The sequence below is a fragment of the Jatropha curcas genome, chromosome 2 (genome assembly GCF_041381405.1).
Source record: "Jatropha curcas cultivar XTBG-Jc1 chromosome 2, XTBG_Jcur_1.0, whole genome shotgun sequence".
NCBI lineage: Eukaryota > Viridiplantae > Streptophyta > Magnoliopsida > Malpighiales > Euphorbiaceae > Jatropha > Jatropha curcas.
Window position 1 is genome coordinate 15,720,483 of NC_143152.1, and position 72,089 is coordinate 15,792,571.

The window sequence follows — 72,089 nt, forward strand, 5'->3', positions numbered from 1 at the left end:
CTGGATCCGCGTCACCCTCACACAGATAATGAGTTTTGGTACCTTTGGTGTCTTACCACCCTTTATCATCTTCCTGTAGAAATTCCACTTCTCCAAACTCTTTGGTTTCTACACAAAGAAGAAAACCATCATCATCCTGCCTGGTAATTCTTCCAACTGTTTGAAAACATTGCTTCATGGCAATACAAACTCAGAGCTTGGATTCACCAAAATAATCTGTTCACTCACCCTGATTTCAATAAAGCTAAAAACTACATGGCCATCCTGTTCTTAAGACGACAATATGATTCCTCAGGAACCATTGTTACCACTGTGACCCACTGGAAAAATCTCCCTTGTCGTTTTGAAGAATCCTCTTTAACCATTCAACATGCACTGTTAGTCCATGGAAATTCAATTAATAATTCCACAGACATGACCACACCCATGGTTAGCATGCACAGACTTGACACAGATCCAAGAAAAATATTTTCCTATGCAGACTTGACACCTGGACCCTCTGCTGACCCTGGACCACCTGGCCCACTTGGCTCAGAGTTTCAAGATTCTCAATTCTCAACAGATTGAAGCACTCCTTCCAAGACGATCCACACGAATTCAACAGATGCACTCTCAACGCCCTCCTCCTGAACTTGATGATGTTCCTGAATATGATCCTGAAGACGATCATAACACGTGGATTGCTGGTAATACCAAACGACCACGCTGGACCTATGATCACATTCCTTCTGGTGGCTCAGATGAAGACTATTCCGAACATGAACCCATCAACAAAAGTCCCTGGGTCTAAAAGTGGATGGTGATGCATCCCATCCTTGTCCCCTTTCCCTTTTGTACTAATGGTAATGTCTTTTGTTGAAATAATGTGTGTGTCACTTTCGTGGGCCCCTCCCACATTATTATGTCTAGGATAAGATTCCTTTGCATTATTATGTTGAAAGATAAGATTGCCACGTGGCTTGTCACGATTGGCTCTCGAGATTACTTAAGATAAGGTTAGATAAGGATGCCACATGGGATCTTCTCATTGGCTCTTTAGATTACGTAGGATAAGGCTCTTTGCCTATAAATATGTAAGCTCTCTTCCTTGTAAGGCATTAGAAAACTTTCATAAATAAAAACTAGTGTGCTTTCTCTCTATGGCTTTCTAAATCTCCTCTCTTCTCCTTTCTGAAAATAGTTACTATGCTAAGTAGTTTTCTCCATTAATGCAAAGATCCTAAGTTCCGATCTGTACCCCCTGTTTGCTATTCTGGTTCAGTGTTCTAAAGACCTTAAAAGGCTTATTGAAGCTGTGGAAGGCGTGTTGTGGCTATTCGGATGCGAACTATTGAACGGAATACCATGCTGGGTGGACAGCTCTCGGCTACCTGGACATAGAAACAAACATAGAAGGCAAACTGTCAAGGTTAGTGTTAGTTTCAGCAAATAAAACCTCTTTGTACCTTAGAAGCACACTTAATGTCCCTAGCTCTTGCATAAAAGGTTTGTTTCTTTTTTTCCTCTCTTTGTTTTTCACTCACAATTGGGCCATTGATTTGTTTTGTTATTTTTGTGGCCTCTTTTCCCTCAGTCTTACTATCTTCTCTCTTTTGTTCTCTTGAAATCTCACTCTCTTTTTTTCTCAAGGCCGAAACCTCTCTCTCTCTCTCAAGTATCTTTCTTTGATCTTCATAAACTTCTTGAGGTGATAATGGTACAAGAACCACCTTTTTCCCCTTATGAATCAAAGAGTATCGATTATGGAATCCATCATGAAGTGCTCTTCTATCATATTGCCATGGTCTTCCCAACAATAAATGGCCAGCTTGCATAGGTACTATATCACATAAAATTTCATCTTCATACCTTCCAATAGAAAATGGCACAGGTACTTGTCGAGTCACTTTCACCTCTCCACAATCATTCAACCATTGCAACTTATAAGGCTTAGGATGCTTGAGACAAGTTAAGTTCAGTTTGTTTACCATGTTTACACTAGCAACATTAGTTCAACTACCCCCATCAATATAATAAGAGTACACACTTTTCCACTAATCAAACATCTAGTGTGAAATATGTTCTCACGTTGCTCAAGGCTTTCCTCTTTGACATGCATATTCAAAGCACGCCTAGCAACCAAAGCTTCTCCATGTTATTAATTAAATTAGGCATATCATCATAATCACTACATTCACATTCAGAACTAACATTCCCATCATCTTTAGCAATCATAACCCTTTTATTAGGACATTGAGATGCATAATGCCCTTTCCCCAAACATTTAAAACATTTAATTTCTCTAGAAGGGGTTGTAGAGTTAGAAGTACCTTTGTTGCTTTTGATTGGAGTTTGGACAGCCTCTTTACCTTTTGAAGTGGAATCTGCCCTTTGGGAATTAGATTGAAATCCACAACCACAGTGCTCTGATACTAGATAATACGACCCTAGCTAATTAACAAGTACTCTTGCAAATCAACAAGGAAATCTAGCAGAAAGCATGCAATCATAGAAGTACCGGTCAATCCCTTTAACCCCCAAGTACTCTTGAAGAGAGAAAAACAAGAAATTTAGAACAAGAATCAGAAACTTACCTTCAAGTACTCTTGAAAACAACTCTGAAATTCTTGGCGCAATTAATCTTGTAGAACTCACAAGCTTACTAAGGAAAATATGGTTCTATTCATGCAAAGATGAAGAACACGGTCTGCTCTTGAAGAACAAAGAAACAAACGTTTGTTTTTGATTAATTTGATATTGGCTGTCGTGCAGCTCTTACAACACAATATAAATAACCTAAGGTAACCCTAATTTAGCTATTAACTTAAGTTAGCCCAGGCCTAAACCTAATGTTGCCCAAATGGGCTTAATTAAATACAAGTCCAAGCTAACTAATCAAAACAAGCCTGACTGAAACATAAACTAATCTAGGGCTAGCCCAACTCTGGAAAATAAGCCCAACCAGCCTTACACTACTTAATTAAGTCCACTAAAAGAATTTAAACAAAAACAGGACAAATGGGCCACAGGCCCTACACAACCCATACTTAAGCTCATAATAAAATAACATCCTCATAAATTTGCCTAAGTATAGAATCATGTAAACTTCATCAACAGGCAGCCTCTTTGGATGCCTCAAGCACCATAAAAAGCCTTGGTGCTTCTTCAAGTTCAATCTCACATCTTGCATAATTATGATCTTGAAGCTCCAATGCAATTTGTTCTTGAGCAAATGCATTCAAGGCTGCTCGTAGCTTGGTTGCACGAGCTCTTGTGATTGGCCTGTTAGGTAGAGCTAGGGGATCCTTCATCTTGCTCCCTCGATCCGTATCATTCCCTCCCTCCTCAAAAAGATTTGTCCTCAAATTTGAATCATAATCAAATGGAGAAAGGTCAGAAACATTAAAGGTAGCAGACATGTCATACTCACCTGGTAGATGAATCTTGTAGGCGTTGTCATTGATCCTCTCCAACACTTGAAAAGGCCCATCACCTCGGGCAGCAAGCTTTCCCTTCCTTTGGTTTGGGAATCTTTCCTTCCTCATGTGCACCCAAACCCAATCTCCAGGTTTGAAAGACCACACACCTCCTTCCCTTATTGGCACGGTCAGCATAGCTTTTGTTCTTCATGTCTATATGAGCCCTGGCTTTAGCATGTATCTCCCTGACCAATTCAGCCTTCTTTTCACCATCCAAGTTAGCAATTTCACTCAAAGGCAAAGGAGATAAATCAAGTATACTCAAAGGATTAAAACCATACACTAGCTCAAATGGACTATAACCACTAGAAGAATGTATAGACCTATTATAAGCAAATTCAATGAAAGGCAAACAATCCTCCCAGGTTTTTAGATTCTTACCAACCACCGCTCTAAGCTAAGTACCTAGAGTTCTGTTGATTACCTCAGTCTGGCCATCTGTCTGGGGATGACAAGTAGTAGAGTATAGTAACTTCGTACCAAGCTTACCCCATAAAACACGCCAAAAATGAGAAAGGAATTTGGCATCACGATCCGAGACTATGGTGCGCGGCACCCCATGTAATCTCACAACCTCCCTGAAGAACAACTCAGCAACATGGACAGCATCATCACTCTTATGGCATGCAATGAAATGTGCCATCTTACTAAACCTGTCCACAACAACAAAAATACTATCCCTACCACGCTTTGTTCTGGGCAATCCAAGCACAAAATCCATAGAAACATCAGTCCAAGGCAAAGTAGGTACAGGTAAAGGCATATAAAGGCCATGAGGCATAGATTTAGACTTAGCTTGCTTACATGCTATGCACACACCACACAGTTTCTCTACATCTCTACGCATATGTGGCCAAAAGAAATGTTCAGCAAGTATATCATATGTCTTAAGAACCCCAAAATGGCCCATAAGTCCCCCACAATGTGACTCTAACACAAGCAATTCACGCATAGAACATTTGGGTATACAAAGTTTATTTTCCTTAAATAAAAATCCCTCATGCCTAAAGAACTTGTTAAAGGCCCCATGTTCACATGCACTCCAAATAAGACCAAAGTCATCATCATCAACATACAAGGATTTTATATGCTCAAATCCTAACAACTTAGCATTAAGAGTAGTAATTAAAGCATACCTCCTAGAAAGTGCATCAGCCACAATATTTTCTTTCCCTTGCTTGTATTTAATCACAAAAGGAAACTGTTCAATGAATTCAACCCACTTACCATGTCTCTTGTTCAACTTACCTTGTCCCTTGAGGTGCTTTAAAGACTCATGGTCAGTGTGTATGACAAATTCTTTGGGTAGAAGGTAATGTTGCCATACCTCCAATGCTCTCACTAGGGCATATAGCTCCTTGTCATAGGTTGAATAGTTGAGTTGCGCTCCATTGAGTTTCTCACTGAAATAAGCAATAGGCTTTCTCTCCTGCATCAGGACTGCACCAATGCCTACACCAGAAGCGTCACACTCAATCTCAAATGTTTTATCAAAGTCAGGTAAAACTATAATAGGAGCAAAACAAAGAATAGATTTCAAAGTATCAAACACCCTTTGTTGTGCTTCCCCCCATTTGAACCCAACTTCCTTCTTTACCACCTCTGTGAGTGGGGCTGCTATAGTAGAGAAGTCCTTTACAAACCTCCGATAGAAGCTTGCCAAGCCATGGAAACTCCTCACCTCAGATATAGATTTAGGAATCGGCCATTCCCGAATTGCTTGAACCTTCTCCTCATCAACTTCAATCCCCTGTGCACTCACAACAAAACTAAGAAAGAAAAGCCTATCTATGCAAAAAGTGCATTTCTGTAGCTTAGCATATAACTTTTCAGCTCTCAAAGTTATCAATACTAACCTAACATGCTCAATATGGTCATCAATAGATTGGCTATAAATCAGTATATCATCAAAATAAACCACAACAAATTTGCCTAGAAAAGCACGTAAGACATGGTTCATTAATCTCATGAAAGTACTAGGTGCATTAGTTAGACCAAATGGCATAACCATCCACTCATATAAACCATATTTAGTCTTAAAGGCAATTTTCCATTCATCACCTAACTTCATTCTAATTTGATGATATCCACTCATTAAGTCAATTTTAGAAAAGTACTTACTACCATGCAGTTCGTCTAGCATATCATCTAGCCTAGGAATTGGATGGCGATACTTAACTGTGATTTTATTGACAGCTCGGCAGTCAACACACATCCTCCAAGAACCGTCCTTCTTAGGCACAAGTAATACAGGAACTGCATGGGCTCATACTCTCGCTCACAAATCCCTTAGACAACAGGTCATCAACTTGGCACCGCAACTCCTTAGTCTCCATATTTTTGCTCCTATAAGCTGGCCTATTAGGAATTGTAGCTTCAGGCACAAAGTCAATCTGATGTTCAATGCCTCGAAGAGGTGGCAGTCCGCTAGGCATTTCATCAGGAAATACATCAGAAAACTCCTGCAACAAAGAAACAAAACTAGAAGGCAAAGAAGAAGTGTCAATGTTAGTCAAATTAAGCAAAGTTTCCTTAAACCGAATCATTAAGATTGGTCTACCCTCACTAACACTACTGCGGATCTCTCTTTCTCTTACATACATGTTTTGTTTCTTTCTTCCCTCTATTGTTGTTTCACTCACCAATGGGCCATTCAATTGTTTCTTTTCACTCTTGGCCTCTTTTCCCTTTTTTCTTTATCTTTATTTTCTCCCTCCCCCTGAATACAATCCTGCCCCTCACTTTCTAATATCCTCTTTTGGTCCAGATAGACCTCTGGTGGTGTCAAAGGAGCTAGAACCACATGTTTACCCAAATAGGTAAGGGAGAACCGGTTGGTGTACCCATCATGCTGGACTCGCCTGTTGAATTGCCATGGGCGGCCTAGAAGAATATGCCCAGCTAGCATAGGTACTACATCACAAGTGACCTCATCCTTGTACCATCCAATGGAGAATGGCTCCTTCACCTGCTTATTTACTCTCACAGAACCCATATCATTTAGCCATTGAAGCTTATATGGCCATGGGTGCTATACACATGTAAAACCCAATTTCTGCACCATGCTCAAACTAGCTACATTAGTGTAACTTCCACTATCAATAATCAAAAGGCATACCTTGTCAAGTACCAAGCATCTTTGTTCTAAGCTCTCCTCTTGAACTTGCATGTTGAGAACTCGCCTGGTAACTAGTAACTGTCCCATCTCAGGTTGTAAAACTTCTTCATCAACCTCATCATCATCATTGCAGTCTTCAAGTGGCGGCATTGGGTTTTCTTCACTGTCGAGTAGTTGATTCGTGGGCCAGTCCAGACTCCACTAGTAAAGCATACTAATGATTCCTTTTGATCTAGGCGCTGTTTTAGGATTCCTCCGTATCCAATGTTGGATGCGTCAGTTTCCACTATCTTAAAAGCATCTGGATGTGGTATGGCCAGACAAGGAATTGTTTTTACTTTTGACTTTATTTTCTTTACAGCTATGGTATGCTTTTCTGTCTAGACAGGTGGCGTTTTCTTTAGCCTTTCAAATAATGGCTTTGCATCTTGAGCCAATAAAGGATAAAAATCACTGACATAATTGAGGCTCCCTAAAAATCGCTGTAGTTGAGTCTTGTCTTTAATTTCATCAGGAAATTTATCTGCAAACTCAATAGCACGATTAATAGGAATAATAGTCTGGTTTGAAATATTATGTCCTAAAAAACGAATAGCAGTTTGAAAAAGTTTTATCTTTTTGGCAGAAACGACCAAGCCATTCTGTTGCGCTATATTGATGAAAATATTTAAGTGTTTAAAATGTTTTTCTATATTTTCTGAAAAAATTAATACGTCATCAATATAGACTATCGAAAAGGTCGTATATGGAGTGAAGATATCATTCATTATCTTCTGAAATTCAGAGGGAGCATTCTTGAGACCGAATAAAATTACATTCCATTCATACTGTCCAAATGGAACGGTAAATGCTGTTTTATATCGATCTTGCTCTGCAATTTGAATTTGCCAATAGCCTGATTTCATATCAAATTTTGAAAAGATTTGAGCATTATAAAGGCGATTCAGCAAATCCCTTTTATTGGGGAGCGGATAGCGAATCCAACGCAAAGCCTTATTGATATGGATCAACCATCACTCAACCATGGAGCTCAAGGGAGCAAGGAGAATAAGATAGGAGATCCATTAGTGTTTCCTAGTGGGCCAATTACAAGAAGTCAAGCAAAGAGATATGGGGCAGCCATATCCTTATATGTTCAAGCCCAAATTACACAAGAGCTTCATGATGTGGCATTTAACAAGTGTTATGTGGAACTTGAAGGCAAACCTAAGCTTCTTACAATGTTGGAGACATGTGCTGTTGGTGTAGCACACTCTAGCCATGCTAATATGTAAGGGATGTGGGCTTGGACGTGTTCTTATTTCTTGTTGCTTGTTTTGGTCTAATTACTATGTAAGGGATATGGGCTTATAGTGTTTGTTTTAAGTTGTTTTGGGCTAATTTTATATGCATGCAATCTGCCCAATATTAAGTTGTCTATTTTGGGTTGGAAATGATTCTATTTTGTGTGTAATAGTTAGGCCCATGTGTTTTGGCCTTAGGGCAGCCTAGTTAGATACTCTTCTTTAAATTTAGGGTTGTTTGAGGCATATAAATAGCCTCCTTAAGATGTAAAACGAGATTTTGGCATAATTTGAATCAAAGACAGATTGTTCATGCTCTTGCATGTTCTTCTTGATTAGAGAGATTGTGAGAATTTGCTATCCTCTAATTGCATCAAGAATTAAGGTAAACTTATCAACTCGTTGTGGCGTTTATCTTGTTCTTTGCTCGATTATTGATGTTACCGTTTCCTTATAAACGTGGGGTGCCATAGAGCGTTTTAATCTCGATTATTGGTGTTTCCGTTTCCTTATAAACGTGGGGTGCCATAGAGGTAAACTTATATCCCATTCCTTTGATTCCCGATCCCGGTTCCTTATCATTTGGTATCAGAGCCAAATCAAAGTTTTGGGGTAAGTTCTGTTATCTTAGTTTAGGAATTTGAGTTTTCTATTTGCTGGATTTCCTTTGATGTTATCTTAATACTTGCTTTCATTCTAGATCTGGATTTTTCTCTTTAGATCTTCTTGGATCTGGACTTTTTCTTTTAGATGTTCTTGGATCTGAGTTTTCTCTTTGGATCTTCTTGTTGTTTGTTTGTTTATTAAAAAAAAAAAACAAAAAACAAAAAAAAATCAATTGATTACGTTATTAAGAATTTATAAGTTATTAAATACCAAATCTAGAGATTTGTTTGTCTTCTTGAATCTTGTTGATAAAAAAAAAAAAAAAAAACTGAGAGGTAAGTCAAATCTTGTTAAAGTCATTACCTACCTATGTTGAATTGGGAGACACAAAAGTCATTGCTGGATATTCTAAATATAAAACCATTACCTACCTAAATTGAATTGGGAGACACAAAATTCATTATTGGTTACCTACCTAAGTTGAATTGGGAGACACAAAAGTCATTGTTGGACAACCTAAATATTAAGTCATTACCTACCTAAATTGAAATTGGGAGACACAAACCATCCACTTATACCTTGTTAAGGCCTTACCCTACCTAAATTGGGTCACATTTGTGGGTTAAGTGAGGATACAAGCCAAGCACGTCTGCTACAGTAACTTGCTACAGGAACTCAGAAGCAAACTTGCTACAGTACCTTTAAAAAAAAAAAAATTTTTTTGGGTTTTCTTTGTTTGCTTGCTTTGATTGGGTAGAATTAATTAGGTCCATATTTGGTTTGCTTTGTAGTAAACTAAATTCATACACTATATCCCTAAATTGTCTTTTAAATTCTAGTTTCTATTTCTTGTTTGTGTGCTATCTTTGCTTCATTTATATTGTTAGGGTGTATTTGCTTGTTCCAACACTCTAATTAATAATCAAGTAGTACATTGTTTTGTTCTTGTGCTACCATTCATTTTGTTTGAGTTTTCTTTCTAGAATTGTGCTTACGTTTCTTTTGTTAAGGTTTATTTTCCTTGTGTTCTAAACGTGCTTTGAGATTGATTGGTTGGCCTAAAATTCTGAAGTACAATTGGAGGATTTGCAAGGAGTGATTGAGGAGTGTAAACACGTGAGGGAGTGCTTTATCACTAACTCAAATCTTTTTCGTGTTTTCTATTCTTGAATACTAACCATGAGTTCAGGCACATCTGGAGATGGTAACGGAGATGGAAATCCAATTAGAGATCCTCAACTAAAGTTGTTCATGGAATCTATCCAAGGACAATTTAGAACCTTCAACAATCTCTTTCAAGACATGAGGGAAGAATTGCAAGAGATGAAGGCTTCACAAAGCTCTAATGCCACTAGAGCCCGTCCCCAAGTTAGAATTCAAACCCATGATAATGAGGAAACTGAAGATACTAATCCTAATAAAATTGATGGAGACTTGGGAGCAATCAAAATGAGGATCCCAGAATTCAATGGCAACAACAATGCTAAAGAATACCTTGAATGGGAGAGAAAGGTAGAACAAATCTTTGAATGCCATAATTATTCCCAGGAGAAGAAATCCCATCTTGCAGCTGTGGAGTTCAAAGGATATGCTATGTTTTGGTGGGAACAATTGCTACTAAAAAGAAGAAGTAGGGGGATGCGACCGGTACCACCATGGGAGATCATGAAGGAATTAATGCACCAAAAGTTTGTCCCTGCTCATTACTTTAGGGATTTACACAACAAACTAGCAAGAATGGTGCAAGGAGGGAGGAGCGTGGAAGAGTACTATAAGGAGATGGAGATTTGCATGGCAAGAGCCAAGATTGAGGAAGATGTCCAAATTACCATGTCACGATTCCTTGGAGGTCTAAATAGCGATATTGCTGATGCTTTGGAGATGTATCGCTATGATACACTAGAAGAGATGGTAGATATGGCCATGAAGCTAGAAAGGCAGAAAAAGGGAAAGTCTACCAACAAATATTCCAACAATACTTTGGGAACCAAATGGTCCAAAGGAGGAGAGAAGAGAGATTTCAAAGGTCCTAGTTTCCAAAGAACGGAATCAGTTTCGAAAGGTAAAGAGGTTGCCCAAACTACATTCAAAGGAAACAAAGGTACTTCTAACTCTATAAACCCTGCTAGAGAAATTAAATGCTTTAAGTGTTTAGGAAAAGGGCATATTGCATCTCAATGTCCTAATAAAAGGGTTATGATTGTTAGGGAAGATGGAAATGTTAGTTCTGAATCTGAATGTAGTGATTGTGATGATATGCCTCATTTGCATGATGTTGATAATGATAATTCAGATGAGGATGAGCATAACTTGTTGTTTGCTGAACGTGGAGAATCTCTGGTTGTTAGGCAAGTTTTGAATATGCATGTTAAGGAGGAGAGCCTTGAACAACGTGAGAACATATTTCACACTAGATGCTTGATACATGGAAAAGTGTGCTTGCTTATTATTGATGGGGGTAGTTGCACTAATGTTGCTAGTGTGAGTATGGTGAATAAGTTGAATTTGGCATGTCTTAAACATCCTAAACCTCATAGATTACAATGGTTGAATGATGGTGGAGAGGTGAAGGTGACACGCCAGGTGCTTGTGCCATTCTCCATTGGATGGTACAAAGATGAGATTTTGTGTGATGTAGTACCAATGCAGGCAGGCCATCTATTGTTGGTGATACGAATCCACTACCACCAACCACCTATGGAGCTCAAGGGAACAAGGACCACAACAATTGCAATCCATTAGCACTTCCTAATGGACCAATTACAAGGAGTCGTGCAAAGAAGTATGGAGCAACCATGTCCTTACACATTCAAGAACAAGTTACAAAAGAGCTCCATGACCTTGCTTTCAACAAGTGCTATGAAGAACTTGAAGGAACACCTAAATTTCTCACATTAATAGAAGCACATGTTGAATGGGAACATGAATTGGTTAGCACGCCCGTGCTAGATGGCACACCCCAGGCCGTGCCCTCGTCTGACTTGCTGAGGAAAACAACTACCTTGAAGCACACCCCGTGCCAAATAGCACACCCAGGCCGTGCTTCCCTCTGACTCTGAAGCACCCCCGTGCCAAATAGCACACCCGGGCCGTGCTTCCCTCTGACTCTCACGAGGGAACTCCTACATTGAAGCACGCCCGTGCCAAATAGCACACCCAGGCCGTGCTTGTCCCTGCCTATCATTAAGTTATGATAAGGAACCGGGATCGGGAATCAAAGGAATGAGATGTAAGTTCGCCTCTATGGCACCCCACGTTTATAATGAAACGGAAACACCAATAATCGAGATTAAAATGCTCTATGGCACCCCACGTTTATAATGAAACGGTAACACCAATAATCGAGCAAAGAACAAGATAAACGCCACAAATGAATTGATAAGTTTACCTTAATTCTTGATGCAATTAGAGGATAGCAAATTCTCACAATCACTCTAATTAAGAAGAACATGCAAGAGCATGAGCAATTCTGCCTTTGATTCAAATTATGCCAAAAATCCCGTTTTACATCTTAAGGAGGCTATTTATATGCCTTAAACAAACATAACCCTAAAGAAGAGCATCTAACTAGGCTGCCCTAGGGCCAAAACACATGGGCTTAACTCTAAAACACAAAATAAAGTCATTTCCAGCCCAAAACAAACAACTTAATATTGGGCAGATTGCATGCATCATAAAACCAACCCAAAACAACTTAAATAAACACTGTGAGCCCATATTACATATTAATTAGACCAAAACATGCAACAAGGGATAAGGACACGTCCAAGCCCACATCCCTTACATATTAGCATGTCTAGGGTGTGCTACACCAACAGCACATGTCTCCAACATTGTAAGAAGCCTAGGTGTGCCTTCAAGTTCCACACAACACTTGTTAAATGCCACATCATGAAGTTCTTGTGTAATTTGGGCTTGAACATATAAGGATATGGCTGCCCCATATCTCTTTGCTTGACTTCTTGTAATTGGCCCACTAGGAAACACTAATGGATCTCCCATGTTGTTCTCCTTGCTCCCTTGAGCTCCATGGTTGAGTGATGGTTGATCCATATCAAGTTAGTTAGCTTATTTTGAGTTTTTGCTTTGCTAATGGGTTGGGCCTCCAATATTTCGGCCACCCTTGAATAATTAGCCTTATTTTGATTAGATTTAGTCAATCTTTAGTGGATTTGGATTAGATCTCCAAATCCTTAAGTTGTTATGATTTTGTTAGTCAACTCCTTAGTTGGTTTAGATTTGCTAATCCTACTCCTTAGCTAACTCTAAATCCTCTAAGGATCTGGACCTCTTATATTAGTATAAATAGCTTGTTATTTTGTAATTATTCAATGAATTAAAGACTACTTCTTCATGCTTAGGCGTGTTCATGTTTTTAGAGAGTGTGAGATTGCATTCTTCTAATTGCATCAAGAATCAAGGTAAACTTATCAATTCTTTGTGGCGTTTATCTTATTCTTTTTCTCTATTATTGGTGTTCTTGCTTCTTTAAGCTTTGGGTGCCATAGAGAGGGGTTTAGTTTGATCTTGGATCTCTTCCAAAACTTGTCATTGAGTTCATGAAATTTATTTTCATTGGGTTCCGCGTCAGTTTGGTATCAGAGCCAAAGATTAAGGTAAATTCTTATTTATCTTAGCTCTAGGATCTGTGTTTATTTGTTTTCTTATTCTTATTGCTCTTGTGTTTGTTTTCTTCTTCATCTTGTTTCTTTGTGTGATTGTTTTCTTTTGTTTAGTTTCAATTCGTTTTTGCTTCAATTAAATTTAGTAATTTCGTGCTTGTTTCAATTCTGGAAGTTTAGATCTTAGATCTTATTGACTAAAAAGAAAAAAAAAAAGTATAGAAAGAAAATTTCGTCCACCATTAAAATTGCTTGTGTGGATCTTGATTTGTTCCTGAATCCAAGGGATTTGATCCTAATTCAAAGGGATTTTACCTTATTTTGTGGGATTTTGCCATATTTTGTGGGATTATTCCTAATCCTTAGGAGATTTGACCATATTTAGTGGGATTGTTCCTAATCCTAAAGGGATTTGACCATATTTTATGGGATTTAGTTATCCACTATAATCTTGTGATAAAATCCAATCTTAACTACTTGTGGATAAGATAACAAAAATTAGTTGACCATATCTTTTGAGATTGAGCAAATCTACTACAATCCTTGTCAAATCTAAGAATCCTACTTAAATTGGGTTGCAATAAAAGGGACACAAGGCAGCACGCCCGTGCTACACCTCTAGCACACCCGTGCTAGATCTTGCCTACTAGTTGTTGGACTAGGCCTAATTACACACGCCCGTGCTCCATCTAGCACGCCCGTGCTCTGTTCTGACCCTATCTTAAAACATTATTTTCTTTTGTTTTTCTTTGATTACTTGCTTTGTTTTGGGTAGAATTAATTAGGCCCATATTTGGTTTGCTTTGTAGTAAGCTAAATTCATACATTATATCCTAATATTGTCTTTAGTTTCTTTGTTTTTGTGTGAGCTTTCTGTTGCTTCTATTACATTATTAGGGTGTGTTTGCTTGTTCACTACACTCTAATTGATCATTAAAGTAGTGCATTGTTTATGTTCTTGTGCTACTGTCCATATCGTTTTGAGTCTTCATTCTAGAATTTGTGCTTGCTTTTCATTGTTAAGTTTTATTCCTTGATTCTAAACGTGATCTTTGAGTTGGTTGGTTGAATTAAGATTCTGAAGTTCAATTGGAAGAATTGCAAGGAGTGATTCAAGAGTGTAAACACGTGAGGGAGTGATTTATCAATAACCCAAATCTTTTGTGTTTTCTTTGAATACTAACCATGAGTACAGGCAAATCTGGAGATGGTAATGATGGTGACGCGGAACCCAATGAAAATAAATTTCATGAACTCAATGACAAGTTTTGGAATAGATCAAAGATCTAGAATAAATTCCCCTCTATGGCACCCAAAGCTTAAAGAAGCAAGAACACCAATAATAGAGTAAAAGAATAAGATAAACGCCACAAAGAATTGATAAGTTTACCTTGATTCTTGATGCAATTAGAAGAATGCAATCTCACACTCTCTAAAAACATGAACACGCCTAAGCATGAAGAAATAGTCTTTAATTCATTAATTGTTGATTCTTGAAAATTACAAAATAACAAGCTATTTATACTAATCTAAGAGGTCCAGATCCTTAGAGGATTTAGAGTTAGCTAAGGAGTAGGATTTAGCAAATCTAAACCAACTAAGGAGTTGACTAACAAAATCATAACAACTTAAGGATTTGGATATCTATTCCAAATCTACTAAAGATTGACTAAATCTAAACAAAATAAGGCTAATTAATCAAGGGTGGCCGAAATATTGGAGGCCCAACCCATTAACAAAGCAAAAAAAACACAAAATAAGCTAACTAGCTTCCTTCGCGAGCGCGAGCTTCACATACGCGAGCGCGACGACACCTCGCGAGCGCGATCCTACCGTGCGCGAGCGCGAGAAGCGCAAAGGAGAGGCAGAGAGTTAGGCAGCGCAAGTCGCGAGCGCGAGAAGCGCAAAGGAGAGGCAGAGAGTTAGGCAGCGCAAGTCGCGAGCGCGATTCCAACATGCGCGAGCGCGAGCGACACTTCGCGAGCGCGAACCTTCACTGCGCGAGCGCGAGAAGCGCAAAGGAGAGGCAGTGAGTTAGGCAGCGCAAATCGCGAGCGCGATTCCAACATGCGCTAGCGCGAGCGACACTCGCGAGCGCGAACCTTCACTGCGCGAGCGCGAGAAGCGCAAAGGAGCTCTTGCTATCCAAACATGGTTCCCACTCAACTTGTGCTTCTATTAATGTGAGAAACTTAGGTGTTCCTTCAAGTTCTTCATAGCACTTGTTGAAAGCAAGGTCATGGAGCTCTTGTGTGATTTGTTCTTGAATATATAAGGACATGGTTGCTCCATACTTCTTTGCACGGCTCCTTGTAATTGGTCCATTAGGAAGTGCTAATGGATTGCCATTGTTGTGGTCCTTGTTTCCTTGAGCTCCATAGGTGGTTGGTGGTAGTGGATCCGTATCATCCCCCCCTTCTTTAAAAAGATTTGTCCTCAAATCTGCATCCATGTCAAAGGGAGACAAATCACTAATATTAAAAGTTGCAGAAACATTATACTCACCTGGTAAGTCTATTTTGTAGGCATTGTCATTGATGCGTTCTAAGACTTGGAATGGCCCATCTCCACGTGCATCTAGCTTATTCTTCCTTTGGTTGGGAAATCTTTCCTTGCGAAAGTGTACCCAAACCCAATCACCTGGCATAAGTACTAACTTCTTCCTGCCCTTGTTGGCTTGATTAGCATATTGCTTGTTCCTCTTTTCTATGTTGGCTCTAGCCTTCTCTTGTAAAGACTTCACCAATTCTGCCTTTTTCTCACCATCTAGATTAGAAAGTTCATTCAAAGGTAAAGGAACAAGATCTAATACAGTTAGTGGATTAAAGCCATAAACAAGTTCAAATGGGCTAAAACCTGGGGTAGAATGTATGCTACGATTATATGCAAACTCAATGAATGGCAAACAATCTTCCCAAGTTTTCAAGTTCTTACCCACAATAGCACGAAGCAATGTTCCTAAAGTTCTATTCACAACTTCAGTTTGTCCATCTGTTTGTGGATGACAAGTTGTAGAATAAAGTAATTTAGTTCCAAGTTTACCCCACAAAACCCTCCAAAAGTGTGAAAGAAACTTTGCATTCCTATCAGAAACTATTGTTCTTGGTACCCCATGCAATCTTACCACTTCTTTAAAGAATAATTCAGCAACATTATTGGCATCATCAGTTTTATGACAAGGAATAAAATGAGCCATCTTGCCAAATAACACGAGAACTTCATGATGTCGCATTTAACACGTGTTGTGAGGAACTTGAAGGCATTCCTAGGCTCCTAATGTTGCTACAGTGCCCGTGCCAATAAGTTTGACTTTTCTACAGTACCTTTGACTTTTCTACAGTTGAACTTGACTTTGCTACAGTTGCTACACACTAGTGCAACTCGCGAGCGCGAGCTTGACCTACGCGAGCGCGAGAAGTGCAAAGGAGAGGCAGAGGGTTAGGCAGCGTAACTTGCGAGCGTGAGCTTCACATACGTGAGCGCGACCACATCTCGCGAGCGCGACTCTACCGTGCGCGAGCGCGAGAAGCGCAAAGGAGAAGCAGAGAGTTAGGTAGCACAACTCGCGAGCGCGAGCCCAACATGCGCGAGCGCGAGCGACACTCGCGAGCGCGAACCTTCACTGCGCGAGCGCTAGAAGCATAACTCGCGAGGCAGAGAGCTGGTTAGCATAAGTCGCGAGCGCGAATTTGAAATGCGCGAGCGCGACTCATGCTTGTTTTATGTTTTATGCTTTATTTGTTATCTTTGTAACCTAATATGTTTAGGTTTAGTATAAATACTCTCATCTTCATTGTAAAACACATCTTTGAGATGTTGATAAACTTCATTTGTTCAAGCTTTGCTTGTTCTCCTTGCTTAGAGTGATAGTGAGAAATTGCTTCCTCTAATTGCATCAAGAATTAAGGTAAACTTATCAATTCATTGTGGCGATTATCTTGTTCTTTGCTCGATTATTGGTGTTACCGTTTCACTATAAACGTGGGGTGCCATAGAGCGATTAATCTCGATTATTGGTGTTTCCGTTTCAATATAAACGTGGGGTGCCATAGAGGCGAACTTAGATCTTACAACACAAAAAAAAAAAAAAAAAAAAGTCATTGTTAAAGAGAGATAAGTCAGAATTTGTTAAGGTCATTACCTACTTAAGTTGAATTGGAAGACACAATTGCTGGACAACCTAAAGATATTTTGACTTAGATTGGGATCCTATCTTGAGAGAACACAAATCATTGCTAGACAGGTTGAATTCTTTTGCTTGGACCAACGATACTACATTTATATACACAAGCATGCAATTTTATAGTTAAAGATAATCAACCTGTGACATCAAGTACATCTGGTTATCACTATAATTTCTGTGTCAATTCTGAAAATTTGGTTTTTTTTTTATTGTTTACTTACTTTGATTGGGTAGAAGTAATCAGGCCCATATTTGGTTTGTTTTGTAGTAAACTAAATTCATACATCATATCCAGAAATTGTCTTTTTAAATTCTAGTTTGCTTAATTCTTGTTTTGAGCTTCTTTTGCTTCTATTACATTATTAGGGTGTATTTGTTTGTTCACTACACTCTAAATTAATATAATCAAGTAGTACATCATCTTGTCCTTGTACTACCATCCAATGTCGTTTTGAGTCTTCTTTCTAGAGTTTGTGCTTACTTTTATTGTTAAGATTTATTTCCTTGATTCTAAAACGTGCTTTCGAATTGGTTGGTTAATCTACGATTCTGAAGTACAATTGGAGGAATTGCAAGGAGTGATTGAGGAGTGTAAACACGTGAGGGAGTGCTTTATCACTAACTCAAATTTTTTTTCGTGTTTTCTATTCTTGAATACTAACCATGAGTACAGGTACATCTGGAGGTGGTAACGGAGATGGAAATCCAATTAAAAGATCCTCAACTAAAATTGTTCATGGAATCTATCCAAGGACAATTTAGAACCTTCAACAATCTCTTTCAAGACATGAGGGAAGAATTGCAAGAGATGAAGGCTTCACAAAGCTCTAATGCCACTAGAGCTCGTCCCCAAGTTAAAATTCAAACCCATGATGATGAGGAGACTGAAGATACTAATTCTAATAAAATTGATGGAAACTTGGGAGCAATCAAAATGAGGATCCCAGAATTCAATGGTAACAACAATGCTGAAGAATACCTTGAATGGGAGAGAAAGGTAGAACAAATCTTTGAATGCCATAATTATTCCCAGGAGAAGAAATCCCATCTTGCAGCTGTGGAGTTTAAAGGATATGCTATGTTTTGGTGGGAACAATTGCTACTAAAAAGAAGAAGTAGGGAGTTGCGACCAGTACCTCCATGGGAGATCATGAAGGAATTAATGCACCAGAAGTTTGTCCCTGCTCATTACTTTAGGGATTTACACAACAAACTAGCAAGAATGGTGTGATATGGATCCATTGGTGCTTCCTAGTGGGCTTGGATGTGTTCTTATCCCTTGTTGCATGTTTTGGTCTAATTAATATGTAATATGGGCTCATAGTGTTTATTTAAGTTGTTTTGGGTTGGTTTTATGATGCATGCAATCTGCCCAATATTAAGTTGTTTGTTTTGGGCTGGAAATGACTTTATTTTGTGTTTTAGAGTTAAGCCCATGTGTTTTGACCCTAAGGCAGCCTAGTTAGATGCTCTTCTTTAGGGTTATGTTTGTTTAAGGCATATAAATAGCCTCCTTAAGATGTAAAACGAGATTTTTTGGCATAAATTGAATCTAAGGCAGAATTGCTCATGCTCTTGCATGTTCTTCTTAATTAGAGTGATTGTGAGAATTTGCTATCCTCTAATTGCATCAGGAATTAAGGTAAACTTATCAATTCGTTTGTGGCGTTTATCTTGTTCTTTGCTCGATTATTGGTGTTACCGTTTCATTATAAACGTGGGGTGCCATAGAGCGTTTTAATCTCGATTATTGGTGTTTCCGTTTCATTATAAACGTGGGGTGCCATAGAGGCGAACTTACATCTCATTCCTTTGATTCCCGATCCCGGTTCCTTATCATTTGGTATCAGAGCCAAATCAAAGTTTTGGGGTAAGTTCTGTTATCTTAGTTTAGGAATTTGAGTTTTCTAGTTGCTGGAATTTCTTTGATGTTATCTTAATACTTGTTTTCATTCTAGATCTAGATTTTTCTCTTTAGATCTTCTTGGATCTGGACTTTTTCTTTTAGATGTTCTTGGATCTGAGTTTTCTCTTTAGATCTTCTTATTGTTTGCTTGTTTATTAAAAAGAAAAAAAAAACAATTGATTACGTTATTAAGAATTTATAAGTTATTAAATACCAAATCTGGAGTTTTGTTTGTCTTCTTGAATCTTGTTGATAAAAAAAAAAAAAAAAGAAAAAAAAAAGAGAGGTAAGTCAAATCTTGGTAAAGTCATTACCTACTTAAGTTGAATTAGGAGACACAAAAATTGTTGGACAACCTACAAACTAAGTCAATATCTACCTAGATTGAAATTGAAAGACACAATTGCTGGACAACCTAAAGGCATTTTGACTTGATTTGGGAATTTATTGATAGTCCATCTTACATTCAATTGAAGGATATCATATTTTGACTTGATTTGGGATCTTATCTTGAGAAAACACAAAAATCATTGTTGGGCAACCTAAATATTAATTCATTACCTACCTAAATTGAAATTGGGAGACACAAACCATCCACTTATACCTTGTTAAGCCCTTATCCTACCTAAATTGGGTCACATTTGTAGGTTAAGTGAGGATATAAGTCAAAAACGTGTGCTACAGTAACTTGCTACAGGAACTCAGAAGCAAACTTGCTACAGTACCTTAAAAAAAAAATTTTTTTTTTGGGTTTTCTTTGTTTGCTTGCTTTGATTGGGTAGAATTAATTAGGTCCATATTTGGTTTGCTTTGTAGTGAACTAAATTCATGCAATATATCCAGAAATTGTCTTTTAAATTCTAGTTTCTATTTCTTGTTTGTGTGCTATCTTTGCTTCATTTATATTGTTAGGGTGTATTTGCTTGTTCCAACACTCTAATTAATAATCAAGTAGTACATTGTTTTGTTCTTGTGCTACCATTCATTTTGTTTGAGTTTTCTTTCTAGAATTGTGCTTACGTTTCTTTTGTTAAGGTTTATTTTCCTTGTGTTCTAAACGTGCTTTGAGATTGATTGGTTGGCCTGAAATTCTGAAGTACAATTGGAGGATTTGCATGGAGTGATTAAAGAGTGTAAACACGTGAGGGAGTGCTTTATCACTGACTCAAATGTTTTTGTGATTTCTATTTTGAATACTAACCGTGAGTGCAGGCACATTTGGAGATAATAGTGGGGAGGGAAGTCAAATGGAGGATCCCCAGTTGAAACTTGTAATGGATTCAATCCTAGGACAGTTTAGAACTTTCAACAATTCCGTCCAAGATATGAGAAAGGAGTTACAGGAGTTTAAAGCTACCCAACGCTCTAATACAAGAAGAGCTCGACCTAGTGGTACACCAACTAGATTTCAAACTCATGAAGAGAAGAAGGTCGATAATCCTGATCGTTACTTTAAGGATTTGAATAATGAGTTAGGAAGGGTGCAGGGAAGGAAGAATGTGGATTACCTCAATAGATATTCATCCACAAAGGAAGAGCGGAAGACCATTCTAACACCAGTTTGGTCAAAGGAAGTATATGTAGATCAATGTAAAAATGAAAGTATGAGACTTCATGTTGAAAATAAAGAAAAAGAGTGTAAAAATAAAATGAGTGAAAATATACTGAGTGCAAATAAAAAGAAAGAGGGAAAAGAAAAAGAAAACAATGTGAGTTTGATAGCTAGAGCAAGTAAGGATACACATGCTTTGTACCACAATCAGCCTATACTTGTACCTTTGTGTAAGGGACCTTATTTGGCCACTAATGATCTTAACCCATCCTTGCCAAGTGTGTTTGTTGATCTTTTGCAGGACTTTGAACATGTGGTTCCAGAAGAGATTGCCCAATCTTCATGTGAGGGTGAAAAGGTGGTTCTTGCACCATTGACACCTCAAGAAGTGAATATTGATCAGAAAAAGTTGCTTGAGAGAGAGAAAGAGGAGTTCACTGATGTCTTTCTTGAAGAGTTGCCTAGTGGATTGCCACCTTTGAGAGGGATAGAACATCAAATCGATTTCATTCTTGGCTCCACCATTCCAAATCAACCAGTCAATAGAAGTAATCCAATGGAGACAAAGGTGTTGCAAAGGCATATTCAGGTTGTAGCAAACAATGGAGTTCAATATGGTCTAAAAAGGAGAAGAAGAGTAAAGAAAAGGGCATGGATTCTAAGGAGAAGTGGACTGATCCTAGCAAGCAAAAGGATACCTCAACTTTTAACTAAGATTCGAGGACGAATCTTTTTGAGGAAAGGGGGAATGATATGGATCCATTGGTGCTTCCTAGTGGGCTTGGATGTGTTCTTATCCCTTGTTGCATGTTTTGGTCTAATTAATATGTAATATGGGCTCATAGTGTTTATTTAAGTTGTTTTGGGTTGGTTTTATGATGCATGCAATCTGCCCAATATTAAGTTGTTTGTTTTGGGCTGGAAATGACTTTATTTTGTGTTTTAGAGTTAAGCCCATGTGTTTTGGCCCTAGGGCAGCCTAGTTAGATGCTCTTCTTTAGGGTTATGTTTGTTTAAGGCATATAAATAGCCTCCTTAAGATGTAAAACGAGATTTTTTGGCATAAATTGAATCTAAGGCAGAATTGCTCATGCTCTTGCATGTTCTTCTTAATTAGAGTGATTGTGAGAATTTGCTATCCTCTAATTGCATCAGGAATTAAGGTAAACTTATCAATTCGTTTGTGGCGTTTATCTTGTTCTTTGCTCGATTATTGGTGTTACCGTTTCATTATAAACGTGGGGTGCCATAGAGCGTTTTAATCTCGATTATTGGTGTTTCCGTTTCATTATAAACGTGGGGTGCCATAGAGGCGAACTTACATCTCATTCCTTTGATTCCCGATCCCGGTTCCTTATCATGGTGCAAGGAGGGAGGAGCGTGGAAGAGTACTACAAGGAGATGGAGATTTGTATGGCAAGAGCCAAAATTGAGGAAGATGTACAAATCACCATGTCACGATTCCTTGGAGGTCTAAATAGCGATATTGCTGATGCTTTGGAGATGTATCGCTATGATACACTTGAAGAAATGGTAGATATGGCCATGAAGCTAGAAAGGCAGAAAAAGGGAAAGTCTACCAACAAATATTCCAACAATACTTTGGGAACCAAATGGTCCAAGGGAGGTGAGAAGAAAGACTTCAAAGGTCCTAGTTTCCAAAGAACGGAATCAGTTTCAAAAGGTAAAGAGGTTGCCCAAACTACATTCAAGGGAAACAAAGGTACTTCTAACTCTATAAACCTTGCTAGAGAGATTAAATGCTTTAAGTGTTTAGGAAAAGGGGCATATTGCATCTCAATGTCCTAATAAAAGGGTTATGATTGTTAGGGAAGATGGAAATGTTAGTTCTGAATCCGAATGTAGTGATTGTGATGATTTGCCTCATTTGCATGATGTTGATAATGATAATTCAGATGAGGATGAGCATAACTTGTTGTTTGCTAAACGTGGAGAATCTCTAGTTGTTAGGCGAGTTTTGAATATGCATGTTAAGGAGGAGAGCCTTGAACAACGTGAGAACATATTTCACACTAGATGCTTGATACATGGGAAAGTGTGCTTGCTTATTATTGATGGGGGTAGTTGCACTAATGTTGCTAGTGTGAGTATGGTGAATAAGTTGAATTTGACATGTCTTAAACATCCTAAACCTTATAGATTGCAATGGTTGAATGATGGTGGAGAGGTGAAGGTGACACGTCAGGTGCTTGTGCCATTCCCCATTGGATGGTACAAAGATGAGATTTTGTGTGATGTAGTACTGATGCAGGCAGGCCATCTATTGTTGGGAAGGCCATGGCAATATGATCGAAAGGCACTACATGATGGGTTCTTTAACCGATACTCTTTGTGATATGAATCCGCCAACACTCATCCATGGAGATCAAAGGAACAAAGGAGCATGGATACCTCAACTTCTAACTAAGATTAGAGGACGAATCTTTTCGAGGAAAAGGGGTATGATACGGAATGGCTACCACTCAAACATAGAGCTCGAGGAAGCATGGGGAACACCTAAGTTTCTCACATTGATGGAAGCACATGTGGAGTTGGAACCTGAATTTCCAGCCTATGGCATGCCTAGACACTCACTGCCTCTCCTTTGCGCTTCTCGCGCTCGCGCAGTGAAGGTTCGCGCTCGCGCATGTTGGAATCGCGCTCGCGATTTGCGCTGCCTAACTCACTGCCTCTCCTTTGCGCTTCTCGCGCTCGCGCAGTGAAGGTTCGCGCTCGCGAAGTGTCGCTCGCGCTCGCGCATGTTGGAATCGCGCTCGCGACTTGCGCTGCCTAACTCTCTGCCTCTCCTTTGCGCTTCTCGCGCTCGCGCAGTGAAGGTTCGCGCTCGCGAAGTGTCGCTCGCGCTCGCGCATGTTGGAATCGCGCTCGCGACTTGCGCTGCCTAACTCTCTGCCTCTCCTTTGCGCTTCTCGCGCTCGCGCACGGTAGAATCGCGCTCGCGAGGTGTGGTCGCGCTCGCGTATGTGAAGCTCGCGCTCGCGAAGGAAGCTAGTTAGCTTATTTTGTGTTTTTTTTTGCTTTGTTAATGGGTTGGGCCTCCAATATTTCGGCCACCCTTGATTAATTAGCCTTATTTTGTTTAGATTTAGTCAATCTTTAGTAGATTTGGAATAGATATCCAAATCCTTAAGTTGTTATGATTTTGTTAGTCAACTCCTTAGTTGGTTTAGATTTTCTAAATCCTACTCCTTAGCTAACTCTAAATCCTCTAAGGATCTGGACCTCTTAGATTAGTATAAATAGCTTGTTATTTTGTAATTTTCAAGAATCAACAATTAATGAATTAAAGACTATTTCTTCATGCTTAGGCGTGTTCATGTTTTTAGAGAGTGTGAGATTGCATTCTTCTAATTGCATCAAGAATCAAGGTAAACTTATCAATTCTTTGTGGCGTTTATCTTATTCTTTTACTCTATTATTGGTGTTCTTGCTTCTTTAAGCTTTGGGTGCCATAGAGGGGAATTTATTCTAGATCTTTGATCTATTCCAAAACTTGTCATTGAGTTCATGAAATTTATTTTCATTGGGTTCCGCGTCACTCAAACATAGAGCGCGAGAAGCGCAAAGGAGAGGCAGAGAGTTAGGCAGCGCAAGTCGCGAGCGCGATTCCAACATGCGCGAGCGCGAGCGACACTTCGCGAGCGCGAACCTTCACTGCGCGAGCGCGAGAAGCGCAAAGGAGAGGCAGAGAGTTAGGCAGCGCAAGTCGCGAGCGCGATTCCAACATGCGCGAGCGCGAGCGACACTTCGCGAGCGCGAGCGACACTGCGTGAGCGCGAGAAGCGCAAAGGAGAGGCAGTGAGTTAGGCAGCGCAAATCGCGAGCGCGATTCCAACATGCGCGAGCGCGAGCGACACTCGCGAGCGCGAACCTTCACTGCGCGAGCGCGAGAAGCGCAAAGGAGAGGCAGTGAGTGTCTAGGCATGCCATAGGCTGGAAATTCAGGTTCCAACTCCACATGTGCTTCCATCAATGTGAGAAACTTAGGTGTTCCCCATGCTTCCTCGAGCTCTATGTTTGAGTGGTAGCCATTCCGTATCATACCCCTTTTCCTCGAAAAGATTCGTCCTCGAATCTTAGTTAGAAGTTGAGGTATCCATGCTCCTTTGTTCCTTTGATCTCCATGGATGAGTGTTGGCGGATTCATATCATTCCCCTTTTCCTCAAAAGTGTTCGTCCTCGAATCTGCAGCCATGTTAAAAGGAAACAAATTACTAATATTGAAAGTAATGGTAACACCATACTCACCTGGTAAGCCTGTCTTGTAGGTGTTGTCATCAATGTGCTCCACAACTTGGAATGGTTCACCTCCACGTTCATCAAACTTAATCTTTCTTTGGTTGGGAAACTTTTCCTTGTGAAAATGTACCCAAACCCAATCACCTGGTTTAAACACAACATGTCTTCTTCTCTTGTTGGCATGGTTGGTATAGCCTTTGTTCTTTATGTTCATATGAACCCTAGCCTTAGCATGCATCTCCTTCACCAATGTAGGCCTTTCTTCACTTTTAGGAAATCCCTGCAACAAAGAAACAGAACTAGAAGGTAGAGGAGAAGTGTTAATGTTGGTCAAACAAACTTCTTTGCACAAAGGTACAATTAGAGGTTGAATTTGTTTTTCCTTTCCTTTTCCCTCTTTCTTTTTATTTTTACTTATCATGTTTTCACTCATTTTACTTTTACACTCCTTTTCTTTATTGACAGCTACAAAACTCATCTTTTTCTTTTCACATTGGTCTTCATACACTTCCTTTGAGGAACATGATCTTGGACTGGTCATCCATTCATCCTTTGTGAATGAATATCTATCTATGTTCTTCCTTCCTTGCTCCCTTTCTAATTCATTGTTCAAATTCCTAAAGTAAATGATTAGGATTATCGACCTCTTCATCTTTAGTTGTTTGAAATCTGGTTAGTGTAGTACTAGGACGAGCTCTTGTTGTATTAGAGCGTTGGGCAGCTTTAATCTCCTTCAAACCCTTTCTCATATCTTGGAAGAGACTGTTGAAGCTTTTAAACTGTTCTTGGATTGATTCCATTACAAGTTTTAATTGGGAATCATCTATTTGACTTTCATCCTCTCTATTATCTGTACTCATGGTTAGTATTCAAAGAGAAAACACAAAAGAATTTGGTAAATCACTCCCTCACGTGTTTACACTCTTGAATCACTCCTTGCAATTCTTCCAATTGAACTTTAGAATCTTAGTTCAACCAACCAACTCAAAGATCACGTTTAGAATCAAGGAATAAAACTTAACAATGAAAAGCAAGCACAAAATCTAGAAAGAAGACTCAAAACGATATGGACAGTAGCACAAGAACATAAACAATGCACTACTTTTAATGATCAACTAGAGTGTAGTAAACAAGCAAACACACCCTAATAATGTAATAGAAGCAACAGAAAGCTCACACAAAAACAAAGAAACTAGAATTTGAAAGACAATATTAGGATATAATGTATGAATTTAGCTTACTACAAAGCAAACCAAATATGGACCTAATTAATTCTACCCAAAACAAAGCAAGTAATCAAAGAAAAACAAAAGAAAACAGTTTGTTTAATAGGTTCAGAACCGTGCACGGGCGTGCTAGATGGAGCACGGGCGTGCGTGTAAGATCTTAGTCCAGCAAGTGGAAGTCAGAAAAGTGCACGGTTGTGCTTGAGGTGAAGCACGGGCGTGCTGCCTTGTGTTCCTTTTAATGCAACCCAATTTAAGTATGATTCTTAGATTTGACAAGGATTGTAGTAGATTTTGCTCAATCTCAAAAGATATGGTCAACTAATTTTTTTGTTATCTTATCCACAAGTAGTTAAGATTGGATTTTATCACAAGATTATAGTGGATAACTAAATCCCATAAAATATGGTCAAATCCTTTTAGGATTAGGAACAATCCCACTAAATATGGTCAAATCTCCTAAGGATTAGGAATAATCCCACAAAATATGCCAAAATCCCACAAAATAAGGTAAAATCCCTTTGAATTAGGATCAAATCCCTTGGATTCAGGAACAAAATCAAGATCCACACAAGCAATTTCAATGGTGGACGAATTTTTTTTTTTTTTTTTCAGTCAACAAGATCTAAGATCTAAACTTCCAGAATTGAAACAAGCACGAAATTACTAAATTTAATTGAAGCAAAAACGAATTGAAACTAAACAAAAGAAAACAATCACACAAAGAAACAAGATGAAGAAGAAAACAAACACAAGAACAATAAGAATAAGAAAACAAATAAACACAGATCCTAGAGCTAAGATAATAAGAATTTACCTTAATCTTTGGCTCTGATACCAAACTGACGCGGAACCCAATGAAAATAAATTTCATGAACTCAATGACAAGTTTTGGAATAGATCAAAGATCTAGAATAAATTCCCCTCTATGGCACCTAAAGCTTAAAGAAGCAAGAACACCAATAATAGAGTAAAAGAATAAGATAAACGCCACAAAGAATTGATAAGTTTACCTTGATTCTTGATGCAATTAGAAGAATGCAATCTCACACTCTCTAAAAACATGAACACGCCTAAGCATGAAGAAATAGTCTTTAATTCATTAATTGTTGATTCTTGAAAATTACAAAATAACAAGCTATTTATACTAATCTAAGAGGTCCAGATCCTTAGAGGATTTAGAGTTAGCTAAGGAGTAGGATTTAGCAAATCTAAACCAACTAAGGAGTTGACTAACAAAATCATAACAACTTAAGGATTTGGATATCTATTCCAAATCTACTAAAGATTGACTAAATCTAAACAAAATAAGGCTAATTAATCAAGGGTGGCCGAAATATTGGAGGCCCAACCCATTAACAAAGCAAAAAAAAACACAAAATAAGCTAACTAGCTTCCTTCGCGAGCGCGAGCTTCACATACGCGAGCGCGACCACACCTCGCGAGCGCGATTCTACCGTGCGCGAGCGCGAGAAGCGCAAAGGAGAGGCAGAGAGTTAGGCAGCGCAAGTCGCGAGCGCGATTCCAACATGCGCGAGCGCGAGAAGCGCAAAGGAGAGGCAGAGAGTTAGGCAGCGCAAGTCGCGAGCGCGATTCCAACATGCGCGAGCGCGAGCGACACTTCGCGAGCGCGAGTGACACTTCGCGAGCGCGAACCTTCACTGCGTGAGCGCGAGAAGCGCAAAGGAGAGGCAGTGAGTTAGGCAGCGCAAATCGCGAGCGCGATTCCAACATGCGCGAGCGCGAGCGACACTCGCGAGCGCGAACCTTCACTGCGCGAGCGCGAGAAGCGCAAAGGAGAGGCAGTGAGTGTCTAGGCATGCCATAGGCTGGAAATTCAGGTTCCAACTCCACATGTGCTTCCATCAATGTGAGAAACTTAGGTGTTCCCCATGCTTCCTCGAGCTCTATGTTTGAGTGGTAGCCATTCCGTATCACTTTGGTTCATAAGGGGAAGAAGGTGACTCTTGTTCCATTATCGCCTCAAGAAGTGTACACCGATCAGAAGAAAATACTTGAGAGAGAGAGAGAGACTTCAGCTTTGAGGGAAAATGAGAGTGAGGCTTCCAGTTCAAGAGAACAAAAGAGTATTAAGAGAGAGGTTGAAAAGAAAGAGGCCACAAAAGATACCAAACAGATGGTTGGCCCAAAAGTGAGTGAAACACCAAGAGGGGAGAGAAAGAAACACACTTTTTATGCGAGAGCTAGAGAGGTTAAGTGTGCCATAGCCATGGGGCAACCCGTGTTGCTTCTTAGGTTCAAGGAAATTTTGTTTTCTAACGCTGACACTAATCTTGATGGTTTGCCTCCTGTGTTTGTTTCTATGTTACAGGAATTCACTGATGTTTTTCCAGAGGAGTTATCTAGTGGATTACCACCTTTGAGAGGGATAGAACATCAGATTGATTTCATTCCCGGCTCCACCATTCCAAATCGACTAGCCTATCGAAGCAATCCAATGGAGACAAAGGAGTTGCAGAGGCAAGTTGATGAGCTTATGGAGAAAGGATTGGTACGAGAGAGCATGAGTCCTTGTGCCGTTCCAGTACTTTTAGTACCCAAAAAGGATGGTACATGGCGAATGTGTATTGACTGTAGGGCGGTCAACAAAATCACTGTCAAGTATAGATACCCTATTCCTAGACTTGATGACATGTTAGATGAGTTGTGTGGGTCTACTTACTTTACAAAGATCGATTTAATGAGTGGTTCTCATCAAATTCGAATGCAACCAGGTGATGAATGGAAAACTGCTTTCAAAACTAAGTATGGTTTGTATGAATGGTTAGTCATGGCTTTCGGATTGTCTAATGCACCTAGTACTTTCATGAGGCTTATGAACCTAGTACTTTCATGAGGCTTATGAACCATGTTTTACGTGCTTTCTTAGGAAAATTTGTAGTTGTGTACTTTGATGATATACTTGTTTATAGCAAGTCTCTTAATGATCATGTTGGGCATGTTAGGCTAGTATTACAAGCTTTGAGAACTGAACAATTGTATGCTAAGCTTAAGAAATGCACATTTTGTATAGATAGACTTGTGTTTCTTGGTTTTGTTGTGAGTGCGTAGGGTATAGAGGTGGATGACGAGAAAGTGAAAGCTATCAAGGAATGGCCGACGCCGAAATCAGCTTCGGATGTACGAAGTTTCCATGGGTTGGCAAGTTTCTACCGACGGTTTGTACAAGATTTCTCTTCGATAGCCGCACCACTCACGGAGGTAATTAAAAAGGAAGTTGGGTTCAAGTGGGGCGAGGAACAGCAGAAAGCGTTTGATACGCTTAAAGGGAAGTTAACATCCGCTCCTATACTTTCTTTACCTAATTTTGAGAACACCTTTGAAATTGAGTGTGATGCTTCTGGTGTAGGAATTGGAGGAGTGCTGATGCAAGAGAAGAAGCCAATTGCCTATTTCAGTGAGAAGTTGAATGGAGCACAACTCAATTACTCAACCTATGATAAAGAGTTATATGCTTTGGTGAGGACTTTAAGTGTATGGCAACACTATTTACTACCTAAAGAGTTTGTCATTCATACTGATCACGAAGCCCTAAAACACTTGAAGGGCCAAGGTAAGCTCAACAAGCGACATGGTAAGTGGGTTGAGTTCATTGAACAATTCCCTTACGTTATTAAATACAAGCATGGGAAGGATAACGTTGTTGCTGATGCATTGTCACGAAGATATGCTTTACTAACTACTCTTAGTTCTAAGTTGCTAGGATTTGAGTATGTTAAGGATTTGTATGTGTCTGATTCTGATTTTGGCAATGTGTATTTGGCATGTGAACATGGAGCATTTGATAAATTTTATCGACATTAAGGATATTTGTTTAAGGGCAGTAAACTTTGTGTTCCTAAATGCTCTATGCGTGATTTGCTTGTACTTGAGTCTCATTGTGGGGGATTGATGGGACATTTTGGGGTACATAAGACTTATGACATGTTGAATGAACATTTTTATTGGCCTCATATGCGTAAAGATGTCGAGAAAGTTTGTAATTCTTGTCTTACTTGTAAACAGGCCAAGTCTAAGTCTATGCCTCATGGGTTGTATATGCCTTTACCAGTTCCTCGTTCACCATGGGTTGATATATCTATGGATTTTGTACTTGGATTACCTAAGACTAGGCATGGTAGAGACAGTATACTTGTAGTAGTTGATAGGTTCAACAAAATGGCTCATTTCATTCCTTGTCATAAAACTGATGATGCTATTCATGTTGCTGAATTATTCTTTAGGGAGGTGGTATGATTACATGGAGTTCCACGGACTATCGTTTCTGATAGGGATGCTAAGTTCCTTTTGCATTTTTAGCTGGTTTTGTGGGGTAAGCTAGGCACAAAATTACTTTATTCTACTACTTGTCATCCACAAACTGATGGACAAACTGAAGTTGTGAATAGGACTTTAGGAACTTTACTTCGTACTATAGTGGGTAAAAATTTGAAAACTTGGGAGGATTGTTTGCCATTTATTGAATTTGCATATAATCGAAGCATACATTCTACTTCAGGTTTTACTCCATTTGAACTTGTTTATGGATTTAACCCACTAACTGTTTTGGATCTTGTTCCTTTACCTTTACATGAGCTCTCTAGTTTAGATGGTGAAAAGAAAGCTAAACTGGTGAAGTCTTTACATGAGAAGGCTCGAGCAAATATTGAAAAGAGGAACCAACAGTATGCTGACAAGGCCAATAAAGGAAGGAAGAAGCTAGTGTTTGCGCCTGGAGATTGGGTTTGGGTACACCTTCGGAAGGAAAGGTTTCCCAATCAACGAAAGTCTAAGCTAGATGCACGCGGAGATGGTCCATTCCAAGTCTTGGAACGCGTTAATGACAACGCCTACAAGATAGACTTACCAGGTGAGTATGGTGTTTCCGCTACCTTTAACGTTAGTGACTTGTCTCCTTTTGATATGGATGCAGATTTGAGGACAAATCTTTTTGAGGAAAGGGGGGATGATACGGATCCATCATCACTCGTCGCTGGATCTCAAGGGAGCATGGCTAACGACGAAGGAGATCCATTGGTGCTTCCTATTGGACCGATTACAAGGAGCCGTGCCAAGCGATATGGAGCAGCCGTATCACTATTTGTTCAAGCCCAAATAACACGAGAACTTCATGATGTCGCATTTAACACGTGTTGTGAGGAACTTGAAGGCATTCCTAGGCTCCTAATGTTGCTACAGTGCCCGTGCCAATAAGTTTGACTTTTCTACAGTACCTTTGACTTTTCTACAGTTGAACTTGACTTTGCTATAGTTGCTACACACTGGTGCAACTCGCGAGCGCGAGCTTGACCTGCGCGAGTGCGAGAAGTGCAAAGGAGAGGCAGAGGGTTAGGCAGCGTAACTCGCGAGCGCGAGCTTCACATACACGAGCGCGACCACATCTCGCGAGCGCGACTCTACCGTGCGCGAGCGCGAGAAGCGCAAAGGAGAGGCAGAGAGTTAGGCAGCACAACTCGCGAGCGCGAGCCCAACATGCGCGAGCGCAAGCGACACTCGCGAGCGCGAACCTTCACTGCGCGAGCGCGAGAAGCATAACTCGCGAGGCAGAGAGCTGGTTAGCATAAGTCGCGAGCGCGAATTTGAAATGCGCGAGCGCGACTCATGCTTGTTTTATGTTTTATGCTTTATTTGTTATCTTTGTAACCTAATATGTTTAGGTTTAGTATAAATACTCTCATCTTCATTGTAAAACACATCTTTGAGATGCTGATAAACTTCATTTGTTCAAGCTTTGCTTGTTCTCCTTGCTTAGAGTGATAGTGAGAAATTGCTTCCTCTAATTGCATCAAGAATTAAGGTAAACTTATCAATTCATTGTGGCGTTTATCTTGTTCTTTGCTCGATTATTGGTGTTACCGTTTCACTATAAACGTGGGGTGCCATAGAGCGATTAATCTCGATTATTGGTGTTTCCGTTTCAATATAAACGTGGGGTGCCATAGAGGCGAACTTATATCCCATTCCTTTGATTCCCGATCCCGGTTCATTATCAATAGCAAGTCTCTTAATGGTCATGTTGAGCATGTTAGGATAGTGTTACAAACTTTAAGGGCTGAAAAATTGTATGCTAAGCTTAACAAATGCACATTTTGTATAGATAGACTTGTATTTCTTGGTTTTATTGTGAGTGCACAGGGTATTGAAGTAGATGAGGAGAAAGTAAAAGCTATCAAAGAATGGCCAACTCCCAAATCAGTTTCTGAAGTTAGGAGTTTTCATGGGTTGGCAAGCTTTTATAGAAGATTTGTTAAAGATTTCTCTTCAATTGCAGCACCACTAACAGAAATAATCAAAAAGGAAGTTGGATTCAAGTGGGAAGAAGAGCAACAAAAGGCATTTGACACACTTAAAGGGAAGTTAACTTCTGCACCTATACTTTCTTTGCCTAATTTTGAGAATACTTTTGAGATTGAGTGTGATGCTTCTGGAGTGGGAATTGGGGCTGTCCTAATGCAAGAAAAGAAACCAATTGCCTACTTTAGTGAGAAGTTGAATGGAGCACAACTCAACTATTCAACCTATGACAAAGAGCTTTATGCCTTGGTAAGAACTTTACATGTTTGGCAACACTACTTATTACCTAAAGAATTTGTCATCCATACTGACCATGAGGCCCTAAAACACTTGAAGGGTCAAGGTAAGCTCAATAAAAGACATGGTAAGTGGGTTGAATTTATTGAACAATTTCCATATGTGATTAAATACAAGCATGGAAAAGACAATGTTGTTGCTGATGCATTATCAAGAAGATATACTCTAATTACTGCTCTTAGTTCTAAATTGCTTGGATTTGAGTATGTTAAAGAATTGTATGTGAATGATTCTGATTTTGGCAACATATATGTAGCATGTGAACATGGAGCATTTGATAAGTTCTATAGACATGATGGATATTTATTTAAGGGCAGCAAACTTTGTGTGCCTAAATGTTCTATGCGTGAATTGCTTGTGCTTGAATCTCATAGTGGGGGATTGATGGGACACTATGGGGTACATAAGACTCATGATATGTTAAATGAACACTTTTATTGGCCTCACATGATTAAAGATGTAGAGAGGGTTTGTAACTCTTATATTACTTGTAAACAGGCCAAATCTAAGTCTATGCCTCATGGATTGTACATGCCTTTACCTGTTCCTAGTTCTCCTTGGATTGATATATCTATGGACTTTGTACTTGGATTACCTAGGACTAAACGTGGTAAAGATAGCATATTTGTTGTTGTTGATAGATTTAGCAAGATGGCTCATTTCATTCCTTGTCATAAAACTGATGATGCCAATAATATTGCTGAATTATTCTTTAAAGAAGTGGTAAGATTGCATGGGGTACCAAGAACTATTGTTTCTAATAGGGATGCAAAGTTCCTTTCACACTTTTGGAGAGTATTGTGGGGTAAGCTTGGAACTAAATTGCTTTATTCTACAACTTGTCATCCACAAACGGATGGACAAACTGAAGTTGTAAATAGAACCTTAGGAACATTGCTTCGTGCCATTGTGGGTAAGAACTTAAAAACTTGGGAAGATTGTTTGCCATTCATTGAGTTTGCATATAATCGTAGCATACATTCTACCTCAGGTTTTCGTCCATTTGAACTTGTTTATGGCTTTAATCCACTAACTGTATTAGATCTTGTTCCTTTACCATTGAATGAACTTTCTAATCTAGATGGTGATAAAAAGGCAGAATTGGTGAAGTCTTTACATGAGAAGGCTAGAGCCAACATAGAAAAGAGGAACAAGCAATATGCTGAAAGAGCAAACAAGGGCAGAAAGAAGTTGGTATTCATGCCAGGTGATTGGGTTTGGGTACACTTTCGCAAGGAAAGATTTCCCAACCAAAGGAAGAGTAAGCTAGATGCACGAGGAGATGGTCCATTCCAAGTCTTAGAGCGCATCAATGACAATGCCTACAAAATAGACTTGCCAGGTGAGTATGGTGTTTCTGCAACTTTTAATGTTAGTGATTTGTCTCCCTTTGACATGGATGCAGATTTGAGGACAAATCTTTTTAAAGAAGGGGGGGATGATACGGATCCACTACCACCAACCACCTATGGAGCTCAAGGGAACAAGGACCACAACAATGGCAATCCATTAGCACTTCCTAATGGACCAATTACAAGGAGTCGTGCAAAGAAGTATGGAGCAACCATGTCCTTACACATTCAAGAACAAGTTACAAAAGAGCTCCATGACCTTGCTTTCAACAAGTGCTATGAAGAACTTGAAGGAACACCTAAATTTCTCACATTAATAGAAGCACATGTTGAATGGGAACATGAATTGGTTAGCACGCCCGTGCTAGATGGCACACCCCAGGCCGTGCCCTCGTCTGACTTGCTGAGGAAAACAACTACCTTGAAGCACACCCCGTGCCAAATAGCACACCCAGGCCGTGCTTCCCTCTGACTCTGAAGCACCCCCGTGCCAAATAGCACACCCGGGCCGTGCTTCCCTCTGACTCTCACGAAGGAACTCCTACATTGAAGCACGCCCGTGCCAAATAGCACACCCAGGCCGTGCTTGTCCCTGCCTATCATTAAGTTAGTTAGCTTATTTTGAGTTTTTGCTTTGCTAATGGGTTGGGCCTCCAATATTTCGGCCACCCTTGAATAATTAGCCTTATTTTGATTAGATTTAGTCAATCTTTAGTGGATTTGGATTAGATCTCCAAATCCTTAAGTTGTTATGATTTTGTTAGTCAACTCCTTAGTTGGTTTAGATTTGCTAATCCTACTCCTTAGCTAACTCTAAATCCTCTAAGGATCTGGACCTCTTAGATTAGTATAAATAGCTTGTTATTTTGTAATTATTCAACAATTATTCAATGAATTAAAAACTACTTCTTCATGCTTAGGCGTGTTCATGTTTTTAGAGAGTGTGAGATTGCATTCTTCTAATTGCATCAAGAATCAAGGTAAACTTATCAATTCTTTGTGGCGTTTATCTTATTCTTTTTCTCTATTATTGGTGTTCTTGCTTCTTTAAGCTTTGGGTGCCATAGAGAGGGGTTTAGTTTGATCTTGGATCTCTTCCAAAACTTGTCATTGAGTTCATGAAATTTATTTTCATTGGGTTCCGCGTCAGTTGGGAAGGCCATGGCAATATGATCGAAAGGCACTACATGATGGGTTCTTTAACCGATACTCTTTGGTTCATAAGGGGAAGAAGGTGACTCTTGTTCCATTATCACCTCAAGAAGTGTACACCGATCAGAAGAAAATATTTGAGAGAGAGAGAGAAACTTCAGCTTTGAGGGAAAATGAGAGTGAGACATCCAGTTCGAGAGAACAAAAGAGTATTAAAAGAGAGGTTGAAAAGAAAGAGGCCACAAAAGATACCAAACAGATTATTGGCCCAAAAGTGAGTGAAACACAAAGAGGGGAGAGAAAGAAACACACTTTTTATGCGAGAGCTAGAGAGGTTAAGTGTGCCATAGCCTTGAGGCAACCCGTGTTGCTTCTTAGGTTCAAGGAAATTTTGTTTTCTAACGCTGACACTAATCTTGATGGTTTACCTCCTGTGTTTGTTTCTATGTTACAGGAATTCACTGATGTTTTTCCAGAGGAACTACCTAGTGGATTACCGCCTTTGAGAGGGATAGAACATCAGATTGATTTCATTCCTGGCTCCACCATTCCAAATCGACCAGCCTATCGAAGCAATCCAACGGAGACAAAGGAGTTGCAGAGGCAAGTTGATGAGCTTATGGAGAAAGGATTGGTGCGAGAGAGCATGAGTCCTTGTGCCGTTCCAGTACTTTTAGTACCCAAAAAGGATGGTACATGGCGAATGTGTATTGACTGCAGGGCGGTCAACAAAATCACTGTAAAGTATAGACACCCTATTCCTAGACTTGATGACATGTTAGATGAGTTGTGTGGGTCTACTTACTTTACAAAGATCGATTTAATGAGTGGTTATCATCAAATTCGAATGCAACCAGGTGATGAATGGAAAACTGCTTTCAAAACTAAGTATGGTTTGTATGAATGGTTAGTTATGCCTTTTGGATTGTCTAATGCACCTAGTACTTTCATGAGGCTTATGAACCATGTTTAATACGACCCTAGCCAATTAACAAGTACTCTTGCAAATCAACAAGGAAGATCTAGCGGAAAGCATGCAATCACGGAAGTACCCGACAATCCCTATAACCCCCAAGTACTCTTGAAGAGAGAAAGCAAGGAATTTAGAACAAGAATCAGAAACTTACCTTCAAGTACTCTTGAAAACAACTCTGAAATTCTTGGTGCAATTAATCTTGTAGAACTCACAAGCTTAACTACTAAGGATATTTTGGTTCTATGAAGAACACAATCTGTTCTTGAAAGAACAAGAAGAAAACGTTTTGTTTTGATTTCAATTCAATGGTGGCTGTTGTGCAACTCTTACAACAATATAAGTAACCTAAGCTAACCCTAATGTGGCCCAAATGGGCTTAATTAAATACAAGTCCAAGCTAACTACTTAAAACAATCCTGACTTAAACATTAACTAACTTAGGCTGTGATACGAAATCGATACCACTCAACCATAAAGTTCAAGGAAGCATGGGGAACACCTAAGTTTCTCACATTATTGAAAGCACATGTTGAGTTGGACACATCTGCTACAGTAACTTTGACTTGAAGGCTTGTAGAAGCACGCCCGTGCAAGATAGCACGCCCCAGACCGTGCACTCTACTGCCTCTCGCAAGGGAAACTCATGCATGCGCACACGCCCGTGCCAGTCAGCACGCCCCAGGCCGTGCACTTCTCTGCCTCTCGCGAGGGACACACATACATGCGCGCACGCCCGTGCCAATCAGCACGCCCCAGGCCGTGCACTTCTCTGCCTCTCACGAGGAACACTCATACATGCGCGCACGCCCGTGCGCTTTGGCACGCCCTGGACCGTGCAACTGTCTGCCTCTCAAATATTAGTTAGTTATTTTTGAGTTTTTACTTTGTTAATGGGTTGGGCCTCCAATATTTCGTCCACCCTTGAATAATCAGCCTTATTTTGATTAGATTTAGTCAATCTTTAGTGGATTTGGATTAGATCTCCAAATCCTTAAGTTGTTATGATTTTATTAGTCTTATCCTTAGTTGGTTTAGATTTGCTAAATCCTACTCCTTAGCTAACTCTAAATCCTCTAGGGATGTGGACCTCTTAGATTAGTATAAATAGCTTGTTATTTTGTAATTAATCAATCAATTATTCAATGAATTAAAGACTACTTCTTCATGCTTAGGCGTGTTCATGTTTTTAGAGAGTGTGAGATTGCATTCTTCTAATTGCATCAAGAATCAAGGTAAACTTATCAATTCTTTGTGGCGTTTATCTTATTCTTTTACTCTATTATTGGTGTTCTTGCTTCTTTAAGCTTTGGGTGCCATAGAGGGGAGTTTATTCTAGATCTTTGATCTCTTCCAAAACTTGTCATTGAGTTCATGAAATTTATTTTCATTGGGTTCCGCGTCAGTTTGTTATCAGAGCCAAAGATTAAGGTAAATTCTTATTTATCTTAGCTCTAGGATCTGTGTTTATTTGTTTTCTTATTCTTATTGTTCTTGTGTTTGTTTTCTTCTTCATCTAGTCTCTTTTGTGTTTGTTTTCTTTTGTTTAGTTTCAATTCGTTTTGCTTCAATTAAATTTCATAAATTTCGTGCTTGTTTCAATTCTGGAAGTTTAGATCCTAGATCTTGTTGACCAAAAAAAAAAAAAAAAAAAAAAAAAGAGTATAGAAAAAAAAAAAAAAATTCGTCCACCATTGAAATTTGTGTGTGTGGATCTTGAATTTGTTCCTTCAACCAAGGGATTTGATCCTAATTCAAAGGGATTTTACCTTATTTTGTGGGTTTTGCCATATTTTGTGGGAATTATTCCTAATCCTTAAGAGATTTGACCATATCTAGTGGGATTGTGCCTAATCCTAAGGGATTTGACCATATTTTATGGGATTTAGTTTATCCACTATAATCTTGTGATAAAATCCAATCTTAACTACTTGTGGATAAGATAACAAAATTAGTTGACCATATCTTTGGAGATTGAGCAAATCTACTACAATCCTTGTCAAATCTAAGAATCCTACTTAAATTGGGTTGCATTGAAAAAGGGACACAAGGCAGCACGCCCGTGCTTCACCTCAAGCACAACCGTGCACTTTTCTGACTTCCACTTGTTGGATTAAGACCTTACACGCACGCCCGTGCTCCATCTAGCACGCTCGTGTTCAAATCTGTCTATTGTTTTCTTTTGTTTTTCTTTGATTGCTTGCTTTGTTTTGGGTAGAATTAATTAGGTCCATATTTGGTTTGCTTTGTAGTAAGCTAAATTCATACATTATATCCTAATATTGTCTTTTAAAATTCTAGTTTCTTTGTTTTTTTTTTTTGTGTGAGCTTTCTATTGCTTCTATTACTTTGTTAGGGTGTGTTTGCTTGTTTACTACACTCTAATTAATTAAAGTAGTGCATTGTTTATGTTCTTGTGCTACTGTCCATATCGTTTTGAGTCTTCTATCTAGTATTTGTGCTTGCTTTTCATTTTTAAGTTTTATTCCTTGATTCTAAACGTGCTTTGAGTTGAATTGGTTGAACTAAGATTCTGAAGTTCAATTGGAAGAATTGCAAGGAGAGATTCAAGAGTGTAAACACGTGAGGGAGTGATTTATCAATAACCCAAATCTTTTGTGTTTTCTTTTGAATACTAACCATGAGTACAGATAATAGTGAGGATGAAAGTCAAATAGATGATTCCCAATTAAAACTTGTAATGGAATCAATCCAAGAACAGTTTGAAAGCTTCAACAGTTTCTTCCAAGATATGAGAAAGGGTTTGAAGGAGATTAAAGCTGCCCAACGCTCTAATACAACAAGAGCTCGTCCTAGTACTACACTAACCAGATTTCAAATACCTAAAGATGAGGAGGTCGATAATCCTAATTGTTACTTTAGGAATTTGAACAATAATTCAGGAAGGATGCAAGAAAGGAAAAGTGTGGATTACCTCAATAGGTATTCATTCACAAAGGATGGGTGGATGACTGATTCAAATTCATCTTTCTCAAAAGAAGTGTATGAAGACCAATATGAAAAGAAAAAGATGAGTTTTGAGACTGTCAATAAAGAAAAAGAAAGTAAAAGTAAAATGAGTGAAAACATGATAAGTGAAAATAAAAAGAAAGAGGGGGAAGGAAAGGAAAAACAAATTCAACCTATAATTGTACCTTTGTGCAAAGAAGTTTGTGTAACCATCAATGATTTTAACCCATCTTTGCCAAGTATGTTTGTTGATCCTTTGCAAGAAATTGAAGATGTATTTCCAAAAGAAGATTGCCAATCTTCAATTGAGGATAAACAGATGGTTCTTGATCCTTTATCACCTCAAGAAGTATATGAAGATCAAAGGAAGATAATTGAGAGAGAAAGAGAGGTTTTGACCTTGAAAGAAAATGAGAATGAGGCTTTGAGTTCAAAAGAACCAGAGTGTGAAAAGAGTGAAGAAAAAGAGGAGGAAGAGGCCACAGAACAAAAGAGTGAAAAGAGTTAGGAGAAAGAGAAAGAGGCCACAAAAATAACAAAACAAATTAGTGGCCCAATTGTGAGTGAAAAAGAGAAACAAATTGTGTATGTGAAAAAGAGAGAAATCCAAAACAGTGAGAGAGAGGGTAGACCAGTCTTGATGATTCAGTTTAAGGAGTTTTTGCATAGTTTGACTAACATTAACACTTTTTCTCCACCTTCTAGCTCTGTTTCTTTGTTGCAGGGATTTCCTCAAAGTGAAGAAAAGCCTACATTGGTGAAGGAGATGCACGCTAAGGATAGGGTTCATATGAACATAAAGAACAAAAGCTATGCCAACTGTGCCAACAAGAGAAAAAGACATGTTGTGTTTAAACCAGGTGATTGGGTTTGGGTACATTTTCGCAAAGAAAAGTTTCCCAACCAAAGAAAGATTAAGTTTGATGAACGTGGAGGTGAACCATTCCAAGTTGTGGAGCACATTGATGACAACACCTACAAAATAGACTTACCAGGTAAGTATGATGTTTTCATTGCTTTCAATGTTAGTAATTTGTCGCCTTTTGACATTAATACAGATTCGAGGATGAACCTTTTCGAGGAAAGGGGGAATGATACGAATCCGCCATCACTCATCCATGGAACTCAAGGGGGCAAGGAGAACAACATGAAAAATCCATTAGTGCTACCTAGTGGATCAATTACAAGAAATCATGCAAAGAAGTATGGAGCAATCATGGAGATCAAGAGAGCATGGATACCTCAGCTTCTAACTAAGATTCAAGGACGAATCTTTTCGAGGAAAGGGGGTATGATACGAAATCGATACCACTCAACCATAAAGTTCAAGGAAGCATGGGGAACACCTAAGTTTCTCACATTATTGAAAGCACATGTTGAGTTGGACACATCTGCTACAGTAACTTTGACTTGAAGGCTTGTAGAAGCACGCCCGTGCAAGATAGCACGCCCCAGACCGTGCACTCTACTGCCTCTCGCAAGGGAAACTCATGCATGCGCACACGCCCGTGCCAGTCAGCACGCCCCAGGCCGTGCACTTCTCTGCCTCTCGCGAGGGACACACATACATGCGCGCACGCCCGTGCCAATCAGCACGCCCCAGGCCGTGCACTTCTCTGCCTCTCACGAGGAACACTCATACATGCGCGCACGCCCGTGCGCTTTGGCACGCCCTGGACCGTGCAACTGTCTGCCTCTCAAATATTAGTTAGTTATTTTTGAGTTTTTACTTTGTTAATGGGTTGGGCCTCCAATATTTCGTCCACCCTTGAATAATTAGCCTTATTTTGATTAGATTTAGTCAATCTTTAGTGGATTTGGATTAGATCTCCAAATCCTTAAGTTGTTATGATTTTATTAGTCTTATCCTTAGTTGGTTTAGATTTGCTAAATCCTACTCCTTAGCTAACTCTAAATCCTCTAGGGATCTGGACCTCTTAGATTAGTATAAATAGCTTGTTATTTTGTAATTAATCAATCAATTATTCAATGAATTAAAGACTACTTCTTCATGCTTAGGCGTGTTCATGTTTTTAGAGAGTGTGAGATTGCATTCTTCTAATTGCATCAAGAATCAAGGTAAACTTATCAATTCTTTGTGGCGTTTATCTTATTCTTTTACTCTATTATTGGTGTTCTTGCTTCTTTAAGCTTTGGGTGCCATAGAGGGGAGTTTATTCTAGATCTTTGATCTCTTCCAAAACTTGTCATTGAGTTCATGAAATTTATTTTCATTGGGTTCCGCGTCAGGCTGGCCCTACTCTAGAAAATAAGCCCAACCAACCTTACACTTAATTAATTAAGTCCACTAAAAGAATTTAAACAAAATAGGGCAAATGGGCCGAAGGCCCTACACAACCCATACTTAAGCTCATAATAAGATAACAACCTCCTAAATTTGCCTAAGTATAGAATCATGTAAAATGCATCAAATGGCAGCCTCATTGCACGCCTCAAGCATCATAACAAGCTTTGGTGCTTCTTCAAGTTCAATCTCACATCTTGCATAATTATGATCTTGAAGCTCTAATGTGATTTGTTCTTGAGCAAATGCATTCAAGGCTGTTCGTAGCTTGGTTGCACGAGCTCTTGTGATTGGCCCCATGGGTAGAGCTAGAGGATCCTTCACCTTGCTTCCTTGATCCGTATCATTCCCTCCCTCTTCAAAAAGATTTGTCCTCAAATCTGAATCATAATCAAATGGAGAAAGGTCAGAAACATTAAAGGTAGCAGACACGCCATACTCACCTGGTTGATCAATCTTGTAGGCATTGTCATTGATCCTCTCCAACACTTGAAAAGGCCCATCACCTCGGGCCGCAAGCTTTCCTTTCCTTTGGTTTGGAAATCTTTCCTTCCTCATGTGCACCCAAACCCAATCTCCAGGTTGAAATATCACACGCCTCCTTCCCTTGTTGGCACGGTCAGCATAGCTTTTGTTCTTCATGTCTATATGAGCCCTAGCTTTAGCATGTATCTCCCGGATCAATTCAGCCTTCTTTTCACCATCTAAGTTAGCAATTTCACTTAAAGGCAAAGGAGATAAATCAAGTACAGTTAAAGGATTAAAACCATACACAAGCTCAAATGGACTATAACCACTAGAAGAATGTATAGACCTATTATAAGCAAATTCAATGAAAGGCAAACAATCCTCCCAAGTTTTCAGATTCTTACCAACCACCGCTCTAAGTAAAGTACCTAGAGTTCTGTTAACTACCTCAGTCTGTCCATCCGTTTGGGGATGGCAAGTAGTAGAGTACAGCAACTTTGTACCAAGCTTACCCCATAAAACACGCCAAAAGTGAGAAAGGAATTTGGCATCACGGTCTGAGACTATGGTGCGTGGCACCCCATGCAATCTCACAACCTCCCTGAAAAACAACTCAGCAATATGGACAGCATCATCACTCTTATGGCATGCAATGAAATGTGCCATCTTACTAAACCTGTCCATAACAACAAAAATACTATCCCTACCACGCTTTGTTCTGGGCAATCCAAGTACAAAATCCATAGAAACATCAGTCCAAGGCAAAGTAGGTACAGGTAAAGGCATATAAAGGCCATGAGGCATAGATTTAGACTTAGCTTGCTTACATGCTATGCACACACCACACAGTTTCTCTACATCCCTACGTATATGTGGCCAAAAGAAATGTTCAGCAAGTATATCATATGTTTTAAGAACACCAAAATGCCCCATAAGTCCTCCACAATGCGATTCTAATACAAGCAATTCACGCATAGAATATTTGGGTATACAAAGTTTATTTCCCTTAAATAAAAACCCCTCATGCCTAAAGAATTTATTAAATGCCCCATGTTCACATGCACTCCAAATAAGACCGAAGTCATCATCATCAACATACAAGGATTTTATATGCTCAAATCCTAACAACTTAGCATTAAGAGTAGTAATTAAAGCATACCTCCTAGAAAGTGCATCAGCCACAATATTTTCTTTCCCTTGCTTGTATTTAATCACAAAAGGAAACTGTTCAATGAATTCAACCCACTTACCATGTCTCTTGTTCAACTTACCTTGTCCCTTGAGGTGCTTTAAAGACTCATGGTCAGTGTGTATGACAAATTCTTTGGGTAGAAGGTAATGTTGCCATACCTCCAATGCTCTCACTAGAGCATATAGCTCCTTGTCATAGGTTGAATAATTGAGTTGCGCTCCATTGAGTTTCTCACTGAAATAGGCAATAGGCTTTCTCTCCTGCATCAACACTGCACCAATACCTACACCAGAAGCGTCACACTCAATCTCAAATGTTTTATCAAAGTTAGGTAAAACTAAAATAGGAGCAGAACAAAGAATGGATTTTAAAGTATCAAATGACCTTTGTTGCGCTTCCCCCCATTTGAACCCAACTTCCTTCTTTACCACCTCTGTGAGTGGGGCTGCTATAGTAGAGAAGTCCTTCACAAACCTCCTGTAGAAGCTTGCCAAGCCATGGAAACTCCTCACCTCAGATATAGATTTAGGAGTTGGCCATTCTCGAATTCTTTAACCTTCTCCTCATCGACTTCAATCCCCTGTGCACTCACAACAAAACCAAGAAAAACAAGCCTATCTATGCAAAAAGTGCATTTCTGTAGTTTAGCATATAACTTTTCAGCTCTCAAAGTTATCAATACTAACCTAACATGCTCAATATGCTCATCAATAGATTGGCTATAAATCAGTATATCATCAAAATAAATCACAACAAATTTGCCTAGAAAAGCACGTAAGATATGATTCATTAATCTCATGAAAGTACTAGGTGCATTTGTTAGACCAAATGGCATAACCATCCACTCATATAAACCATATTTAGTCTTAAAGGCAGTTTTCCATTCATCACCTAACTTCATTCTAATTTGATGATATCCACTCATTAAATCAATTTTCGAAAAGTATTTACTACCATGCAGTTCATCTAACATATCATCTAGCCTAGGAATTGGATGGCGATACTTAACTGTGATTTTGTTGACAGCTCTACAGTCAACACACATCCTCCAAGAACCGTCCTTCTTAGGCACAAGTAATACAGGCACTGCACATGGGCTCATACTCTCCCTCACAAATCCCTTAGACAATAGGTCATCAACTTGGCACTGCAACTCCTTAGTCCCCATGGGGTTGCTCCTATACGCTGGCCTATTAGGAATTGTGGCTCCGGGCACGAAGTCAATCTGATGCTCAATGCCTCTTAGGGGTGGTAGTCCGCTAGGCATTTCATCAGGAAACACATCAGAAAACTCCTGCAACAAAGAAACAAAACTAGGAGACAAAGAAGAAGTGTCAATGTCAAGCAAATTAAACAAAGTTTCCTTAAACCGAATCATTAAGATTGGTCTACCCTCACCAACACTGCTACGGATCTCTCTCTCTTTTACATACATGTTTTGTTTCTTTCTTCCCTCTCTTGGTGTTTCACTCACCAATGGGCCATTCAATTGTTTCTTTTCACTCTTGGCCTCTTTTCCCTTTTTTTCTTTATCTTTATTTTCTCCCTCCCCCTGAATACAATTCTGCCCCTCACTTTCTAATATCCTCTTTTGGTCCATATAGACCTCTGGTGGTGTCAAAGGAGCTAGAACCACATGTTTACCCAAATAGGTAAGAGAGAACCGGTTGGTGTACCCATCATGCTGGACTCGCCTGTCGTATTGCCATGGGCGGCCTAGAAGAATATGCCCAGCTAGCATAGGTACTACATCACAAGTGACCTCATCCTTGTACCATCCAATGGAGAATGGCACCTTCACCTGTTTGTTTACTCTTACAGAACCCATATCATTGAGCCATTGAAGCTTATATGGCCTTGGGTGCGGTACACATGTCAAACCCAATTTTTGCACCATGCTCAAACTAGCTACATTAGTGCAACTTCCACTATCAATAATCAAAAGACATACCTTGTTAAGTACCAAGCATCTAGTATGGAATATATTCTCTCTTTGTTCTAAGCTCTCCTCTTGAACTTGCATGTTGAGAACTCGCCTGGTAACTAGTAACTGTCCCATCTCAGGTTGTAAAACTTCTTCATCAACCTCATCATCATCATGGCAGTCCTCAAGTGGCGGCATTGGGTTTTCTTCATCCTCAGATTCAGAATAGGTGTAGCCATCTCGAATCACTATTACCCTCTTGTTAGGGCATTGAGAAGATATATGGCCCTTCCCAAGACATTTGAAACATTTGATGTCTCTACTAGGAGTGTTGGAACTTGATCCCTTCGAATTAGTTGGGGCATTAGGCGTGAATGCCTTAGACACTGATTCTATCCCCTTTCGTGTAGAGCTTTGAAACTCCCTTTTCTCCTCCCTTTTAGGCCATCTAGCACCCCAAGAGTTGTTGTTATTGTTGGCAGCCCTATATGATGTGGTGCTCTTCCCTTTTCTTTGCTTCTCTAACTTCATAGCCATATTCAGCATCTCCTCCATGGAATCATACTTGTACATCTCTAATGCATCAGCTATGTCTTTATTAAGGCCACCTAGGAATCTAGCCATGGTCACCTCCTCATTTTCCTCAATGTGTGCTCTAGCCATGCACATCTCCATATCCTTATGATAGTCTTCTACTGATTTGGCTCCTTGGACGAGTCTATGAAGCTTCTGATGCAACTCCCTGAAATAATGCTCAGGAAGAAAACGTTTTCTCATTACCTCCTTCATGTCTTCCCAATTGTGGATAGGTCGTCTTCCCACTTTTCTTCGACTCTGATTAAGTTGATCCCACCAAAACAGAGCATAGTCTTGGAACTCTAAGTGATAAGGATCCGGGATCGAGAATCAAAGGAATGAGATGTAAGTTCGCCTCTATGGCACCCCACGTTTATAATGAAACGGAAACACCAATAATCGAGATTAAACGCTCTATGGCACCCCACGTTTATAATGAAACGGTAACACCAATAATCGAGCAAAGAACAAGATAAACGCCACAAACAAATTGATAAGTTTACCTTAATTCTTGATGCAATTAGAGGATAGCAAATTCTCACAATCACTCTAATTAAGAAGAACATGCAAGAGCATGAACAATCTGTCTTTGTTTCAAATTATGCCAAAAATCTCGTTTTACATCTTAAGGAGGCTATTTATATGCCTTAAACAAACATAACCCTAAAGAAGAGCATCTAACTAGGCTGCCCTAGGGCCAAAACACATGGGCTTAACTCTAAAACACAAAATAAAGTCATTTCCAGCCCAAAACAAACAACTTGATATTGGGCAGATTGCATGCATCATAAAACCAACCCAAAACAACTTAAATAAACACTATGAGCCCATATCCCTTACATATTAATTAGACCAAAACAAGCAACAAGGGATAAGAACACGTCCAAGCCCACTAGGAAGCACCAATGGATCCATATCATTCCCCCTTTCCTCAAAAGATTCGTCCTCGAATCTTAGTTAAAAGTTGAGGTATCCTTTTGCTTGCTAGGATCAGTCCACTTCTCCTTAGAATCCATGCCCTTTTCTTTACTCTTCTTCTCCTTTTTAGACCGTATTGAACTCCATTCGTTGCTACAACCTGAATATGCCTTTGCAACACCTTTGTCTCCATTGGATTGCTTCTATTGACTGGTTGATTTGGAATGGTGGAGCCAAGAATGAAATCGATTTGATGTTCTATCCCTCTCAAAGGTGGCAATCCACTAGGCAACTCTTCAAGAAAGACATCGGTGAACTCCTCTTTCTCTCTCTCAAGCAACTTTTTCTGATCAATATTCACTTCTTGAGGTGTCAATGGTGCAAGAACCACCTTTTCACCCTCACATGAAGATTGGGCAATCTCTTCTGGAACCACATGTTCAAAGTCCTGCAAAAGATCAACAAACACACTTGGCAAGGATGGGTTAAGATCATTAGTGGCCAAATAAGCTCCCTTGCACAAAGGTACAAGTATAGGCAGATTGTTGTACAAAGCATGTTTATCCTCACTTGTCCTAGCTATCAAACTCACATTCTTTTCTTTTTCTTGTCCCTCTTTCTTTTTATATGCACTCTGTGTATTTTCACTCTCCTTTTCTTTCTTTACAACATGAAGTCTCATACTTTCATTTTTACATTGATCTACATATACTTCCTTTGACCAAACTGGTGTTAGAATGGTCTTCCGCTCTTCCTTTGTGGATGAATATCTATTGAGGTAATCCACATTCTTCCTTCCCTGCACCCTTCCTAACTCATTGTTCAAATCCTTAAAGTAACGATCAGGATTATCGACCTTCTTCTCTTCATGAGTTTGAAATCTAGTTGGTGTACCACTAGGTCGAACTCTTCTTGTATTAGAGCATTGGGCAGCTTTAAACTCCTGCAACTCCTTTCTCATATCTTGGACAGAATTGTTGAAAGTTCTAAACTGTCCTAGGATTGACTCCATTACAAGTTTCAACTGGGGATCCTCCATTTGACTTCCCTCCCCACTATTATCTCCAAATGTGCCTGCACTCATGGTTAGTGTTCAAAATAGAAATCACAAAAACATTTGAGTCAGTGATAAAGCACTCCCTCACGTGTTTACACTCTTTAATCACTCCATGCAAATTCCTCCAATTGTACTTCGGAATCGTAGATTAACCAACCAATTCGAAAGCACGTTTTAGAATCAAGGAAATAAATCTTACAATAAAAGTAAGCACAAACTCTAGAAAGAAGACTCAAAACGATAATGGATGGTAGTACAAGGACAAGATGATGTACTACTTAATTATATTAATTTAGAGTGTAGTGAACAAACAAATACACCCTAATAATGTAATAGAGGCAAAAGAAAGCTCAAAACAAGAATAAAAAAACTAGAATTTAAAAGACAAATTCTGGATATAATGTATGAATTTAGTTCACTTCAAGCAAACCAAATATGGACCTAATTTACTTCTACCCAAACAATGCAAGCAAACAAAGAAAACCCAAAAAAAATTTTTTTTTTTAAGGTACTGTAGCACGAATGCTTCTGAGTTCCTGTAGCAAGTTACTGTAGCAGGCGTGCTTGACTTGTATCCTCACTTAACCCATAAATGTGACCCAATTTAGGTAGGGTAAGGCTTAGCAAGGTGTAAGTGGATGGTTTGTGTCTCCCAATTTCAATTTAGGTAGGTAATGACTTAATATTTAGGTTGTCCAACAATGACTTTTGTGTTTTTTTTCAAGATCCCAAATCAAGTCAAAATATGATATCCTTCAATTGAATGTAAGATAAACTATCAATAAATTCCCAAATCAAGTCAAAATTCCTTTAGGTTGTCCAGCAATTGTGTCTTCCAATTTCAATCTAGGTAGATATTGACTTAGTATGTAGGTTGTCCAACAATTTTGTGTCTCCCAATTCAACTTAAGTAGGTAATGACCTTAACAAATTCTGACTATCTCTCTTTATCAATAACCTTTTTTTTTTTTTTAATCAAGAAACAAGCAAACAACAAGAATATTCAAAGATAGATCTTGAATTAGTCAAAAGGGTAACTAGAAAATGATGCAAACAATAAGAAGATACAAAAGAAAACTAGATTCAAGAAGATTTAAATAGAAATTATCTAAATCCAACAAAATCTAAAGAGAAATTGTCTAGATCCAACAAGATCTAAAGAGATAATGTCTAAACAAGATCTAAAGAGAAAATGTCTAGATCCAACAAGATCTAAAGAGAAAAATCCAGATCTAGAATGAAAACAAGAATTTAGACAAACAACAATGGAATCCAACAACAAGAAAACTCAAATTCCTAACTAAGATAACAGAACTTACCCCAAAACTTTGATTTGGCTCTGATACCAAATGATAAGGATCCGGGATCGGGAATCAAAGGAATGAGATGTAAGTTCGCCTCTATGGCACCCCACGTTTATAATGAAACGGAAACACCAATAATCGAGATTAAACGCTCTATGGCACCCCACGTTTATAATGAAACGGTAACAACAATAATCGAGCAAAGAACAAGATAAACGCCACAAACAAATTGATAAGTTTACCTTAATTCTTGATGCAATTAGAGGATAGCAAATTCTCACAATCACTCTAATTAAGAAGAACATGCAAGAGCATGAACAATCTGTCTTTGATTCAAATTATGCCAAAAATCTCGTTTTACATCTTAAGGAGGCTATTTATATGCCTTAAACAAACATAACCCTAAAGAAGAGCATCTAACTAGGCTGCCCTAGGGCCAAAACACATGGGCTTAACTCTAAAACACAAAATAAAGTCATTTCCAGCCCAAAACAAACAACTTGATATTGGGCAGATTGCATGCATCATAAAACCAACCCAAAACAACTTAAATAAACACTATGAGCCCATATCCCTTACATATTAATTAGACCAAAACAAGCAACAAGGGATAAGAACACGTCCAAGCCCACTAGGAAGCACCAATGGATCCATATCACTAAGGCTGCAATTTTCACCTTTTTTTCTTCAGTATACCTGTTGCATTCAAAGATCATCTCGACCTTCCTCTCCCATTCCAAGTATTTGTCTGCATTGTTTCGGCCTTTGAAAGGTGGCACCTTGAGTTTGATGTTACCCAAGTTACCATCTAATGGTGTGTCAACCTCTTCGTCATCCTCTCCATAGTAAGTTTCATTTCTGTAAACACGGCCTCTACCAATCCCTCTTCCTCTTCCTCTATTATTTCTACCTCCTCTTGCCCACATAGGCTCTCTATGCCATTCATCATCCTCTTCTACATACTCTTCATGCCAAGGTTGTCTAGAGTGCTCTTTGGAAGTGCTTGCACCCCTCCTTGTGGCATTAGGGTCATGTCTTTCTGTCTTTTGCTCTTGAATCTCCAGTCTGTCATTAAAGCTTTCCATAAGCCTAGTGATTCGTCCCATTTCTCCAGAGAAAGCATCTAGAAAGGCTTGTAGTTTTGGATCTTCAACTTTGAGAGGGCTATTATCCTTGTCTCTAGATGAATTAGACATCCTGAAATAAGATTGCAAAAACTAAGGAAATAGTTAGTTTATCACTCCCTCACGTGTTTCTCTCCTTATTTGGCTTTTTTTTTTAATATGAAGGTTTCACTCCAGCCTTTTACCACTCTTTCCACTTGAATAATTGCACTTCAGAATCCCAAAGTTGCTACAAAATTCAAGAGAAAGTTAGAAAAACAAAGAATATAATTAAGTAATGCACAAACTCTATCAAGAAATCACAATGTTTGAATGGCAATACAAGAATAAGAAAGGTGTATTGCTAGAAATCAATAAACTAAAGTGTAGGAACAAGCAAATAACACTTTAGCAATGTTAAATGAAGCAAAGATAGCACACAAACAAGAAATTGAAACTAGAATTTAAAAGACAATTTAGGGATATAGTGTATGAATTTAGTTCACTACAAAGCAAACCAAATATGGACCTAATTAATTCTACCCAATCAAAGCAAGCAAACAAAGAAAACCCAAAAAAAAAAAAAAAATTTTTTTTTTTAAAGGTACTGTAGCAAGTTTGCTTCTGAGTTCCTGTAGCAGGTTACTGTAGCAGACGTTTTAAGGTACTGTAGCAAGTTTGCTTCTGAGTTCCTGTAGCAGGTTACTGTAGCACAACGTTTTTGATTTATATCCTCACTTATCCTACAAATGTGACCCAATTTAGGTAGGGTAAGGGCTTAACAAGGTATAAGTGGAGGGTTTGTGTCTCCCAATTCAATTTAGGTAGGTAATGACTTAGTCCAACAATGACTTTTGTGTCTCCCAATTCAATTTTAGGTAGGTAATGACTTAGTCCAACAATGACTTTTGTGTCTCCCAATTCAATTTTAGGTAGGTAATGACTTTAACAACCAATTCAATTCCAGATTTTTTTTTTTTATCAAGAAATAAGCAAACAACAAGAATGTTCAAAGATAGATCTTGAATTAGTTAGTCAAAGGGTAACTAGAAAATGATGCAAACAATAAGAAGATACAAAGAGAAAACTAGATTCAAGAAGATTTAACAAGAAAATTCTAGATCCAAGAAGATCTAATGAGAAATTGTCTAGACCCAACAAGATCTAAAGAGATAATGTCTAGATCGAACAATATTTAAAGATTTTTTTTTTTTAAGTCCCTAACCCTAGGATAGATTGAAATCCACAACCACAGTGCTCTGATACCAGATGATACGACCCTAGCCAATTAACAAGTACTCTTGCAAATCAACAAGGAAGATCTAGCGGAAAGCATGCAATCACGGAAGTACCCGACAATCCCTATAACCCCCAAGTACTCTTGAAGAGAGAAAGCAAGGAATTTAGAACAAGAATCAGAAACTTACCTTCAAGTACTCTTGAAAACAACTCTGAAATTCTTGGTGCAATTAATCTTGTAGAACTCACAAGCTTAACTACTAAGGATATTTTGGTTCTATGAAGAACACAATCTGTTCTTGAAAGAACAAGAAGAAAACGTTTTGTTTTGATTTCAATTCAATGGTGGCTGTTGTGCAACTCTTACAACAATATAAGTAACCTAAGCTAACCCTAATGTGGCCCAAATGGGCTTAATTAAATACAAGTCCAAGCTAACTACTTAAAACAATCCTGACTTAAACATTAACTAACTTAGGCTGGCCCTACTCTAGAAAATAAGCCCAACCAACCTTACACTTAATTAATTAAGTCCACTAAAAGAATTTAAACAAAATAGGGCAAATGGGCCGAAGGCCCTACACAACCCATACTTAAGCTCATAATAAGATAACAACCTCCTAAATTTGCCTAAGTATAGAATCATGTAAAATGCATCAAATGGCAGCCTCATTGCACGCCTCAAGCATCATAACAAGCTTTGGTGCTTCTTCAAGTTCAATCTCACATCTTGCATAATTATGATCTTGAAGCTCTAATGTGATTTGTTCTTGAGCAAATGCATTCAAGGCTGTTCGTAGCTTGGTTGCACGAGCTCTTGTGATTGGCCCCATGGGTAGAGCTAGAGGATCCTTCACCTTGCTTCCTTGATCCGTATCAATGTTTTACGTGCTTTCTTAGGAAAATTTGTAGTTGTGTACTTTGATGATATACTTGTTTATAGCAAGTCTCTTAATGATCATGTTGGGCATGTTAGGCTAGTATTACAAGCTTTGAGAACTGAACAATTGTATGCTAAGCTTAAGAAATGCACATTTTATATAGATAGACTTGTGTTTCTTGGTTTTGTTGTGAGTGCGCAGGGTATAGAGGTGGATGACGAGAAAGTGAAAGCTATCAAGGAATGGCCGACGCCGAAATCAGCTTCGGATGTACGAAGTTTCCATGGGTTGGCAAGTTTCTACCGACGGTTTGTACAAGATTTCTCTTCAATTGCCGCACCACTCACGGAGGTAATTAAAAAGGAAGTTGGGTTCAAGTGGGGCGAGGAACAACAGAAAGGGAAGTTGACATCCGCTCCAATACTTTCTTTACCTAATTTTGAGAACACCTTTGAAATTGAGTGTGATGCTTCTGGTGTAGGTATTGGAGGAGTGCTGATGCAAGAGAAGAAGCCAATTGCCTATTTCAGTGAGAAGTTGAATGGAGCACAACTCAATTACTCGACCTATGACAAGGAGCTATATGCCTTGGTGAGGACTTTGAACGTATGGCAACACTACTTATTACCTAAGGAGTTTGTCATTCACACTGATCACGAAGCCCTAAAACACTTGAAGGGTCAAGGTAAGCTCAACAAGCGACATGGTAAGTGGGTTGAGTTCATTGAACAATTCCCTTACGTTATTAAATACAAGCATGGAAAGGATAACATTGTTGCTGATGCATTGTCACGGAGGCATGCTTTACTTACTACTCTTAGTTCTAAGTTGCTAGGATTCGAGTATGTTAAGGATTTGTATGTGTCTGATTCTGATTTTGGCAATGTGTATTTGGCATGTGAACATGGAGCATTTGACAAATTTTATCGACATGAAGGATATTTGTTTAAGGGCAGTAAACTTTGTGTTCCTAAATGCTCTATGCGTGATTTGCTTGTACTTGAGTCTCATTGTAGGGGATTGATGGGACATTTTGGGGTACATAAGACTTATGACATGTTGAATGAACATTTTTATTGGCCTCATTGCGTAAAGATGTCGAGAAAGTTTGTGATTCTTGTCTTACTTGTAAACAGGCCAAGTCTAAGTCTATGCCTCATGGCTTGTATATGCCTTTACCAGTTCCTAGTTCACCTTGGGTTGATATATCTATGGATTTTGTACTTGGATTACCTAGGACTAGGCATGGTAGAGACAGTATATTTGTAGTGGTTGATAGGTTCAGCAAAATGGCTCATTTCATTCCTTGTCATAAAACTGATGATGCTATTCATGTTGCTGAATTGTTCTTTAGAGAGGTGGTACGATTACATGGAGTTCCAAGGACTATCGTTTCTGATAGGGATGCTAAGTTCCTTTCACATTTTTGGAAGGTTTTGTGGGGTAAGCTAGGTACAAAATTACTTTATTCTACTACTTGTCATCCACAAACAGATGGACAAACTGAAGTTGTGAATAGGACTTTAGGAACTTTACTTCGTGCTATAGTGGGTAAAAATTTGAAAACTTGGGAGGATTGTTTGCCATTTATTGAATTTGCATATAATCGAAGCATACATTCTACTTCAGGTTTTACTCCATTTGAACTTGTTTATGGATTTAACCCACTAACTGTTTTGGATCTTGTTCCTTTACCTTTACATGAGCTCTCTAGTCTAGATGGTGATAAAAAGGCTGAATTGGTGAAGTCTTTACATGAGAAGGCTCGAGCAAATATTGAAAAGAGGAACAAACAGTATGCTGACAAGGCAAACAAAGGAAGGAAGAAGCCGGTGTTTGCACCTGGAGATTGGGTTTGGGTGCACCTTCGGAAGGAGAGGTTTCCCAACCAATGAAAGTCTAAGCTAGATGCACACGGAGATGGTCCATTCCAAGTCTTGGAACGCATCAATGACAACGCCTACAAGATAGACTTGCCAGGTGAGTATGGTGTTTTAATACGACCCTAGCCAATTAACAAGTACTCTTGCAAATCAACAAGGAACATCTAGTGGAAAGCATGCAATCTCGGAAGTACCCGACAATCCCTTTAACCCCCAAGTACTCTTGAAGAGAGAAAGCAAGGAATTTAGAACAAGAATCAGAAACTTACCTTCAAGTACTCTTGAAAACAACTCTGAAATTCTTGGTGCAATTAATCTTGTAGAACTCACAAGCTTAACTACTAAGGATATTTTGGTTCTATGAAGAACACAATCTGTTCTTGAAAGAACAAGAAGAAAACGTTTTGTTTTGATTTCAATTCAATGGTTGGCTGTTATGCAACTCTTACAACATTATAAGTAACCTAAGCTAACCCTAATTTAGCTATTAACTTAAGTTAGCCCAAGCTTATCCCTAATGTGGCCCAAATGGGCTTAATTAAATACAAGTCCAAGCTAACTACTTAAAACAATCCTGACTTAAACATTAACTAACTTAGGCTGACCCTACTCTAGAAAATAAGCCCAACCAACCTTACACATAATTAATTAAGTCCACTAAAAGAATTTAAACAAAATAGGGCAAATGGGCCGAAGGCCCTACACAACCCATACTTAAGCTCATAATAAGATAACAACCTCCTAAATTTGCCTAAGTATAGAATCATGTAAAATGCATCAAATGGCAGCCTCATTGCACGCCTCAAGCATCATAACAAGCTTTGGTGCTTCTTCAAGTTCAATCTCACATCTTGCATAATTATGATCTTGAAGCTCCAATGTGATTTGTTCTTGAGCAAATGCATTCAAGGCTGTACGTAGCTTGGTTGCACGAGCTCTTGTGATTGGCCCCACGGGTAGAGCTAGAGGATCCTTCACCTTGCTTCCTTGATCCGTATCATTCCCTCCCTCCTCAAAAAGATTTGTCCTCAAATCTGAATCATAATCAAATGGAGAAAGGTCAGAAACATTAAAGGTAGCAGACACGCCATACTCACCTGGTAGATCAATCTTGTAGGCATTGTCATTGATCCTCTCCAACAGTTGAAAAGGCCCATCACCTCGGGCAGCAAGCTTTCCTTTCCTTTGGTTTGGGAATCTTTCCTTCCTCATGTGCACCCAAACCCAATCGCCAGGTTGAAATACCACACGCCTCCTTCCCTTGTTGGCACGGTCAGCATAGCTTTTGTTCTTCATGTCTATATGAGCCCTAGCTTTAGCATGTATCTCCCGGATCAATTCAGCCTTCTTTTCACCATCTAAGTTAGCAATTTCACTTAAAGGCAAAGGAAATAAATCAAGTACAGTTAAAGGATTAAAACCATACACAAGCTCAAATGGACTATAACCACTAGAAGAATGTATAGACCTATTATAAGCAAATTCAATGAAAGGCAAACAATCCTCCCAAGTTTTCAGATTCTTACCAACCACCGCTCTAAGTAAAGTACCTAGAGTTCTGTTAACTACCTCAGTCTGTCCATCCGTTTGGGGATGACAAGTAGTAGAGTACAGCAACTTTGTACCAAGCTTACCCCATAAAACTCGCCAAAAGTGAGAAAGGAATTTGGCATCACGGTCTGAGACTATGGTGCGTGGCACCCCATGCAATCTCACAACCTCCCTGAAAAACAACTCAGCAATATGGACAGCATCATCACTCTTATGGCATGCAATGAAATGTGCCATCTTACTAAACCTGTCCACAACAACAAAAATACTATCCCTACCACGCTTTGTTCTGGGCAATCCAAGTACAAAATCCATAGAAACATCAGTCCAAGGCAAAGTAGGTACAGGTAAAGGCATATAAAGGCCATGAGGCATAGATTTAGACTTAGCTTGCTTACATGCTATGCACACACCACACAGTTTCTCTACATCCCTACGCATATGTGGCCAAAAGAAATGTTCAGCAAGTATATCATATGTTTTAAGAACACCAAAATGCCCCATAAGTCCTCCACAATGCGATTCTAATACAAGCAATTCACGCATAGAACATTTGGGTATACAAAGTTTATTTCCCTTAAATAAAAACCCCTCATGCCTAAAGAACTTATTAAATGCCCCATGTTCACATGCACTCCAAATAAGACCGAAGTCATCATCATCAACATACAAGGATTTTATATGCTCAAATCCTAACAACTTAGCATTAAGAGTAGTAATTAAAGCATACCTCCTAGAAAGTGCATCAGCCACAATATTTTCTTTCCCTTGCTTGTATTTAATCACAAAAGGAAACTGTTCAATGAATTCAACCCACTTACCATGTCTCTTGTTCAACTTACCTTGTCCCTTGAGGTGCTTTAAAGACTCATGGTCAGTGTGTATGACAAATTCTTTGGGTAGAAGGTAATGTTGCCATACCTCCAATGCTCTCACTAGAGCATATAGCTCCTTGTCATAGGTTGAATAATTGAGTTGCGCTCCATTGAGTTTCTCACTGAAATAGGCAATAGGCTTTCTCTCCTGCATCAACACTGCACCAATACCTACACCAGAAGCGTCACACTCAATCTCAAATGTTTTATCAAAGTCAGGTAAAACTAAAATAGGAGCAGAACAAAGAATGGATTTTAAAGTATCAAATGCCCTTTGTTGCGCTTCCCCCCATTTGAACCCAACTTCCTTCTTTACCACCTCTGTGAGTGGGGCTGCTATAGTAGAGAAGTCCTTCACAAACCTCCGGTAGAAGCTTGCCAAGCCATGGAAACTCCTCACCTCAGATATAGATTTAGGAGTTGGCCATTCTCGAATTGCTTTAACCTTCTCCTCATCGACTTCAATCCCCTGTGCACTCACAACAAAACCAAGAAAAACAAGCCTATCTATGCAAAAAGTGCATTTCTGTAGTTTAGCATATAACTTTTCAGCTCTCAAAGTTATCAATACTAACCTAACATGCTCAATATGCTCATCAATAGATTGGCTATAAATCAGTATATCATCAAAATAAACCACAACAAATTTGCCTAGAAAAGCACGTAAGATATGGTTCATTAATCTCATGAAAGTACTAGGTGCATTTGTTAGACCAAATGGCATAACCATCCACTCATATAAACCATATTTAGTCTTAAAGGCAGTTTTCCATTCATCACCTAACTTCATTCTAATTTGATGATATCCACTCATTAAATCAATTTTCGAAAAGTATTTACTACCATGCAGTTCATCTAACATATCATCTAGCCTAGGAATTGGATGGCGATACTTAACTGTGATTTTGTTGACAGCTCGGCAGTCAACACACATCCTCCAAGAACCGTCCTTCTTAGGCACAAGTAATACAGGCACTGCACATGGGCTCATACTCTCCCTCACAAATCCCTTAGACAACAGGTCATCAACTTGGCGTTGCAACTCCTTAGTCTCCATGGGGTTGCTCCTATACGCTGGCCTATTAGGAATTGTGGCTCCGGGCACGAAGTCAATCTGATGCTCAATGCCTCTTAGGGGTGGTAGTCCGCTAGGCATTTCATCAGGAAACACATCAGAAAACTCCTGCAACAAAGAAACAAAACTAGGAGGCAAAGAAGAAGTGTCAATGTCAAGCAAATTAAGCAAAGTTTCCTTAAACCGAATCATTAAGATTGGTCTACCCTCACCAACACTGCTACGGATCTCTCTCTCTTTTACATACATGTTTTGTTTCTTTCTTCCCTCTCTTGGTGTTTCACTCACCAATGGGCCATTCAATTGTTTCTTTTCACTCTTGGCCTCTTTTCCCTTTTTTTCTTTATCTTTATTTTCTCCCTCCCCCTGAATACAATTCTGCCCCTCACTTTCTAATATCCTCTTTTGGTCCAAATAGACCTCTTGTGGTGTTAAAGGAGCTAGAACCACATTTTTACCCAAATAGGCTAGGGAGAACCGGTTGGTGTACCCGTCATGCTGGATTCGCCTGTCAAATTGCCATGGGCGGCCTAGAAGAATATGCCCAGCTAGCATAGGTACTACATCACAAGTGACCTCATCCTTGTACCTTCCAATGGAAAATGGCACCTTCACCTGCTTGTTTACTCTTACAGAACCCATATCATTTAGCCATTGAAGCTTATATGGCCTTGGGTGCTGCACACATGTCAAACCCAATTTCTGCACCATGCTCAAACTAGCTACATTAGTGCAACTTCCACTATCAATAATCAAAAGACATACCTTGTTAAGTACCAAGCATCTAGTATGGAATATATTCTCTCTTTGTTCTAAGCTCTCCTCTTGAACTTGCATGTTGAGAACTCGCCTAGTAACTAGTAATTGTCCCATCTCAGGTTGTAAAACTTCATCATCAACCCCATCATCATCATGGCAGTCTTCAAGTGGTGGCATTGGGTTTTCTTCATCCTCAGATTCAGAATAGGTGTATCCATCCCTAATCACTATTACTCTCTTATTAGGGCATTGAGAAGATATATGGCCCTTCCCAAGACACTTGAAACATTTGATGTCTCTACTAGGAGTATTGGAACTTGAACCCTTTGAATAAGTTGGCACATTAGGTGTGAATGCCTTAGGCACTGAATCTGTCCCCTTTTGTGTAGAGCTTTGAAACTCCTTTTTCTCCTCCCTTTTAGGCCATCTAGCACCCCAAGAATTGCTGTTGTTGTTGGCAGCCCTATATGATGTGGTGCTCTTCCCTTTTCTCTGCTTCTCTAACTTCATAGCCATATTCAGCATCTCCTCCATGGAATCATACTTGTACATCTCTAATGCATCAGCTATGTCTTTATTAAGGCCACCTAGGAATCTAGCCATGGTCACCTCCTCATTTTCCTCAATGTGTGCTCTAGCCGTGCACATCTCCATATCCTTATGATAGTCTTCTACTGATTTGGCTCCTTGGACGAGTCTATGAAGCTTCTGATGCAACTCCCTGAAATAATGCTCAGGAAGAAAACGTTTTCTCATTACCTCCTTCATGTCTTCCCAATTGTGGATAGGTCGTCTTCCCACTTTTCTTCGACTCTGATTAAGTTGATCCCACCAAAATAGAGCATAGTCTTGGAACTCTAAGGCTGCAATTTTCACCTTTTTTTCTTCAGTATACCTGTTGCATTCAAAGATCATCTCGACCTTCCTCTCCCATTCCAAGTATTCGTCTGCATTGTTTCGGCCTTTGAAAGGTGGCACCTTGAGTTTGATGTTACCCAAGTTACCATCTAATGGTGTGTCAACCTCTTCGTCATCCTCTCCATAGTAAGTTTCATTTCTGTAAACACGGCCTCTACCAATCCCTCTTCCTCTTCCTCTATTATTTCTACCTCCTCTTGCCCACATAGGCTCTCTATGCCATTCATCATCCTCTTCTTCATACTCTTCATGCCAAGGTTGTCTAGAGTGCTCTTTGGAAGTGGTTGCACCCCTCCTTGTGGCATTAGGGTCATGTCTTTCTGTCCTTTGTTCCTGAAGTTCCAGTCTATCATTAAAACTCTCCATAAGCCTAGTGATTCGTCCCATCTCTCCAGAGAAGGCATCTAGAAAGGCTTGTAGTTTTGGATCTTCAACTTTGAGAGGGCTGTCATTCTTATCTCTAGATGAATCAGACATCCTGAAATAGAATACAAACACAAAACCAAAGGAAATGGTTAGTTTATCACTCCCTCACGTGTTTCTCTCTTTATTTGGCTTTTTCACAATATGTGGGTTTCACTCCAGCCTTTTACCACTCTTTCCACTTGAATAATTGCACTTCAGAATCCCAAAGTTGCTACAAAAGTCAAGAGAAAGTTAGGAAAACAAAGAATATAATTAAGTAATGCACAAACTCTATCAAGAAATCACAATGTTTGAATGGCAATACAAGAATAAGAAAGGTGTATTGCTAGAAATCAATAAACTAAAGTGTAGGAACAAGCAAATAACACTTTAGCAATGTTAAATGAAGCAAAGATAGCACACAAACAAGAAATTGAAACTAGAATTTAAAAGACGATTTAGGGATATAGTGTATGAATTTAGTTCACTACAAAGCAAACCAAATATGGACCTAATTAATTCTACCCAATCAAAGCAAGCAAACAAAGAAAACCCAAAAAAAATTTTTTTTTTTTTTTTAAAGGTACTGTAGCAAGTTTGCTTCTGAGTTCCTGTAGCAAGTTACTGTAGCACAACATTTTTGATTTATATCCTCACTTAACCTACAAATGTGACCCAATTTAGGTAGGGTAAGGGCTTAACAAGGTATAAGTGGATGGTTTGTGTCTCCCAATTCAATTTAGGTAGGTAATGACTTAGTCCAACAATGACTTTTGTGTCTCCCAATTCAATTTTAGGTAGGTAATGACTTTGTCCAACAATGATTTTTGTGTCTCCCAATTCAATTTTAGGTAGGTAATGTCTTTAACAACCAATTCAGATCCAGATTTTTTTTTTTTTATCAAGAAATAAGCAAACAACAAGAATGTTCAAAGATAGATCTTGAATTAGTCAAAAGGGTAACTAGAAAATGAAGCAAACAATAAGAAGATACAAAGAGAAAACTAGATTCAAGAAGATTTAAAGAGAAATTATCTAAATCCAACAAGATCTAAAGAGAAATTGTCTAGATCCAACAAGATCTAAAGAGATAATGTCTAGATCCAACAAGATCGACAGAGATAATGTCTAGATATAACAAGATCTAAAAAGAAAAATCCAGATCTAGAATGAAAACAAGAATTTAGACAAACAATAATGGAATCCAACAACAAGAAAACTCAAATTCCTAACTAAGATAACAGAACTTACCCCAAAACTTTGATTTGGCTCTGATACCAGATAATACGACCCTAGCCAATTAACAAGTACTCTTGCAAATCAACAAGGAACATCTAGTGGAAAGCATGCAATCTCGGAAGTACCCGACAATCCCTTTAACCCCCAAGTACTCTTGAAGAGAGAAAGCAAGGAATTTAGAACAAGAATCAGAAACTTACCTTCAAGTACTCTTGAAAACAACTCTGAAATTCTTGGTGCAATTAATCTTGTAGAACTCACAAGCTTAACTACTAAGGATATTTTGGTTCTATGAAGAACACAATCTGTTCTTGAAAGAACAAGAAGAAAACGTTTTGTTTTGATTTCAATTCAATGGTTGGCTGCTATGCAACTCTTACAACATTATAAGTAACCTAAGCTAACCCTAATTTAGCTATTAACTTAAGTTAGCCCAAGCTTATCCCTAATGTGGCCCAAATGGGCTTAATTAAATACAAGTCCAAGCTAACTACTTAAAACAATCCTGACTTAAACATTAACTAACTTAGGCTGACCCTACTCTAGAAAATAAGCCCAACCAACCTTACACATAATTAATTAAGTCCACTAAAAGAATTTAAACAAAATAGGGCAAATGGGCCGAAGGCCCTACACAACCCATACTTAAGCTCATAATAAGATAACAACCTCCTAAATTTGCCTAAGTATAGAATCATGTAAAATGCATCAAATGGCAGCCTCATTGCACGCCTCAAGCATCATAACAAGCTTTGGTGCTTCTTCAAGTTCAATCTCACATCTTGCATAATTATGATCTTGAAGCTCCAATGTGATTTGTTCTTGAGCAAATGCATTCAAGGCTGTACGTAGCTTGGTTGCACGAGCTCTTGTGATTGGCCCCACGGGTAGAGCTAGAGGATCCTTCACCTTGCTTCCTTGATCCGTATCATGTTTCCGCTACCTTTAACGTTAGTGATTTGTCTCATTTTGACATGGATGCAGATTTGAGGACAAATCTTTTTGAGGAAGGGGGGAATGATATGGATCAACCATCACTCAACCATGGAGCTCAAGGGAGCAAGGAGAACAACATAGGAGATCCATTAGTGTTTTCTAGTGGGCCAATTACAAGAAGTCAAGCAAAGAGATATGGGGCAGCCATATCCTTATATGTTCAAGCCCAAATTACACAAGAGCTTCATGATGTGGCATTTAACAAGTGTTATGTGGAACTTGAAGGCAAACCTAAGCTTCTTACAATGTTGGAGACATGTGCTGTTGGTGTAGCACACTCTAGCCATGCTAATATGTAAGGGATGTGGGCTTGGACGTGTTCTTATTTCTTGTTGCTTGTTTTGGTCTAATTACTATGTAAGGGATATGGGCTTATAGTGTTTGTTTTAAGTTGTTTTGGGCTAATTTTATATGCATGCAATCTGCCCAATATTAAGTTGTCTATTTTGGGTTGGAAATGATTCTATTTTGTGTGTAATAGTTAGGCCCATGTGTTTTGGCCTTAGGGCAGCCTAGTTAGATACTCTTCTTTAAATTTAGGGTTGTTTGAGGCATATAAATAGCCTCCTTAAGATGTAAAACGAGATTTTGGCATAATTTGAATCAAAGACAGATTGTTCATGCTCTTGCATGTTCTTCTTGATTAGAGAGATTGTGAGAATTTGCTATCCTCTAATTGCATCAAGAATTAAGGTAAACTTATCAACTCGTTGTGGCGTTTATCTTGTTCTTTGCTCGATTATTGGTGTTACCGTTTCCTTATAAACGTGGGGTGCCATAGAGCGTTTTAATCTCGATTATTGGTGTTTCAGTTTCCTTATAAACGTGGGGTGCCATAGAGGTGAACTTATATCGCATTCCTTTGATTCCCGATCCCGGTTCCTTATCACTTATTTAGTGGTTTATAATTAATAACGAGCCTTGGAACACCACGTTCCAATTCTGCATTATTTTCCACATAGAAGGCTGCGCAACTCCATGTGATACAGATCCACTATCAAGGGAACAAGGACCACAACAATGGCAATCCATTGGCACTTCCTAGTGGACCAATTACAAGGAGCCGTGCAAAGAAGTATGGAGCAACCATGTCCTTATACATTCAAGGGCAAATCACACAAGAGCTCCATGACCTTGCCTTCAACAAATGCTATGAAGAACTTGAAGAAACACCTAAGTTTCTCACATTAATAGAAGCACATGTTGAGTTGGTAAGCACGCCCGTGCAAGGTGGCACGCCCCTGGCCGTGCAAGCTACTGCCTCTCAAGGAACAACACATGATTTGGAGCACGCCCGTGCCAATTAGCACGCCCCAGGCCGTGCACTTCTCTACCTCTCGGGAAGGAAGTCATACAATGCGCGCACGCCTGTGCGCCTTGGCACGCCCTGGACCGTGCAACTCCCTGCCTCTCAAATATTAGTTAGTTATTTTTGAGTTTTTTGCTTTGTTAATGGATTGGGCCTCCAATAATTCGGCCACCCTTAAATAATTAGCCTTATTTTGATTAGATTTAGTCAATCTTTAGTGGATTTGGATTAGATCTCCAAATCCTTAAGTTGTTATGATTTTGTTAGTCAACTCCTTAGTTGGTTTAGATTTGCTGAATCCTACTCCTTAGCTAACTCTAAATCCTCTAAGGATCTGGACCTCTTAGATTAGTATAAATAGCTTGTTATTTTGTAATTATTTAACAATTATTCAATGAATTAAAGAGTACTTCTTCATGCTTAGGCGTGTTCATGTTTTTAGAGAGTGTGAGATTGCATTCTTCTAATTGCATCAAGAATCAAGGTAAACTTATCAATTCTTTGTGGCGTTTATCTTATTCTTTTACTCTATTATTGGTGTTCTTGCTTCTTTAAGCTTTGGGTGCCATAGAGGGGAGTTTATTCTAGATCTTTGATCTCTTCCAAAACTTGTCATTGAGTTCATGAAATTTATTTTCATTGGGTTCCACGTCAGTTTGGTATCAGAGCCAAAGATTAAGGTAAATTCTTATTTATCTTAGTTCTAGGGTTTGTGTTTATTTGTTTTCTTATTCTTCTTGTTTTTGTGTTTCTTTTCTTCTTCATCTTATTTCTTTTGTGTTTGTTTTCTTGTTTGATTGTTTCAATTCGTTTTTACTTCAATTAAATTTGGTAATTTCGTGCTTGTTTCAATTCTGGAAGTTTAGATCTTAGATCTTGTTGCTAAAAAAAAAAAAGAAAGAGTATAGAAAGAAAATTTCGTCCACCATTGAATTGCTTGTGTGGATCTTGATTTTGTTCCTGAATCCAAGGGATTTGATCCTAATTCAAAGGGATTTTACCTTATTTTGTGGGATTTTGCCATATTTTGTGGGATTATTCCTAATCCTTAGGAGATTTGACCATATTTAGTGGGATTATTCCTAATCCTAAAGGGATTTGACCATATTTTATGGGATTTAGTTATCCACTATAATCTTGTGATAAATCCAATCTTAACTACTTGTGGATAAGATAACAAAAAAATTAGTTGACCATATCTTTTGAGATTGAGCAAAATCTACTACAATCCTTGTCAAATCTAAGAATCCTACTTAAATTGGGTTGCATTTAAAAGGGACACAAGGCAGCACGCCCGTGCTTCACCTCAAGCACAACCGTGCACTTTTCTGAGTTCCACTTGTTGGACTAGGACTTATACGCACGCCCGTGCACTGTTCTGACCCTATCTTAAAATTGTTTTCTTTTGATTTTTCTTTGTTTGCTTGCTTTGTTTTGGGTAGAATTAATTAGGTCCATATTTGGTTTGCTTTGTAGTAAGCTAAATTCATACATTATATCCTAATATTGTCCTTCAAATTCTAGTTTCTTTGTTTTTTTGTGTGAGCTTTCTGTTGTTTCTATTACATTATTAGGGTGTGTTTGTTTGTTCACTACACTCTAATTGATCATTAAAGTAGTGCATTGTTTATGTTCTTATGCTACTGTCCATATCGTTTTGAGTCTTCTTTCTAGAATTTGTACTTGCTTTTCATTGTTAAGTTTTATTCTTTGATTCTAAACGTGCTTTTGAGTTGATTGGTTGAACTAAGATTCTGAAGTTCAATTGGAAGAATTGCAAGGAGTGATTAAAGAGTGTAAACACGTGAGGGAGTGATTTACCATTAATTCAAATCTTCTTGTGTTTTCTTTTGAAAACTAACCATGAGTACAGGCAAATATGGTGATGGTAATGATGGAATTCCAATTAAAGATCCTCAATTAAAACTCTTCATGGAAGCAATTCAAGGACAGTTTATAGAACCTTCAATAATCTTGTCCAAGACATGAGGGAGGAGTTGCAAGAGATAAAAGCTTCACAAAGCTCTAATACAACTAGAACTCGTCCACAAACCATATTTCAAGACCATGATGTTGAAGAGAGTGAAGAGACCAATCCTAATAAACTTGATGGGGACTTGGGATCAATTAAAATGAGGATTCCAGAATTCAAAGGCAATAACAATGCTGAAGAATATCTTGAATGGGAAAGAAAAGTAGAACAAATTTTTGAATGCCATAACTATTCTCAAGAAAAGAAATCCCATCTTGCTGCTGTTGAATTCAAAGGTTATGCCATGTTTTGGTGGGAACAATTACTATTGAAAAGAAGAAGAAAGGGATTGCGACCTGTACCACCATGGGAGATTATGAAATAATTGATGCACCAAAAATTTGTCCCTACTCACTACTTTAGGGATTTACACAATAAATTAGCAAGGATGGTGCAAGGAGGAAGAAGTGCTGAAGAATACTACAAGGAGATGGAGATTTGCATGGCTAGAGCCAAGATTGAGGAGGAAGAGCAAATCACCATGTCATGATTCCTTGGGGGTCTCAATAAAGACATTGCTGATGCTTTAGAGATGTATAGGTATGAAAGCTTAGAGGAGATGGTAGATATGGCCATGAAACTTGAAAGACAGAAAAAGGGGAGATCCAACACCAATAAGTATTCCAACAACACATGGGGATCTAAATGGCCTAAAGAAGGTGAGAAGAAAGAATTTAGAGGCTCAAGTTCTCAAAGGACAGATTCAACTTCAAAAGGTAAAGAAACTGTCCAAACTCCATTTAAAAGCAACAAAGGTACTTCTAACTCTACAACCCCTTCTAGAGAAATTAAATGCTTTAAATGTTTGGGGAAAGGGCATTATGCATCTCAATGTCCTAATAAAAGGGTTATGATTATTAAAGATGATGGGAATGTTAGTTCTGAATCTGAATGTAGTGATTATGATGATATGCCTAAATTACTTGACGTGGAACCCAATGAAAATAAATTTCATGAACTCAATGACAAGTTTTGGAAGAGATCAAAGATCTATAATAAACTCTCCTCTATGGCACCCAAAGCTTAATGAAGCAAGAACACCAATAATAGAGTAAAAGAATAAGATAAACGCCACAAAGAATTGATAAGTTTACCTTGATTCTTGATGCAATTAGAAGAATGCAATCTCACACTCTCTAAAAACATGAACACGCCAAAGGCATGGAAGAAGAAAAACCTCTCTTTTAATTGATTGAATAATTGATGTTATATTTACAAAATAACAAGCTATTTATACTAATCTAAGAGGTCCAGATCCTTAAAGGATTTAGAGTTAGCTAAGGAGTAGGATTTAGCAAATCTAAACCAACTAAGGATAAGACTAATAAAATCAAAACAACTTAAGGATTTGGAGATCTAATCCAAATCCACTAAAGATTAACTAAATCTAATCAAAATAAGGCTAATTATTCAAGGGTGGACGAAATATTGGAGGCCCAACCCATTAACAAAGTAAAAACCCAAAATAAGCTAACTAACTAAATGAGAGGCAGGGACAAGCACGGCCTGGGTGTGCTATTTGGCACGGGCGTGTGATACGGAATGGCTACCACTCAAACATAGAGCTCGAGGAAGCATGGGGAACACCTAAGTTTCTCACATTGATGGAAGCACATGTGGAGTTGGAACCTGAATTTCCAGCCTATGGCATGCCTAGACACTCACTGCCTCTCCTTTGCGCTTCTCGCGCTCGCGCAGTGAAGGTTCGCGCTCGCGAGTGTCGCTCGCGCTCGCGCATGTTGGAATCGCGCTCGCGATTTGCGCTGCCTAACTCACTGCCTCTCCTTTGCGCTTCTCGCGCTCGCGCAGTGAAGGTTCACGCTCGCGAAGTGTCGCTCGCGCTCGCGCATGTTGGAATCGCGCTCGCGACTTGCGCTGCCTAACTCACTGCCTCTCCTTTGCGCTTCTCGCGCTCGCGCAGTGAAGGTTCTCGCTCGCGAAGTGTCGCTCGCGCTCGCGCATGTTGGAATCACGCTCGCGACTTGCGCTGCCTAACTCTCTGCCTCTCCTTTGCGCTTCTCGCGCTCGCGCACGGTAGAATCGCGCTTGCGAGGTGTGGTCGCGCTCGCGTATGTGAAGCTCGCGCTCGCGAAGGAAGCTAGTTAGCTTATTTTGTGTTTTTTTTGCTTTGTTAATGGGTTGGGCCTCCAATATTTCGGCCACCCTTGATTAATTAGCCTTATTTTGTTTAGATTTAGTTAATCTTTAGTAGATTTGGAATAGATATCCAAATCCTTAAGTTGTTATGATTTTGTTAGTCAACTCCTTAGTTGGTTTAGATTTGCTAAATCCTACTCCTTAGCTAACTCTAAATCCTCTAAGGATCTGGACCTCTTAGATTAAGTATAAATAGCTTGTTATTTTGTAATTTTCAAGAATCAACAATTAATGAATTAAAGACTATTTCTTCATGCTTAGGCGTGTTCATGTTTTTAGAGAGTGTGAGATTGCATTCTTCTAATTGCATCAAGAATCAAGGTAAACTTATCAATTCTTTGTGGCGTTTATCTTATTCTTTTACTCTATTATTGGTGTTCTTGCTTCTTTAAGCTTTGGGTGCCATAGAGGGGAATTTATTCTAGATCTTTGATCTATTCCAAAACTTGTCATTGAGTTCATGAAATTTATTTTCATTGGGTTCCGCGTCAGCGTGCTTCAATGTAAAGGTTCCCTCGTGAGAGTCAGAGGGAAGCACGGCCTGGGTGTGCTATTTGGCACGGGGTGTGCTTCAAGGTAGTTGTTTTCCTCAGCAAGTCGGACGAGGGCACGGCCTGGGGTGTGCCATCTAGCACGGGCGTGCTAACCAATTCATGTTCCCATTCAACATGTGCTTCTATTAATGTGAGAAACTTAGGTGTTCCTTCAAGTTCTTCATAGCACTTGTTGAAAGCAAGGTCATGGAGCTCTTTTGTAACTTGTTCTTGAATGTGTAAGGACATGGTTGCTCCATACTTCTTTGCACGGCTCCTTGTAATTGGTCCACTAGGAAGTGTGATACGGATCCACTACTGCCAACCACCTATGAAGCTCAAGGGAACAAGGACCACAACAATGGCAATCCATTAGCACTTCCTAGTGGACCAATTACAAGGAGCCGTGCAAAAAAGTATGGAGCAACCATGTCCTTATACATTCAAGAACAAATCACACAAGAGCTCCATGACCTTGCTTTCAACAAGTGCTATGAAGAACTTGGAGGAACACCTAAGTTTCTCACATTAATAGAAGCACAAGTTGAGTGGGAACCATGTTTGGATAGCACGCCCGTGCAAGGTGACACACCCCAGGCCGTGCAAGCTACTGCCTTTCAAGGAACAACACATGACTCAGAGCACGCCCCAAGCCGTGCACCTTACTGACTCTCGCGAAGGAAACTCTTCCATGCGCGCACGCCCGTGCAAGCTGACACGCCCCAGGCCGTGCACTTCTCTGCCTCTCGCGAAGGAAGTCACACCATGCGCGCACGCCCGTGCGCCTTGGCACGCCCTAGACCGTGCACTAGCCTGCCTCTCATTAACATAGTTAGTTATTTTGAGTTCTTTGCTTTGTAAATGGGTTGGGCCTCCTATAATTCGACCCCCCATGATTATTTTAGCCTTGGTTTGTTTAGATTTAGTTAATCTTTAGTGGATTTGGATTAGATCTCCAAATCCTTAAGTTGTTATGATTTTGTTAGTCAACTCCTTAGTTGGTTTAGATTTGCTAAATCCTACTCCTTAGCCAACTCTAAATCCTCTAGGGATCTGGACCTCTTAGATTAGTATAAATAGCTTGTTATTTTGTAAAATTTTACACATTATTCAATCAATTAAAGAGAGATTTTCTTCTTCCATGCCTTTGGCGTGTTCATGTTTTTAGAGAGTGTGAGATTGCATTCTTCTAATTGCATCAAGAATCAAGGTAAACTTATCAATCTAATTGTGGCGTTTATCTTATTCTTTTTCTCTATTATTGGTGTTCTTGCTTCTTTAAGCTTTGGGTGCCATAGAGAGGGGTTTAGTTTGATCTTGGATCTCTTCCAAAACTTGTCATAGAGTTCATGAAATTTATTTTCATTGGGTTCCGCGTCAAAGTGCTAATGGATTGTCATTGTTGTGGTCCTTGTTCCCTTGAGCTCCATAGGTGGTTGGTGGTAGTGGATCCGTATCATCCCCCCCTTCTTTAAAAAGATTTGTCCTCAAATCTGTATCCATGTCAAAGGGAGACAAATCACTAACATTAAAAGTTGCAGAAACACCATACTCACCTGGCAAGTCTATCTTGTAGGCATTGTCATTGATTCGCTCTAAGACTTGGAATGGACCATCTCCACGTGCATCTAGCTTACTCTTCCTTCGGTTGGGAAATCTTTCCTTGCGAAAGTGTACCCAAACCCAATCACCTGGCATAAGCACTAACTTCTTCCTGCCCTTGTTGGCTTTATTAGCATATTGCTTGTTCCTCTTTTCTATGTTGACTCTAGCCTTCTCATGTAAGGACTTCACCAATTCTGCCTTTTTATCACCATCTAAATTAGAAAGTTCATTCAAAGGTAAAGGAACAAGATCTAATACAGTTAGTGGATTAAAGCCATAAACAAGTTCAAATGGACTAAAACCTGAAGTAGAATGTATGCTACGATTATATGCAAATTCAATGAATGGCAAGCAATCTTCCCAAGTTTTTAAGTTCTTACCCACAATGGCACGAAGTAATGTTCCTAAAGTCCTATTCACAACTTCAGTTTGTCCATCTGTTTGTGGATGACATGTTGTAGAATAAAGCAATTTAGTTCCAAGCTTACCCCACAAAACTCTCCAAAAGTGTGAAAGAAACTTTGCATCCCTATCAGAAACTATAGTTCTTGGTACCCCATGTAATCTTACTACTTCTCTAAAGAATATGATATGGATCCATTGGTGCCTCCTAATGGATTCTAGTGGACTTTGCTTGGATGTGGTCTTATCCCTTATTGCTTGTTTTGGTCTAATTAATATGTAAGGGATATGGGCCCATAGTGTTTATTTAAGTTGTTTTGGGTTGATTTTATGATGCATGCAATCTGCCCAATATTAAGTTGTCTATTTTGGGCTAGAAATGATTCTATTTTGTGTGTACTAGTTAGGTCCATGTGTTTTGGCCTTAGGGCAGCCTAGTTAAATACTCTTCTTTAGGGTTATGTTTGTTTGGGGCTTATATATAGCCTCCTTAAGATGTAAAACGAGAATTTTTTTAGCCAACCATTGAATTGAAATCAAAACAAAACGTTTTCTTCTTGTTCTTTCAAGAATAGATTGTGTTCTTCATAGAACCAAAATATCCTTAGTAGTTAAGCTTGTGAGTTCTACAAGATTAATTGCACCAAGAATTTCAGAGTTGTTTTCAAGAGTACTTGAAGGTAAGTTTCTGATTCTTGTTCTAAATTCCTTGCTTTCTCTCTTCAAGAGTACTTGGGGGTTAAAGGGATTGTCGGGTACTTCCGAGATTGCATGCTTTCCGCTAGATGTTCCTTGTTGATTTGCAAGAGTACTTATTAATTGGCTAGGGTCGTATTATCTGGTATCAGAGCACTGTGGTTGTGGATTTCAATCTATCCTAGGGTTAGGGACTTAAAAAAAAAAAAATCTTTAAATATTGTTCGATCTAGACATTATCTCTTTAGATCTTGTTGGGTCTAGACAATTTCTCATTAGATCTTCTTGGATCTAGAATTTTCTTGTTAAATCTTCTTGAATCTAGTTTTCTCTTTGTATCTTCTTATTGTTTGCATCATTTTCTAGTTACCCTTTGACTAATTCAAGATCTATCTTTGAATATTCTTGTTGTTTGCTTATTTCTTGATAAAAAAAAAAAAAATCTGGATCTGAATTGGTTGTTAAAGACATTACCTACCTAAAATTGAATTGGGAGACACAAAAATCATTGTTGGACAAAGTCATTACCTACCTAAAATTGAATTGGGAGACACAAAAGTCATTGTTGGACTAAGTCATTACCTACCTAAATTGAATTGGGAGACACAAACCATCCACTTATACCTTGTTAAGCCCTTACCCTACCTAAATTGGGTCACATTTGTAGGTTAAGTGAGGATATAAATCAAAAATGTGTGCTACAGTAACTTGCTAAGGAACTCAGAAGCAAACTTGCTACAGTACCTTAAAACGTCTGCTACAGTAACTTGCTACAGGAACTCAGAAGCAAACTTGCTACAGTACCTTAAAAAAAAATTTTTTTTTTTGGGTTTTCTTTGTTTGCTTGCTTTGATTGGGTAGAATTAATTAGGTCCATATTTGGTTTGCTTTGTAGCGAACTAAATTCATACACTGTATCCCTAAATCGTCTTTTAAATTCTAGTTTCAATTTCTTGTTTGTGTGCTATCTTTGCTTCATTTAACATTGCTAAAGTGTTATTTGCTTGTTCCTACACTTTAGTTTATTGATTTCTAGCAATACACCTTTCTTATTCTTGTATTGCCATTCAAACATTGTGATTTCTTGATAGAGTTTGTGCATTACTTAATTATATTCTTTGTTTTTCCTAACTTTCTCTTGACTTTTGTAGCAACTTTGGGATTATGAAGTGCAATTATTCAAGTGGAAAGAGTGGTAAAAGGCTGGAGAGAAACCCACATATTGTAAAAAAGCCAAATAAAGAGAGAAACACGTGAGGGAGTGATAAACTAACCATTTCCTTTAGTTTTGTGTTTGTATTCTATTTCAGGATGTCTAATTCATCTAGAGATAAGAATGACAGCCCTCTTAAAATTGAAGATCCAAATCTACAAGCCTTTCTAGATGCTCTCTCTGGAGAGATGGGACGAATCA

At 38.9% G+C, this 72,089-nt stretch overlaps 1 protein-coding gene across 1 annotated transcript; it reads right to left on the reverse strand.

Annotated features, from left to right (window-relative positions):
• Nucleotides 1–6,956: 6,956 nt before the first annotated feature.
• LOC149498298 (uncharacterized) lies at nt 6,957–59,508 on the reverse strand. The gene is given in 12 exon segments (XM_089717291.1): nt 6,957–7,156; nt 42,022–42,384; nt 42,973–43,004; nt 43,245–43,660; nt 43,751–43,788; nt 43,791–44,497; nt 44,915–46,040; nt 55,041–55,346; nt 55,500–56,272; nt 56,405–57,052; nt 57,482–57,733; nt 58,130–59,508. Coding segments are annotated over 12 exon segments (6,240 nt in total).
• Between the last annotated feature and the right edge of the window lie 12,581 nt (nt 59,509–72,089).